Source organism: Vicia villosa, linkage group LG4 (genome assembly GCF_029867415.1).
Source record: "Vicia villosa cultivar HV-30 ecotype Madison, WI linkage group LG4, Vvil1.0, whole genome shotgun sequence".
In the NCBI taxonomy this organism is placed as follows: domain Eukaryota; kingdom Viridiplantae; phylum Streptophyta; class Magnoliopsida; order Fabales; family Fabaceae; genus Vicia; species Vicia villosa.
The window spans coordinates 5645009-5717097 of record NC_081183.1 but is presented as its reverse complement, the minus strand read 5'-3'; the positions used below and the strand labels follow the sequence as shown (position 1 = coordinate 5717097).

General features: G+C 32.0%; 1 protein-coding gene, 1 long non-coding RNA gene and 1 pseudogene across 5 annotated transcripts; all 3 read right to left on the bottom strand.

Moving 5' to 3' along the window:
* Positions 1-31283: 31283 nt before the first annotated feature.
* On the bottom strand, positions 31284-31907 carry LOC131595461 (uncharacterized). Its single transcript, XM_058867808.1, has one exon. It carries the CDS (start codon positions 31905-31907, stop codon positions 31284-31286), a length of 624 nt encoding a protein of 207 aa, XP_058723791.1.
* Positions 31908-36129: 4222 nt separating this feature from the next.
* Positions 36130-37930, bottom strand: LOC131595437 (pentatricopeptide repeat-containing protein At2g17033-like; annotated as a pseudogene).
* Positions 37931-38660: 730 nt separating this feature from the next.
* LOC131598740 (uncharacterized) lies at positions 38661-42538 on the bottom strand. Of its 4 annotated transcripts, XR_009282383.1 has the most exons (12): positions 42065-42538; positions 41664-41808; positions 41437-41582; positions 41207-41293; positions 40762-40899; positions 40619-40648; positions 40305-40383; positions 40121-40199; positions 39834-39921; positions 39632-39711; positions 39252-39386; positions 38661-39161 (listed from the first exon to the last, which is right to left on the bottom strand). It is a non-coding gene; the product is annotated as an uncharacterized LOC131598740 (long non-coding RNA). The 4 variants fall into 4 exon arrangements; XR_009282382.1 differs by lacking the exon at positions 40619-40648 and having other exon boundaries at positions 40305-40388; XR_009282380.1 differs by lacking the exon at positions 40619-40648.
* Between the last annotated feature and the right edge of the window lie 29551 nt (positions 42539-72089).

Here is a 72089-nt window from a genome sequence, read left to right as displayed (position 1 = left end):
TTGTTTCATTTTTAGTGAATAAAATTTATTCTCATTTTTTATTAATAAAAGATAATTTATATATTGAAAAAGAATAATAATATTTGAATTGTTCATTTATTAAGTTAGCTCCAATTCACTATCTCTTTCTCGTAATTTTTTATCCGTTAATTTCTATTATATATATATATATTAGAGGGAGCAGCAAATGTTATAATTGCAAAAGATTTATAATTATATATAACTTTTTTCAAAGATTTGAAATATATTAACTCATTAATTATAAGTTATATTTTACTTAATATATATATATATATATATCTTAAATTTAAAATTGTTTGAAATTTTAGAGGTGTCTATGTTTTATTTGAGAACTTTAGTTTTCTAACAGTTTTATTTTGAAGAATTTTTTGATGATTATGATGGTCGTCTACACGGTTTATTAATTTAATTAATAAAATATTTTTGAATTTATGTCAATTATTATAAATTGTTATTTACACTTAATAAAAAAATAAAAAACTTATTTTAACAACATATAGTGCATAAGAGTTGTAATTTATGATGTCTTTATTATATATTTTTTTTAATTTATACTACTATACTTATACTTTAAATCTATTTAAAATTGAGTTGACAAGAACTCACAAACTTATGTATTATATATATACTTTTAAATATTATTAATATTTATTATAATAAATTATCAATTACATAATATAGTTTTTTTTTTTTTGGAGAAAAGCATAACTTTATTAATATCCAAAAAAACAGTTAATACAAACCGATCCAACCGGATCCAGGTAAAAACTAAACACAACTTAGCATAAGGGAGTGTTTACACTTTTGACATGCACAGCTAGTTTCTTATACATACTACATCTAATGCCAATGTTCTCCATAATTCTATCCTTTATATTAGTATCTAAGCACTTTTGAGAGAATACCATATGATTCCTCCCTCTCCAAATTGCATAGATAGTTTCTGCTATGGCAATCTTCAATACATTCCGCTTCCATCCCTTCTTCTTAGTTTCGCATATAAGCCACTCGCACTCAGCTTTCCATCCCAACGGGGATCTCCTAAAGTGTAGCCAGTGTAGAATGTCCACCCAAACTTGTTTTGTTTTCCCACATTCAAAGAAGAGATGTTCAAGTGATTCTTCACCATCACAAAAACAACAACTTTTATCCGTAATTATACCAAACCGGGCCAGTCTATCCTTCGTAGGGAGTCGCCCGTGAAGTGCCATCCAAAGAATGAACATGGCTCTTGGACGCGCATAATTATTCAAGAGAATTGTCTTCCACGCCACCTGTCCGGACTCACCTAAGAGGTTTCTATACATAGCTGCCGTTTTGTATTTACCTTTTGTGATAGCTTCCTTCCAACTGTCAGTTGCTTGAATAGTATCGCGAGCTTTCACAATCTTTCGCATAGTCCATGAGATGTTATCCCTCTGCTGCCACAGCATAATGTCTTTATTTTTAAGGAAGTAAGTATCCAACCAACGTATCCACAGTTTGTCCGCCTTGAGATGAATGTTCCACAGTAGCTTCCCAATTGTGGCTTTATTCCACACCTGCAAAGACACAATATTCAGTCCTCCTGCAGAGATCGTTTTGCATATGTTCTCCCAAGCAATGGGAGCCTTCTTGCTCACGCCATTCATTCCGCACCATAAGAAATTCCGACAAATCGTCTCAATTTGTTTGATAACGATCTTAGGGAAGGTAAAAATTTTCATCCAGTAGGCTGTGATGGCGAATAGGGTGCTATTTATCAATTGCCTGCAACCTGCGTAACTTAATAACCGGGCTGTCCAATGCGTTATCTTCGCAACGAGTTTATCCAATAGGGGCCTGAAATGGTGACTATAAAGCTTCTTTCTATCAAGAGGGATGCCAAGGTATTTAAATGGTAACTCTCCTTCCGTAAAACCTGTATTCTTCAAAATTGTCGTCCGAGTATGGTGCGGAACACCACCAAAATAGATGTGACATTTTGCAGGATGCGCTTTTAGACCTGTAGCACTGGAGAAATTCTCAATTTTCTTCATCAAAGTCTGGACAGAAGTGGTATCCCCTCTAGTGAACAGAAGGATATCATCCGCGAAGCTGACATTAGTAATATTCAGCTTTTTGCAACGGGGGTGATATCTAAATTCAGTTTGAGCTTTCAGATCTTGTAGGTATCTATGCAAGTACTCCATGACCAACACAAAGAGTAATGGGGAGATTGGATCTCCTTGCCGTAGTCCACGTTTGGCCTTCAGAATACCCGTCACCTGTCCATTGATTGCATAACGGTATGAGACAGTTCGGACACAAGTCATAATCCACCTGATAAAGATCGTTGGGAAGTTCATTTCACACATAATAGTTTCTAAGGCTTGCCATTCGACCGTGTCGTATGCCTTTTGTATATCCATTTGGATAGTACATCTAGGTGACACATTTTTCCGGCTATAGCCTCGCATCAATTCTTGGGCTAGAATAATATTGTCTTGGATCACCCTTCCTGGGATAAAAGCCGATTGGCTATCATCAACAATCGTATCAATCACCTTACCGAGTCGAGTGGTCAATATTTTTGAAATAATCTTGTATATGGTAGTGCAGCACGCAATCGGACGCATTTCCTTCATAGTTTTTGCATCAGGTTTCTTTGGTATCAAAGTCACCAAGGCGCAATTAACAGCAGCAAAAAGTCTATTATGTACAAAGAAATCAGTGACAGCATTGATAATATCAGCTTTGGTAACCTGCCATGTACTCTTGAAGAACTTGGAGTTGAATCCGTCTATACCGGGAGCTTTGTTGTCCCCAATCCCCTTCAGTGCATCCCATATCTCTTTTTAGAAACAGGTTGGATTAGGGTGTTCTTGTGGTTTTCAAAGAGTTGGTTTCCTCTACGGATAACTGCAATATCAACATGTTGCATTGTAGTGGCCGATGTACCAATCAAGTCTCCATAGAACCTCAACACCTTTTGTTCTATGTCTTTAAATTCAGTAATCACATTTCCATTACCATCTTCCATACTATGAATATGGTTCTGCTTGTTTCTACCTTTTACAATGGCATGAAAATAGGAATTGTTGTTATCTCCTAGTTTAAGCCAATTCACCTTAGCCTTTTGCATCAAAATTATTTCTTCCAGTTCGGTGGCTGTCAGCAATTTCTCTGTACAAATTTTGACCTCAGTTAATCTCTCCCGGCTGAATCTGTCATTTGCAAGGTTGTCTTGGGCTGTTGCCAAATCCTGTCTAAAATGTTCAATCTGTTGCACACTCTGCATGCACTCCCTTGTGAGGCCCCTGAGGAGTGGCTGCAGCTTCTTTAGCTTCCTCCATAAAAGGAACATAGGTTTGCCCTGCATATCAGTATGCCAATTATTCCTAATCAGCTCCATAAACTTAGGATTCTCAATCACAATATTACAGAATTTGAATCTGGGTTGTACTCTGTGGCTGCTTCTACATTGACCAGAAAGAGTGATTTGGATTGGCGCATGGTCAGATATGTGAGCCTGCAAAATGTCAATTCTACAATCCGGGTAAGTTAGGAACCATTCTTTGTTACATATGGCCCAATCAATCCTCGAGTAGATCAATCCCTCAGTATGTTTGTTGGTCCAAGTGAAGTGTGGTCCATGAGTATCATGTTCAAACAGGGGAGCTGTCATCATCATATTTTCAAGGTCCTCAAATTCCTTTAGTTGAACATTGCTACCTCCAATTCTATCATTGATGCTTAGAACATTGTTATAGTCACCAACCACTATCCAAGGTTCTCGGATATGAGCAGCCATACAACCTATGTCCTTCCAAAGAGTTTGTCTTTGTGCCAATTGGTTATGTGCATAAACCACAGTGATCCAGCATGGTCTCTTCTTCTGTCTGTCCAACAATTCACAGTGGATATATTGATCTGTACAGTCATGTTTTATCACCTCTACCTCATTATTTTTCCACATAATCCATATCCTTCCATTTGGATGGTAACTATAGTTATCCCACCAATTCCAATGGTTTCCAAATTTTTGTCTTATTCGTGGAGCATTTTCTTCTTTTACTCTAGTTTCAAGTAAAGCAACACAAGGCACTTGTAGTTTGTTGAGGTGGGCTTTGATCTCAACATGCCTCGCTATTTTATTTAAGCCCCGAACGTTCCAAGTTAAAATCATGGGGGAAATTTACCCGCATGATTCATATTCTCTCCCAAGATATCAAATACGTTGCTGCATCCAATTATCTGCTCAGTGTGACTTTGGTTGTCCTCATCATACATGAGACCTTTTCCTCGATTTCTGCTAGAGACTTGGATCCATTCCACATTGCTTTCCTCTTTGTCAACCCCCAGTGTCACGGTTTTGTCTTTAACAATCTCCCCAGGTTGTGTTGCAGGCTTTGGTTGCTCAGTGTCCACAGGTTTTCCTGTGGGCTTTTGTTGTTTTTCCTGCCAAACCTTTTTCCTTTGTGCTACCTCTGTTTTCCTTCCACAATCATGCCCCACATTGCTGCATTGCTTGCAAAATGTAGGTTTCCATTCGTATTTAACATTCTGAATAAACTTCCTGCCTTGTGGATCACAGGTTGTGATAGTGTCTTTCAGTTCATGAGTAACATCAACTTCAACTAGGACACGCGCGTAGGATACTCTCAGTTTCTTCGCCGTGCATTCATCAGTCATCATCGGTTTCCCCAAGGCGCTTGCAATCTTCCCCAAACATTCTTCTCCCCAGTACATCAGAGGTAGCTGGTGAAGTATGACCCATATGGGAATGGTACGAATCGCATCCTCCTGGAGTGAAAAGTCAGGATTCCATTCATGAAGGAATAGGTGTTTTCGGTAGATTGTGTATGGTCCCCTCATGAGTATAGTTTCCCTATCCGATTTCGATTTCAAACGTATAATGAAGTAACCCTCCTCGTTATAGTATAACTCCGGCAAGGATACAAAGTTCCAGACAGACATCATAAACTTTTTGACAGATTTCATTGTTAAATCCCCTTCTAACACATACAGAATTAGTGCATTTTCCCAGAACTTGAGCTCTGATTGGACATCTTGTTCAGATATGTGTACCTCGATTTCTCCATTGAAAATGGTTGGTGGCGTGTAATCAATGTGCAAACCCTTCTGTCGGTTATCCCGGGTAATGTCCACCCAGGGCCTTGGAGTCTTGTTTGTTTCATCGTCCTTTCCGTGTTCTTGTGCCTCTTCAATTGGTGGTAACCGTTCTTCCGTTTGTCTTTCTGGCGGAGTCACGATTTTCCTTTCGTGAGATGAGGAAGATGAGGGGAAAACCCTTACACTCACCGGTGGTGTTTGCGCCACCGCCTGCTTTTTCGGCCGGCCACGCATACGCCCCCATCTCCAAAATTGCCTCTCCGCTAGGGTTTTAAACTTAAGAGAATTGAACTTTTGATATAATTACATAATATAGTTACTGAATATATTAGTTCATTTTTAAAAAGGAGGTAAAAGGTTCTAGTCTTTTAGATTGTAGGATTTTTTTTAAATAAAATAATATAAACAATACAACACAAAAAATATATATTCAATAATAAAGTATGTTGTTTTAATAAGTTAATATTAAATTTTGTAGTCAAGTTTCTCTAATTTAATTAACTAAATGTGTATATGTAATATTAAAAATTAAAAAAAACTAGCCACACCCTACCACAATGTAGCTCCGTCCCTGATTGTAAGAAACATATACAAGTGCCAACAGAAGCAGATTTTCATATAGATGAACCTTATGAATCTGGCTATATTGATCGAGATTGAAAATTCTATTAACAAAGGCTAAATGTCAAACTGGATGTTCTGATATCCACAATTACGCAGCACAAACAATAATAACATACAACATAAAATAGTAAAGAACACACATAATTGTTTACCCGGTTTGGTTCAAACAACCTACTCTTGGGGCTACCAAGCCAAGGATGAATTCCATTATCAGTAGTATCAATTCAAAGCTAAACTCCTCCATTTACAATTTATCACTTAATCACTACCCAATGACTCTTCTACCTATGTTCTACCTAGATATGGAATATCGCCATTCCACTCCCCCTCAATCACAACAGTGATTACACATACACAATAAACAATTATAGATAGAAGACACACTTCAAAAACACACCTTGATCTGCTTAAAAGCTTCAATCAAGACACACGTGGCTGTTAGATGTGAGATAAACCTTGAGATGTAATTCAATCGACCCAAGAACCCACAAACCTCTTTTTCTGTCCTTGGAACAGGCATTGCTTGTATAGCCTTCACCTTGTCGGGATCTACCTCTATCCCTCGTTGGCTCACAATGAATCCCAATAGTTTCCCTGACCTTACCCCAAATATACACTTGTTCGGGTTTAACCTTAGCTTAAACTTCTTTAAGTGCTCGAACAGTTTTTGCAGGTGTGTAATATGCTCTTCTTCTGTACAGGATTTAGCAATCATATCGTCCACGTATACTTCGACCTCCTTGTGAATCATGTCATGGAACAGTGTGACCATGGCTCGTTGATATGTTGCCCCTTTGTTTTGCAATCCAAAAAGCATTACCTTGTAGCAGAAGGTGCCCTAGGATGTCATGAAGGTTGTTTTCTCCATGTCTTCGGGAGCCATTTTAATTTGATTATACCTAGATAACCCATCCATGAAGGAGAAAACCGAAGCTTGAGCTGTATTATCCACCAGAACATCTATGTGCGGTAGTGGAAAGTCGTCTTTCGGACTTGCTTTGCTTAAATTCCTGTAATCCACGCACATGCGTACTTTCCCGTCTTTCTTAGGAATTGTCACTATGTAAGCAATCCATGATGGATAGTCAACCAGGGCGAGAAACCCTGCTTCGAACTGTTTGAGCACCTCTTCTCGGATTTTGTTATCCATGTCCGGTCAAACTCTTCTGCACTTGTGTCTGACAGGTGCACACCCTTTTTTGATGGGTAACCTATGTACAACTATATCCGTATCCAACCCCGACATGTCACAGTATGACCAAACAAATATTTCTGCATACTCGTGGAGGAGCTTGATTAGCGTTGCTTTCACATCCTTGTTCAGTGTTGCCCCAATTTTGATTTCCTTGGGTTCTTTGTCTGTACCCAAGTTTATGATGTCAATGGCCTCCTAAGGAGGGAGCATGCTTTTGGATTCCTTATCCATAAACCTTGACAATTCTTCTGGAAGTTCATCGTCTTCCTCGTCCCCTTCCTCTCACTGATTAGCGAGAGCCTCGAGTTTGTATTGAGTTTCAGCAGTATTATTATCGGTAGTGTTAGAAGGTGATCTGCACATGTTTTATGTTTTGTTTTTAGTATGCAGATATGGATGTGTTTTTTTGTGAAAAAGTTTATTTGTCATTTTGAAAAGAAATAAATTCAAGAAGAGACAATGTTTTTAATACCAAAGTGCAAACGACAATTTTATTGATAAACCTTAAATTGAAAGTAAATGGGCCCCTTACAAACCAACTCTATGCTTCGGGCGAGGCATGAACGTTATTGTTTTTTTTAATTATTGAAAGGGAAAAAACACAAAAGCAAATTACTTTGAAATTAAAATTATCTTCGGTATCTCCAGGCTTCTCCAGTTTTTGAGCTGCTATCCTGATCTGACCCTTCGGATGAAGTTGGATTTTCCCTCCTTAGAGTCCATGTTAGATATCATAGCCACATGTTCGTACCCGCATGTCACGAAAGTCTGCATAATCGGGGGGAATCGTTGTTCCTCCTTCAAAATGCTTGTGATCTTTGACGGTTGATATCCCAGCCCTAAGCGATCCTTCTTCTCCAAGATTTCTGGTACTTTGCCCCAGTCTTCCACATTTAGGTCTTGTAGGTCTCTCCACGATGTTATCGCCCTTCGTATCTTTTCCACAGGTAGTTTGACAGCAGTTGCGATCTCTAGCGCTTGGATTGCAGTTTCTAATGCCCATTCTCCAACCTTGATGTATTTGTATGAATCCAGGTTGCTGAAAAATATATCCTCTTCTCTATTGATGGTTACTATAAAATTCTCATCCACAAGTGGCTGTGACTGCCCCAGCTGCATGAATCCAAGGACGTCCATGTTAGATCTACTTCTCCAAACACCAGACTCTATGATCCATCGAAAGCTTTGACCACTAGCCGGTTTAGCCTAACCACAAGACCTTCTAAAGCTATCTTGTCGAGGGTAGCTTTTGGCATCACGTTTAGTGATGAACCAGTATCAATCAAAACCCTATATAGATGAGCTTTCCCAAATTGTATAGAGATGTGCAAGGCTTTGTTGTGCGCCTTTCCTTGTGGAGGTAACTCATGATCACTGAATCCCATACATGCCACAACAGTGAGATTAGCCACCATCCCATCGAACTGATTTACAATGATGTATTTAGTTACATGAGCGTAATTCAGAATCTTCATCAGGGCATCGTGGTGTTTCTCGGAGTGCACCAATAGTGATAGGAGTGATATTTTAGATGGTGTCTGTTGCAACTGATCCACCACCCTATAATCACTCTTCTTGATTAAATCCAGAAATTCCTTAGCATCCTTATCAGTGGCTTCCTTACCCTTGGGGTTAGCCTCGATACTTGGTCCCATAGTAGCTTAATCACTAGTTGCAGTCAAGTTTTCATTAGGCTTTGGCCGCGCCTGTGAAGTTTTGAATACGCGACCGCTACGAGTTATGCCCCCATGTCCAACAATGCTTGACACAGCAGTATTAGTATCAGAATTGTATTCCCAGGGCACTGCTTTCATTTTGTCCGAAGGATATGGAGCTTTGTTCTGGTTGATCGGGATGACCCTAGTACGCTCTTGTGTAGGTATCCACAATGGTAGTTTAGAACAGGGGATGATTAATGGTTTCCTTGCCCCTTGACTAGGTATTATCAATGGCTCATTCCTATCCACCATGGTTACATATTCCTCCTCAGAGTGTTCCTCCAGCTTAATTAACCCTTGATCCATGAGTCTTTGCAGAGTGTCTTTGAAAGCTTCGTTGTGTTCTAAGATGAACCCCTTTATAAGTAGATACCTCTTAAGTGTATCTATGGGGGAACTTCTTTGTTGAATCAACTCTTGCTCGGTAACGACCTCGATTTCATTGACTGCCCATCATGGTGGGGCATAGGATTTGTCTTTACATTTGGTTTGTCAAAGGTAATTGCCCCTGACTCTATCAGATCCTGAACCTTATGTCTGAAAGCCCAACATTTTTCCAATGTGTGTCCAGGAGAATTAGCGTGGTATTCACACCTTTCATTAGCGTTGAATTTGGGTGTAACCTTGCCTGGAGGAGGAGGTGCCAATGGTTTTATTTCTACCAATGATTCGCGTATCAAATACCTCAATATCTCATTTTTGGATGTAGGCAAAGGATCAAATCTCCTCTAGGGCCCTGGAACCTGTTTTGTTGCAGTGGAAATGACATAGGAGGTCAAGATTCTTGATGCACTACTGCATTGGTCTCCCCTTCCTTCTTTTTCGCGAAGGTTGGGGTGGGCCTCTTTGAGTGATAAGAACCAGATGATGCTCCTTGTATCTTTCCATTTTTAATCCCATTTTCGATCCTTTCACCAATAACCACTAGATCTGAGAATCCCGAGGATACACTTCCGACCATTTTATCGTAGTATGGTCCCTGCAAGGTGCCCATGAACATGTCTACCAGTTCTTTTTCCATCAAGGGAGGTTGGACTCGAGAAGCCATTTCCCTCCACCTTTGGGCATACTCCTTGAATGACTCATCCTTCTTCTGTGACAGATTTTGTAGTTGCATCCGATTGGGTGCCATATCCAGGTAATACATGTATTGCTTTAAGAACGTGTTAGCTAGGTCATTCCAACTTCAGATATAGGATTTCTCCAATTGCATGTACTAGTCAACAGATGCTCCGCTTAAGCTATCTTGGAAGAAGTGTATCATCAGCTTTTGATCATGGGCATAGGCATCTATTTTTTGCACATACATAGGCAAGTGGTTCCTCGGACATGTGAGTCCTTTGTATTTCTCAAAGTTAGGTACCTTGAATTTGTGTGGGATAGTCAGATCTGGGACAAAACTCATTTCGAAGGTATCCACATCTAAGACGTCATACCCTTCTACAGCCTTTAGCCTCTCTTCCAACGCATTCATTTGTCCGTTATCCTTAGAATCTTCCCCAGAGTTAGGAGAGGTTAGCTTGTGTTGAGGTTCCTGGTTTGTGTCATATGTGTCCCCATCTATCTAATGTCAGACAGACATGTGTCTATTAAAAGCGCATATGATAACCCGGAAAATGGCTGGCAATACCCATCGTCTACGCATGTCTATTGCATTATACATATAGCCCAGAACTTCATGCGAGAGATCAGAGACAAAGAGCTTCGTAAAAAAGTCGTTAACATGGGTAATTCTCAACATCCAATGGTTTATTTGTAATTGATAATGTTGTTTACAAATATTTTGTTTAACTAATATTCTTATTTTCACTTACAGGTTATGCATTAACTGAATCAACCTACAACTACTACAGGGGTGAAATGTCAAGTATGGATGCATACAACTGGGTAGAAAATATTCCAAGAGAAAAATGGTGCAGAGCTTTTGATGGAGGGCAACGGTGGGGTTACATGACTACCAACCTGGCAAAGTCAATGAATTCAGTCTTGAAGGCCACTCATAATCTACCCGTTACAGCATTGGTAAGATCTACATACTTTAGGATGGGTGAAATATTTGGCAGAAGAGGGCATGAATGGACAAAAAAATTGGGTTCTGGACAACGATACACCAAAAGTTTCCTGAAAGGTATTGAAGAGGAGGCTGCCAAAGCAAGCAGTCATCACGTTAAGCAATTTAATCGTCTAAGGTTCTGCTTCTTGGTGGAGGAAACTATGAATCATAATGAGTGTCGACCTACTCGTCATTTCAACGTCGACCTTAAAAAACAAACTTGCGAGTGTGGAAAATTTCAAACATTTCATATGCCTTGCTCGCATGTCATTACAGCGTGCGCGAGCATACATCAGGAATATTATGTGCATATATTTGATGTCTTCAAGGTCGTTGACGTGTTTAATGTCTACGAAGAAAGTTTCATAGGGGTGGGGACTGAGGCTGACTGGCCTCGATACGAAGGAGACACTCTTTTACCATAATGACGCCATGAGAAGACGAAATAAAGGCCGCCCAAATAGTACCCGCATACGAACAGAAATGGTTGATTATGAGAAGGAAAAAAGAAGATGTGGTATTTGTCGCGAATTCGAACATTATCACAAAACATGTCCAAACCAAGCTGGACCATCATCTTAGTTGTGCTTAAGTTTTTATGTTGATTTATTTTCATCACTGCCATATAGTTTCTTTCAACATCAATGACAACTCTAATTAGAATATTCAACTTCTACTAATATCATAATAACGTTTACAACAACATAACGATTTAAAATTAGATTACAACAACATAAACAAAACAACAAAAGACATACTTCGTTACATCATAGCAGAACTCACTCAACATACAACATTTAAACTACTCAAGTATAACTGCTAGAACGAGTGGATCTTGAACGCCCCGATTAACTTCTCCACTATATGTCCAAAACATTAGATCCACATCGACATTATTTTTCACACGATCCCAATAATACATGTAGGTTTCTTCTGGACTTGCATCCGTCAAGGTTATGTATGAACAACGATAATCTATTTGTTTAACTTTGCGGGTAAGACCGTCAAGTTGTTGAAACCCAATGTCGATGGCTTTAACAACTCTACTAAAATTCCAATGCAAGTTCACACATACCCTAATGTGTTCGCCTTCCTCAAAAAACACTACAGCCCAAACAGACATGATTTGTAACTGTTGAAAGTAACCACAACACAAGAATTGATAATTCAACCCTCACATACATACCTCTATTTATAGAAGATCAGACCTCTTCTACCTATATTTTAGGAGGGAAAATATAGTACAATATTTTACTTTGGCGAGAAATATTATTAATAACTTTTTTTTTATTTTATAATATTTTTTAAATTTTATTGATCTCTTATGTATTAAAATAAATTAATTTTTATTGACAAATTTAATTTTTAATTTTTTTAATAATTTAAATAATTAAATTATAATTATTTAATCATTATTTATATTAACTATTATTTAAAAAAATTTAAAATTAAAGAAAATACAAAAAAGGAAAAAAAATAATAGGTGGCCTCCCTTTGAAATGTCGGCCGCATATGAAGCCCTTTATAAGGCCTCCGTTTCAAACGGCGGTCACCTGCTGCGTTCAGAAAAAAAACTGCAACAATCCTAAAAGTGGAAAAAAGGTGATATTTTGGAAAATAATTTTGGAGGGTGGCATTTGCAGAATTTTTTTTTTCAAAGGGGTGGTAGTACGGTCAAAAATCCACAAAACAAATAGTGTGTATCCGTTGACTATATAAATGATATACCAAAGAAAGCTAAAGTTTCTACTGCTATTAAATCACTTGGAACTTAAAAAATACATGGATCAAACATGTATCTTTACAATAACTTTGTAACAAAAAATAGTAATATTAATTAATGAAAACAAAAAAAAAAATATTAATTAATGAAAACAAAAAAAAATAGTAATATTAATGTAACCAAAAAAAAGCCACAGTGGCTATAGAGGAGGATATTCCAAACACATATAGAGTAATATTATCGCTGTCCAGATCACCCAGCATAACCAAGCATAACCGTTCAATGTTGCTGCCCTACCATGTCCTTGGTATCCAAGAATTGCCTAAAATGGCACAACAACAAAATTGCATCAGAAAGTGGTACAGCAGTAATACACGTTAAGAAAAGGAGAGAGGAGAATGCAGAATTTTCAAAAGAAAAAAGACAGTCAAAAGTCCATACAAACCAATAATTATTTGTCTCTGCTTTCCATTAATTATTTCTTGTGTTTGTCTCTTGGTGTTTTAGTATTTCATTTGAGTTATGGTTGTTCAAGAAGAAGGATAAGAGGTTTTAGGTATTTCATTTGAGTTATGGGCTTTTGAAGTGTATTATGGTTCGGAGGCCCAATTCGATTTTTAGGGTTTCAGTATTCTAGAAGCATCCAACCATGTTTATAAATTCACTCACCACCGCTGTTCTCTTCCATCTAAAATTCGGCTTATGTAATTACCTCTTTTTCTTAGCCTGAAATTCTCTCTTTTCTTTTTTTCATTCGTGTTATTGTTTGTGCTTGTGGTGTTGTATTATTGTTTCAATCAAGTGATGAGAAAAAAAACTGCAACAATTAAGTCTTACCTCAAAATTTATGGTGTTGATGTTAATTTATGGTGAGGTTTCTGTTAATTTCTTTTTCTCTTTTGTACATATTTATGTTTGTTATACACAAGTAAAATATTCTCTTTGAATTAGAACAATGTTAACTCATCTTCACTTTCACAACTTATTTTTGCAGGTAAACAGAACTTGACGAGGAAACTCGTCATTGGTAATAAATCGAACTTTCCATATTTATTTTATCACTTTTTCTTGTAAGTAGTACTTTGTTATCATAATTTACTAACTTAAATTTAAATTTCCTAGGTGTTGGGTCTGCTGTGTTTGTAGCCATAATTTACTAACTTAAATATAAATTTCCTAGGTGTTTTTTCCTTCAAAAAACACTCTCTAATGCCACCGCCACAACTTCCAACCGTTCACAATTATTCCATTTGTAAGGAACAGCCCTACAACTGCAGTGATATACATGAAGTCTCTTATCCATTCTATGGTCAAAAACGTACTGTGGCGTTGGCGACCCTTTCCAGCTTCACTGCGGCAACAACCAAGATACTACCATTCTAATATCCTCACAAAATTTCACAGTACTTGAAATCAACACCACAACTTACACCATCACACTCAAAAGAACCGACTTTTTCCAAAATCTATGTTCTCAATTTAATGATACTTATTTGTCCCCAAATCTGTTTCAATATCTCCCACAAGTCAAAAACATCACCATATACTACAATTGTAGTTATCCTCAAATTTTTCTAAAAATTCCCTATGTGGATCTCAGAATCTTGCTGGTGCTTATGTTTCTGATGAAGTCTTTGAAGAAACCACATATTGTAAGAAACATATACAAGTGCCAACAGAAGCAGATTTTCATATAGATGAACCTTATGAATCTGGTTATATTGATGGAGATGATCTTGAAAAAAGTTTGAATAAGGGGTTTGAGGTGAGTTATAGAGTGATGAGTAGGAATGTTTAGCGTGTTTGGGAAATCAACGAGGAAACTGCAGCTGGAAGAATAATAATGATATTGAGAAACATGTTATGCCCTCTTGCTATTAGGAGTATTGTCCATATGGTTCTATTGCTTCTTCCACAGACTGTCCATCTCATCACAATAGTATGTTTTCTTATATCTCTCTCTCTATCTCTTATGCTACCAAATGTATATTTGACCACAGGGCCAAATCAAGAAACCACGGTTCATTATTGAAGTCTCATTTAAAGTCATAGCACTTTTCTACATAAGTTTTACCTCAAAATTTGTGGTGCTGATGGTAACACTTTTGGAAATATTCTTATCATTTAGTGTGAAGTTTCTTTTAATTTCTTTTTCTCTTTTGTGTTCAAATATAGTTCCTCAAAATATACATATCTATGTTTGATATACACAAGTAAAATATTCTCTTCGAATTAGAATTAACTCATTTTTGTTTTCACAACTTACTCTTGCAGAATTGAATGTGAAGAGGAAAATCGTCATTGGTAATAATCCAATTTTCCTTGATATGTATTTTATCACTTTTCCGTGTAAATACTTTGTTATCATAATCTGAAGACTTAACTTTCCTATATGCTTTTTTGCTAGGTGTTGGCTCTGCTGTTTTAGTAGCATTTGCAGTGATGATAGCCATATATTTCTATAAGCGCCGGAAGAATAAGAATAAAACTTACGCAAAGTCATATGTACAATCTCGCAGCCTCTCTTCCGAGCTCACTTCAAAGGATCTTGAAAGTGGAAGTCAATTCTTTGAAAGAAGCCAAAACTTTGGAGTGCAGCATTTTACTTATAGTGAACTTGAAGAAGCCACAAACTTCTTTGGTCAGTCCAAAGAACTCAGAGAAGGAGGCTTTGGAACGGTATATTATGGTAAACGCTAACACCTTTTCGTAGCAGAAATGGATTCCTTGCAGTTAATAGTCCTGTTTTGTTTATTGTATCTAGAATTTTTATACTTTATATGATCCTAACGATGACATCTGTTGAATTTTAGGAAAACTGTATGATGGGCGTAGTGTTGCGGTGAAGAGGTTATTTGAGAATAATTTATTTATGAGATAAGAGAACCTACTTTTGTAAAGAGAAGAACAATTTGAGAAATAATCAAATGAACCATCTGGGCAAATCCCGTAATAGCAAGAGGACTTACCATGTTTCACAATATCAGTATCATTCTTCCAGCTGCATTTTCCTTGTTGGTTTCCCAAACACGCTAAACGTTCCCTACTCATCACACTGTAACTCACCTCAAACCCATTATTCAAACCTTTTTCAAGATCATCTCGATCAATATAACCAGATTCATAAGGTTCATCTGTATGCAAATCTGCTTTTGTTGGCACTTGTATATGTTTCTTACAATCTGTGGTTTCTTCAAAGAGTTCATCAGAAACATAAGCAGCAGCAAGATTCTGAGATCCACATAGGAAATTTTTAGAAAAAATTTGAGGATAACTACAATTGTAGTATATGGTGATGTTTTTGACTTGTGGGAGATATTGAAACAGATTTGGGGACAAATAAGTATCATTAAATTGAGGAGAACATAGATTTTGGAAAAGGTCCGTTCTTTTGAGTTTGATGATGTATGTTTTGGTGTTGATGTCAATAACAGTGAAATTTTGTGAGGATATTAAAATGGTAGTATCTTGGTTGTTGCCGCAGTGAAGCTGAAAAGGTCGCCAGCGCCACAGTAATATGGACGTTTTTGACCATAGAATGGATAAGAGACTTCATGTATATCACCGCAGTTGTAGGTCGCCAGCGCCACAGTAATATGGACGTTTTTGAGTGTGTTTTTTTTGAAGGAAAAAAGTGATTATTATTAATAAGAGGGAAAAAAAGAAATAGGTGTATTTTATATTTACGAGTATAGGGATATTCATATGATTATTCTTCATTATGTTGGGATTCAGAATGAGGAAGAGAAAGTTTATGTGTTTTAAGTTTTGTTCTTCATGCTAAGAAAATATGATTCTCATGGCTCTATAGTCAACTCAAAAGTCACCCACGAAATTTCTACTCTCTTTCCTTTTTATTATTTTATTTTATTTATTTATTAAATTTTAGATCAATCGAAACATATACTCTACAAAATGTGAACTTTCAAGCTCGGCATTACTTCTAGTTTACCAACGGAGTCTTAATCACCATATCATAAAATAAGGGAGAATCATAAATTTTATTGACATTTTATAACATTTATCATCTATTTGTGGGAGATTTATGAACTTGAACTCAAGTTAGATATTTATATCATTGTATTTTTTTTCTCCTAGTAATTTAATAGTTGAAGTTTCACTTAAAAAAAAAGTGAATATTTAGGATATTCTGAATGAGAAAAAGGTTCATACACTGACAGTGTAAAATTATTTTACACTGTCAACCAATCACAACCTTGTATCAGAATAAATCACACTTTAAATTAAAAATTCTTTTTATGACAAGACACTTTGTTTGTTTTCTATTGGATGACAGTGTAAAATGATTTTACACTGTCAGTGCATATAAATTAAACTCATTCTGAATTCAGCAAAAAAAAAATTAATACTTACAAAATGTAAATTCCTTCCAAAAAATGTTGGCTGCAACTATTATAAAAGGATATTGTTCAACAAACATGTTTCATTGAAGTTGGTCGTTTGGGTAAATACTTAAAGACTAATTGTTAGTGTAAACTCTATGATTGTATTCGAATATGAGATAAACAGGGCTGTTCCAAAAAATCTGGCCCCGTTCTATTATTATAATTAGACCCTTAATAAAAATAGGACAACCCTCTCAATTGTAATATATTTGTTTATTTGTAATATATTTGTTTATTTGTAATATATATCCATGATGCTTAATACTCTTAAGTATTTATGCATTGATATTCTATTTTAACATGAACCATTATTTAACATTGGTATCTTTCTCTTCATCTTAATATTATTATCAAACTTTGGAGGAATGGATCAAATATTATCGCTTAAAAATATTTTGCACATAGAGTTTTAACCCTTTAAATTTGTCGAAATTTTCTTATAATTTACTATAGAATGATCTATTTCAGTTAAACATGTTTTTAATTTAAATTAATATAATAGTGCTTTTAAATTTGGCTGTTGCTTAAATGTTTGTTTTAAAATATTTTACAATAATTTACACTAGTTACTAAATCATTTCAAAAGACTAATTAATTGAGAAATAATTTAATCATACGCAAAAATAATTAGTTGAAAGTACTTTAACCATAGACTTTTCAAAAAACAAACGATATAGTAGTATATGATAAAGTAATAATTAAAACTGAATAAATAAAATTAACATAATTCAAAATAAAAATATTATAAATTTTAAAAAATTATGTTATAAGAATTTATTAGGAGCAGATGCAATCGTCTTATACTTATATTTATATTAAAACCATAGAAGCACCAATCTATGCCATTAATCTCTTTCATATTATTAAATAGAAGAAAAAAAACATTAGGCGGTTATATATATATGTATTCTCAATTTTAATGGGAGTTAAATTAAATTTAATAATCTGTCAAAAAAAAAAAAATTTAATAAAATTTGTAATAAAAAAATTGATGAAACTTTATGACGTTGGTTTTGAAATTTCAATTATGCTATATAATATATATGCAATGAATTTTAAACAAGTAAGAGTAAATGATTTGATCCTATAAATATTATAAATGTCAGCAATATCATAATAAATACCATTATAACTGCTTAATTATGAGGTCCTATGAATTATGAGGCCCTGTACAAGAGGTCTCTTTGCACAGCTCATCCACCGGCTCTGGAGATAAAGATATTAGAGCGAGTAGAGAAGATGAGAGCGTAATAGGTGAAGTAATATTATGACCGGTGACATATCAAAACATTACAATCACACATGTTGATATACAACATTTGAGATTACTTGGGAAACAAGTAACTAACTAACTACTACACTTAACAACCTTCTAATTGATTCTAACTATCATAACTACTTTAAGTTGGATTTATTCCCAACATGCTCCCTATAATCCAACTTAAGAAACAACAAAACATGTAAACTTATTTGAATTGAATAACTCCTAACTTATTCTTAAGTGACAAGAACCTATCAATCTTCAATCCCTTAGTTAGAGTATCAGCAAGTTGGATTTCACTTGAACAATTAATACTCCATTTCTTGCTTTTCTTGATTCACTTGCTCCTCAAGAAATGAAATATAGCTTTTATATATTTGCTCTTGCCATGAAGAACTGGATTCTTTTATCAAGTTGATGGCTGACATATTATCTAATTACAAGAGAAGTGGTTTCCTAACTATAACCTTTAACTCCCTCAATACCAATTCAATCTAGGTGGCTTGGCATGCTATATAAGATTCTGCAGTGTACTCTATCTCGCATGTGGATAATGCCACAGCTGATTGTTTTCTAGAACAACATGATATTGGTGCATCAAAAACCTTAAAGAAGTAACATATTGCACTTCTTCTATTAGATCTATCTCCAAACACGCTAAACATTCCCTAGTCATCATCACACTATAACTCACCTCAAACCCGTTATTCAAACCTTTTTCAAGATCATCTCTGAATGTGTTTTGCATGTTGGCTTCATTATTGGTAAAACATACCTGGTTGATTGTGTATATGCAGGTTGCATATATGTGTGGAGCTAATACATGTTTTGTAGTGAATGTCATGATCGATGTCATGACATCCATGTGTGACAGCAGGAGCTGTTAGTTTTTATTAATTGTGTTTCCTGATTTATCACTTTTATCTGTTTAGGAAACTTTTTATTGAGTGCTGCAAATTTGTTCAGAAGATCCTACTGACAGCACATTGTGTAACAGACAGTTGGCATGTGAATTAGAATAACTTTGTTAACCCTAATGCGTTTCTTAAAAAGCCCAAGACTACATATAAAAAGAACTCCAATCCTGATTTGGAACGCAGACAGAAGATTGTGTATTGTGAAGAACGATTGTTCTGTAACTGTCTCTTGTGATCCACGCTATTATCTTTGATGATTGCGTTGGAGTTAGTTTTTGTTTGTGTTGTGTCACTCTAAACTTTTAAGCACGAGTGTGTGTCTCTTGATTGAAGCTTTTAAGTAGACCAAGGTGTGTTTTTGAAGTGTGTCTTCTATCTGTAATTGTTTATTGTGTATGTGTAATCACTGCCGTGATTGAGGGGGGGGGGGTGGAATGGAGATATTCCATATCTAGGTATAACCTAGGTAGAAGGGTCATTGGGTAGTGATTAAGTGATAATTTGTAAACGGGGGAGTTTAGCTTTAAATTGATACTACTGATAGTGGACTTCATCCCTGGCTTGGTAGCCCCTAGAGTAGGTTGTTTGAACCGAATTGGGTAAATAATTTTGTGTGTTCTTTATTGTTTTATGCTGTCTGTTATTATTGTTTGTGTTGTGTAATTGTGGATGTCATAAAACCCAGTTTGACATTGAGCGTTTGTTACTAGAATTTTCAATTGGCATTAGAGCAGGCACCCTGCCTGTTTACATCTGGGTGGGATTTATGGATAACAAAATTCTGGTATTATGGAGAAGGAACTGTTAGTGTTTGGAAACAGACCATCTATCCTAGATAGCTCTAACTATGACTACTGGAAACCTCGTATGGTAGCAGTCATTAAGTCAGTGGACAGCAAGACCTGGAGAGCTGTTGAAAATGGATGGAAACATCCTGAGAAAATTCTGGTAGATGGAATCACTGTTCTAATTCCTGAAACTCAATGGAGTAAATCTGAAGAAGAGTTAGCGTTGGACAATTCCAAGGCCCTAAGTGCAATATTCAAAAAATAATGCTTAACCATAATAATAAATAAATTTACCACTGTTCTAGATGAAAATCTGCTTCTGTTGGCACTTGTATATATTTCTTACAATCAGGAACGGACCTACATTGTGGCAGGATGTGGCTATAGCCACACCAGTTTTCAATTTTTTTTTTAATATTATATATATACACTTAGTTAATAAAATTAGAGAAACTTGACTACAAAGTTTAATATTAACTTACTGAAACAACATACTTTATTATTGAATATATATTTTTTGTGCTGTATTGTTTATATTATTTTACTTAGAATAAAAGAACCTACAATCTAAAAGACTAGAACCTTTGACCTCCTTTTTAAAAACTAACTAATATATTCAGTAACTATATTATGTAATTGATAATTTATTATAATAAATATTAATAATATTTAAAAAATATATATATAATACATAAGTTTGTGAGTTTTTGTCAACTCAATTATAAATAGATTTAAAGTATAAGTATAGTAGTATAAATTAAAAAATTATAATAAAGACATCATAAATTACAACTCTTATGCACTATATGTTGTTAAAATAATTTTTTTATTTTTTTATTAAGTGTAAATAATAATTGGCATTAATTCAAAAATATTTTATCAGTTGGAGGCATATATTCCAATTCCAATTTGTGTGGCAAACTTCAATAATGAAAATTGTGAGGTGAAAACATAGTTAAATCTAACTAAGAAAAAGTTACAGAAAATTGTGAGGTGAAAACATAGTTAAATCTAACTAAGAAAAAGTTAGAAGATATACAATACATGTGGTGGTCGTGTTAATGCTTCACATCAAACAAGTAACCATAATAAGCTAATTAGTACAAAAGTCCACTTATCATGTTTCTTCAATTTCAACTTAAATTATTTTTTAATTTGATTATTTTCAAAAAATAAATTTACCATAATGATAAATAAATTTACCATTATTTTTTAATTTGATTATTTTCAAAAAATAAATTATGTCCTGGTAAACTTAAATTATATATTTTTGTTCTCTTATTTATTAGAATTTATACAACCAAAAAAATAAAAATTGTAATCTCCATAAAAAATCAATTTTTTTTAAAATTAGAATTTAAATAAAAATTAAAAAAATCATTAGAAAAAACCTTGCAATTAATTTCATAGCAAAGATGATTTTTTTTTTTTTTGAATAGCAAGGATGTATTTTGAAAACTCTATCTTTTAATATTATGGAAATTGATTTGTGGGTATGAAATTATTTACATATTTTATTTGATATTATTGATTATTAGTACCATTATTTTTTTATGTTTGATTTTATTGAATTTCCACATGACAATCGGTAAAAACTTTTTATGAAAACTATTTTATTATTATTATTATTATGAAAAGGACAAATGCTTTTTAACAGCATCCATCATTATCATGGTGGAAATGATGTCTCCTATTGGATGAACAAAACACATTCAGCGATGGAAGAACACTAATTAATTAGTTGAAAATGAAACGTGGCTTTTAAGGTTGATTCAATGAATAGAGATGTCTCAAAGGAACTTGGTCGTCGTCACATGCACACTACAGTATTTAGTACAAAAGTTGTCATAATGTGGGAATCCATTCAAAGTGTTGAAAACGTGTGGACAAAGGTTGGGAGCTTGTCCTCCTAGTATGTAGAGTAGTACTCACAAAAGTTGTCTGGAATTCATTACACAAGTCCTTTTTCTTCTAAAAAGAGAGCATATTAAATCTGCATTGTTATGAAATTAACCAAAACAATATAGAGATGAAGAAGAGATGAATGGGAGAAAAAGTAATATTGTATTATCATCTTCTTTCAAGTTACCTTAACATTGCAACATGATCCATATTTATAGTACATGACCAATAACAACCATTAACTCAAGGAATACACAAAGGTTAGGAACTTAATTTATAGGAGTTAAGGAATTTAGAAAGATTGGGGAAAATGAACATCCACATCTATTTACTATTATTCATAACACTCCCTCTTGGATGTTCATTGAGGATATGCCTCGTTAAAACCTTACTAGAGAAAACCCAGTGGGAAAAATTCTAGTGAAGGAAAAAGAGTACAATATCCTTTGAATGTGAATTGCCTCGTTAAAAACCTTACCAGGAAAACCCAGTGGGACAAAACCACGGTGAAGGGAAAAAGAGTGCAAAACATATGTATTTCTCCCCCTCATGCAAACATTTATATGTGTGGTGATATTCTTTGTAGTCGTTGCTTAAAATGTCTTCTTCGAAGCGACTTCATGTAATGCTAATAGTTATGCAGGATTTGATGAAGTTGTTGCCATGAGTTGTTTCATAGATCTCCATGAAATGGTTGTACCATCACATGTAAACAAATAACCTGTTTCTGATCTACTATTTTGAGAATCTCACAAGTAACCAGCATCTCTAAGATAACGAAGTATATGTTTGACTTCGTTCAAATGTCTTCATGTAGGCGAATAATTGTATCTTGGTAATAGATTGACCACAAACGATATATCGAGACGTGTATAATTAGCAAGGTACATTAGTGCTCCAATTGTACTAAGATATGGTACTTCAGGACCAAACAATTTATATAACCATTTTCTTGAGGCCTGAAATGATCTTTCTCTACATCTAATGATATAATAATCATTGGAGTAGACAACGAATGAGATTTGTCCATATAGAAATGTTTCAACACTTTTCTATATAATCTTCCTGGTGTACAAATATTTCATTGTCCAAATTCTCAATTTGTTAGCCTAGACATAATTTTTGTTTTTCCTAGGTCCTTCATCTCAAACTCTTTCTTTAAGGAATTTATAGCTTTTGGAAGCTCTTCAGGAGTTCCAATAATATGTATGTCATTCACATAGATAACTAGTATTGCAAATGCTTTTCCACATCATTTTATGAAAATACAAGTACAAATTGAATTATTTGTATATTCATCATTTAGTAAATATTCTCTGAGGCGATTATACCACATGCATCCAGATTCTTTCAGCTCATACAGAGACTTGTTCAATTTGATGTAGTAGTTTTCTCGAGATCCATAATTACGTGCCTCTGGTATATTGAACCCTTCAGGGAGTTTCATGTAAATGTCACTATTAAGTGAACCATATAAATAAGATGTCATTACATCCATCATGTTTAAATTAAGCCCTTCATGTTTTACAAGGCTAATTAATTATCAAAAATCAATTGAATTCACTACAGGTGAATATGTTTTATCAAAATCAATCTTAGGTCTTTGTGAAAATCATTGAGCAATAAATCAAACTTTATATCATTCTTATTTTTCTTTTTCACAAAAACTCATTTATATCCATTTAGTTTCACCCCATGAGGTGTTCGGACTACAGGTCCAAAAGTGAGTCACTTGTAAGGTGAGTTTAATTCTTATTCAATTGAATATATTTATTTTGGCCAATTCTCACTTAGTATCTAATCTTTAATAGACTTTGACTCATGATCCTCGTTATCATTGATCACTTTTAGCGCTATATTGTATACAAAGACATTGTCAATATTGACTTTATTTGGTTATCTCAAATCCGGTTCCATTCCATTTCATCCATGACATAATTTATCGAGATCTCTTTATTTCATATTTCAAGTACTTGATTTGTTCTTCTGGAACTGAAAATTAAATTAGATCAAAGTGCTCTTAGCATTTTCATATCCTCACTTGGGTCATCTTTAGTTTCTTTTCTTAGTAGAGGACTTTTAACATTGGAACCGACTTTCATACCACGCTCCAGGCGCAGCTACAACTCATTTGCAATATTATATTATCCAATAGGAGAATCCACTTTGAGTGGAGTATTACCAGCTGATAATTTATTTCATAAACTTTGCAAATGAATAATATTTTGAACTTTTGGTTCATATTGATTTGTACGAGGATCAAGACAATAATTTATTTTAACTTGTTCATTTGAACTTCTTGTTCATGATTTCAGCTGTTCATTTCCCTCCCCCTAATACTGGGAAAGTTAATTTATCGAGTGATAATCAGCCTACTGGGCTGCAATCAAGTATTTGATTATTTTCTCAAATTATATCCTCAAAATTGAGAGTCATATTAATTATATTTTCCAATATTCTATCACGACTCATCTTAATGTATTATATTGGAGCAATTGGAATTTACACAACACATCCAAATGTTCACTAAGATGAGAAGTATTAGAATAAATTAGGGAGGACTAAGATATATTATCTTGTTGGCTTAATGTGAATAAATATCTTAATATCATACTTTGGGTGTTTCAAATATATAATTTAGAATTGATGATCTCATAAGTATCAACCATATAATTAACTTTAGACATCTAAAGAATGGATCTCCGGGTCCATTTTCTTTTTATGAACATATATTACATGATATTCAATATCAATTTTAATAATATATGTGATACTTATACAGGAATTTCTATAAAAAAAATCCAGAAAACAAGATCTTAGTCTAATTAGTTGAGAAAATAATTTCACAAACTTCTGGTTGTGAGTAGAGACATATGCATGATATTTTAGTCGATGCAACAATTAATGTCATAAAAACGCAATTTCTCAAATTTTTATTTTCCTTTAGAAACACACAAAAATTGACTGGATTGAAGAAACTTCTGGTTCTTCAATACAAATTATTCGCATCATATTATATCCGAGATGACCCAACCGGTTTTACCAACGACACATTTAAGTGTAATTTGTAAACTACTGATTTAAAATGACATGTGCTTCAATTGTACTAATATAAGTGTAGTACAAGCCTGAGGAAAAAGAAGGTAGCTTTTCTATTACACATTTTCTGTCCAAATTGTGTTGTGTAATACAAAGATATTCGATACCTCCAATATAAGTCAAAACCAATATAATAGTATTTCATTATTAAACACTTTAATCAAATACATTCATATGAACATATGATCATATAATTATCAAACAATTACCCCTTATAAAATTAAACATATTTAATCATACAATATTATATCACTAAAATTATATCGTCATATAATTAATTTGATTTACTATCCTTCAGGGATGGATAAGTTCTTCAGGAACTATAAAATAATTTATTTTTCTATCCTTCAGGGATGCTTGATAAGTTCTTCAGGAACTATATAAATAATTTGTTATAAACAATAATCTAAAAATAACCATCCTTCTGGGATGCGTTAAAATCATTTGTGTCATTTTTCTGGAATGACAATCTTTTAATGAACATATTACAAATTATGAATTTTTAGATCGATACAACAACAAAAATTTATGAAATCCTTCAGGGATATTTTAATATTACTCTTGAAATATTTTTGGGATGCATGAAGATCATAATTGATATTATCCTGAGAGCTTCGTTTTACTTAGAAAATTACAATATTTGCAATCCTTCATAGATGTATACCATTAAATTATGAAAGAAAATTGGATCATTTTTATGAAATGTTATTTCTCAAAAAATGTAGGTTACAAATCTTTACAATCATCAATAAAAGAAAAATAAAATTTCTTTGTGAAATCCTTCTGGGATACTTCACTATTATTGATTCAATCATTTAGAATTCGATAATATAGGTTATGCAATCATTTTTCAAATTTTTAACATAACTGATGCAATCCTTCTGGGATATGTTACTAGTATAGATGCAATCCTTATAAGATTCATTAATATCATGATGAAATCACAAATTTTATTTTATAGTTCTTCAGGAACTCAATCACATTTTGTAGTTCTTTAGGAACTCAATCACAAATCTTTTACTAATAAAAATAATAATATTTATAATCCTTCTAGGATTCAATAATATTATAGATGCGACCTTTTAAAGGTGATTGAATGTTGAATTCTTCTGGAATTCATCAATTATCACAATAATCGATTAAACTCAATCTTTGAACAATAATTTGGAGATAGTTTAATATTAATCTTTAGTTCTACAAATATCACATCACAAACTATTTCCATAAACAACGGTCGAGAAAAATTATTCTTTGTGCAATCCTTCAGGGATGCTTGAATATTAAATTAACACTTTTATGTGTTAAAATTCAATTTCGGGCAAACATATAGAAATGCCTTAATGTTAAATTCTTCTGGAATTTAACAAGAATGATCAAAGAAATCTAATATTATTGTACAAGGTAAATCAATTTCTCTACAATATATATAAAAAAATAAACATATTTATATGAAGGAAAAAAAATAGTAACAAAAACATGAATTATATTATATTGGTTCAAATATATTAAGATTAGAAAAATAACATAGAACCTGACTATATCATCACCCGCGTTGTAGAGTATCGTGCTGATAACGTGTTATGAAATTAACCAAAACAATATAGAGATGAAGAAGAGATGAATGGGAGAAAAAGTAATATTGTATTATCATCTTCTTTCAAGTTACCTTAACATTGCAACATGATCCATATTTATAGTACATGACCAATAACAACCATTAACTCAAGGAATACACAAAGGTTAGGAACTTAATTTATAGGAGTTAAGGAATTTAGAAAGATTGGGGAAAATGAACATCCACATCTATTTACTATTATTCATAACATGCATCGCTTATTCCTTAACATACACGTTCTCTTAGTATCAAATACTATCTTATAATGCTTTATTTTATTTATCTTGTTTTAAAATGTAAAGATGTGTTATTATATAACTTTTACCGAATAATTTTGTGCTGAAAATGACATAAATACTTTAATTGTAATTTTAGTCCCTTTTATTTGGGTGTTTTTTGGTTTAAATAATAAATAAAGGTCTAGTAATAATAATTAAAATATAATTAGTCATACTAGTGGTTCTTTATAGAAGAGCAAGTAAAATTCAAAATGCACAAATAACTATAATTCTTTCATGATTTGATGGTTCATTTTAAAGTAGAGTTTGTAAAAGCATACGATCTGGACCATCACCTATTGTTTCCACTTTACCGTGCCCTATATCTATCACCATATGATTGTTGGCCCGGTAATATGTGGACGTGTCGATGAACTATTGGATACAAGCAAAGGTATCAAGAACAAAAATCTTAAAAGTTATTAGATAAATTTTTTTATATCAAATTAAAATATAGAAGTTTTAATATTTACACAAAAGTATTAAATTGATAAAAAATCATTTAAAAATAGTTTTTATTTATAGAATATGGTATATATTAATAAGAAAATAATGTATGAAATATTAATAAGAAAATAATGTATTAACTATTGTTCTTAAAAACTATTAAACAACTATTGTGAATAAAAGAAAAAAATTATTATTTTAGGGTTGATAGAGTTGTAATAATAAAATAGTTTATAAAGTTTCATAAATTAGAGAAATAAATATCCAAAATCATAAGTTGAAAATCAATAGATAAATAATTTTACATAAAAGTCTAAAAAGAGAATGATCTAAAAGAATTTCAAAAAAATAATACATAACTCATGCGTTCGCATGAATTTTGGTATGATTACCCGTACGTTCACAGGTTACTGAAATGTTACCCGCCCGTTCACACAGATTCATAGTAAATAAATAAAAATAACTAATTTTTATCATATTCATATATTTTTTTAAATTTTAAATATATTTAATTTTATTTTCTTTAATTATAAAAAAATGTAATAAACCGCACCTTCATACGAATTTTGGTCTAGACCGTCATGATCACTATTGTTTATTTTAATGGTGAAACAATAATTCTAGTTTTCTCTTTATGTGAGTGGCTATACATTGCAACTTTTGATAATATGCATCAAATATAATTGTTTTTATAAGTATCTAAAATTAAAATAAAATAAAAGCTAATTGAAACTTTCAATAATAATAAATTATGGAAAGTTTTACATGTAATTGTAATCGTTATACTGTTTCTCAAGATATAAATAGCATTAAGAAGAAATAAATTACCATAATTTAAACAATGCTACTATCTTAATCTTTATATATATATATATATATATATATATATATATATATATATATATATATATATATATATATATATATATATATATATATATATATATATATATATATATATATATGGGACGCCTCAAGTGAAAACACTTGGTTATTATGAGAAATGAGAACAATGAATCACCACCATTTTGGTTTTGTTGATTTTAATAAACAGGATTGGTTTCTCTTTCTATATTGATTTAAAATAAATATTAAGATCCTAGAAAGAGAAACCAATCCAGTCCATTAAAACAAACAAAACCAAAATTTAATGGTCGTGATTCATTGTTCTCATTTCTCATAATAACCAAGTGTTCTCACTTGAGTCGTCCCCTTATATATATATATATATATATATATATATATATATATATATATATATATATATATATATATATATATATATATATATATATATATATATATATATATATATCTTATATATAAATCCAAGGTTGTCATGATGGCAACCCTAGCCACATGTCACCTTGGTGGTATTTCTAAATAAAATTTGGCCACATGTCACCTTCATAATTAATCTAAATAAAAATCTTAAATCCTAATTCTAATTTTAATAATTATAAATATAATAATAATAATCTTAATAATAATAATAATAATAATAATAATAATATTAATAACAACAATAATAAATAATATATTATTAAAATTGTAACTACTACATTTTTCTACAAATTGATTGCATTCATTTAAAATAAATAAATAGTACACTAAAATGATAATAATAAATAAAAATAAAAAATAAAAAATAAATTTTATTTTAATAAATATATAAATCCAAGGTTGTCATGATGGCAACCCTAGCCACATGTCACCTTGGTGGTATTTCTAAATAAAATTTGGCCACATGTCACCTTCATAATTAATCTAAATAAAAATCTTAAATCCTAATTCTAATTTTAATAATTATAAATATAATAATAATAATCTTAATAATAATAATAATAATAATAATAATAATATTAATAACAACAATAATAAATAATATATTATTAAAATTGTAACTACTACATTTTTCTACAAATTGATTGCATTCATTTAAAATAAATAAATAGTACACTAAAATGATAATAATAAATAAAAATAAAAAATAAAAAATAAATTTTATTTTAATAATTACTAGAATATAACTAATAATACTAATTTTACTAAATTGATCCTCCATAAAAAATAAATAATAATTATAAATATAATAATAATAATCTCAATAATAATAATAATAACAATAATAAATAATAAATAATATATTATTAAAATTGTAACTAATACATATTTTCATAATTCTTTTGGCTAGAAAAATATTATTTAAGTATGTTTTAAAATTTCTTTATTACATTTTTAGGTTAATTATTTATTACTACAAGTTACAAAAAGCTTATCCTTTTCCTTTTATAATTTAATACTATTAATTATAAAGATAATGGAAATATAAGTAGGATAGCCCAATATGAACTTTTCAGATACTTGCCTTTCTATTCCTTATTTAATTTTTTGTCAAAAGAATATTTTCAGTTACGTTGGAAAACATAAAATTCAACTTAAAAACTCATTATATTCCATCATTCCACCATTAAAATTAATTTAGTGTTATTTGTTCAGTTACTCATGTCACTTAAAAACCTCATTTAATCTATTATGCATCTTTAATTTCAAGATTTCATGTATAAATATCATATAAAGTCATCTATGTTTTTCAACCTGTCCTACTAACACTCCATTTTCCATTGCACTCCATTTTTCACATACAATTATGTTGGATTTGTATTACTATTACAAAATTTTCATCTTAAAGAATGACTTACTATTTCTCTTATTATTTTTTTGATATTAAGTTCATAGTTAATGTTGCAGGAACAAGATAATTTCATAATTTGGAATAGTGTTAGAGAGGTAATAGTTTGATTGGAACTCTGAGAGATGGTGTCGTGTCTTCAGTTCTCTATGGAAAATAACATTCAAAGCATAAAAGCTCCAAACGTATGTACCGGTAGTCATGGATGCTTGAAAGGAAAATTTTGCATACCAACTCTTGATGATATTATTCATGACTGCAGAGATTTTATGTGCAATTTTAACTTTTAGTTTTATTAGTAGACAATGTAATATGTAAGCTTTTTTTTAATATATATTTTCTAACTTTTCTTTTATATATATATATATATATATATATATATATATATATATATATATTAATTATAATAAATTAAAATAAATAGAAGTCATGTTTATAATAAATAAAACATAAAATTATGTAAGAGAATAGTATTAATAAAAATAACAGGCCATTATGTAATTGTTATATATTAACACTAATAATATAGTTTAATAGGTTAATAATAAACTAAATATAAATATTTAATAAAGATTATAATTTTTAATTCTCAAAATACCCGTGCATCGCACGGGTTTACAAACTAGTATATTATAAATGGAAGGTAGTCATGATGGCAACCTAGCCACGTGTCATCATGATAACCATTCCCTAACCACGTGTCATCATGATAGTCCTTCTTAACAAAAAAAACCATAATGTGTCATTTACTAAATTAATCCTATATTAAAAATAAATAATAATAATAATAATAATAATAATAATAAATATATAACAATAATAATAATAATATAATAATATTTTAACACTACTATTAATAATAATATAAATAATATAATATATATATATATAATAAATAAATTGTAATAATAATAACAATAGTAATAAGAATAACAATAATAATAATAATAATAATAATAGCAATATTAATAATAATAATAATAATAATAATAAGAATTTTTATTATTGGTTTTTAATTTATATGCCAAGTAACATTCATAAAAACATTTTACTACCTTTATAACTCCTATTATCATATAATGTTACTATTTTTTATTTAAATAATTAGTAATAATAGTAATAATATAATATTTAGATACCACTATAAAAATAAATATAATATATATATATATATATATATATATATATATATAATCAATCATAATAATAATAATAAATATATAATATAAATAATATAATATTTTGACAATAATATTAATAATAATAATAACTTAAATAATATATATATATATATATATAATGAAATTTATTAAATTAATAATAATTGTATAATATTACCATTTTCAAATTTTTTTTGGAGCAATATGAACTTTTATTAATCCAAAAACTTGTAATACAATCCGATCCCAAGGATCCAGGAAACAAGACTAACAATTATTTCTCAAGACACCTAAATAATACCAAGGCTTTCTATGTTGATATGTTTGGCTAGACTTCTATAACCTATGCATCTTAAAGCTATGACTTCCTTTATCTTTCTTGTAATTGTATCATCCAAAGTGTGTTGCTTGAAGATCACATCGTTGTGCATCCTCCAGATGGCATATACAGTCTCAGCAACAACAGCTTTCAAGAGGACTCTTCTCCATCCCTTTTTGTTTGCTTCAGCAGTTAACCAAATTTGCTCAAGCATCCAATGATCAGGGCTCCTGTGATACCCGATCCACCCTAATATATTTTTCCAGATTCCATTCGTAATTCTGCATTGAAACATAAGATGGTCCACCGTTTCTTCCTCAGAGCAGAAAACGCATCTAGGATCAACATTAATGCCATACCTGATCAGCCTATCTTTTGTCTTAATTCGCCCCCTGAAAGTGAGCCACAAAATGAACACTGCTCGAGGTCTCGCATAGTTGGTGAAGAAAATCTTCCTCCAGCTCATTTGATCTAGTCCTCCTCGTATTTCTTGATATAGCTTTGATGTACTAAACATGTCCCTTTGGCTAGTAGCAGTTTGCCAATACTGAGTATGTTGCACTTGTTCCCTCACTTTTAGTATTCTCTTTATCATCCATGATCAATTGTGAGGGTGTTGCCACTGCATTACATCTTGGTTCTTCAGGTAATAGGCATTCAGCCATCGCACCCAAAGTTTGTCCGCCTTTGATTGTACATTCCAAAGGAGCTTTGCAATTGTGGTTGTATTTCACCTGCACAGGTCAGTGACATTCAGTCCTCCAGCATTCTTTGGTGTGCATATGCTATCCCAAGCTACAGGAGCCTTGAAACTCCTCTCCTCTTTGCCACTCCACAGGAAATTTCTACACAGCCCTTCAATATGGTGGATGACCTTCTTGGGCAGAGGGAACACATGCATCCAATAAGAAGGGATAGAAAACAAAACACTCTTTATTAATTGACATCTTCCTGCAAAACACTCTTTATACCATTTTCAATTTTATATAAATAAATATTATAAAATATAAATATATATATATATATATATATATATATATATATATATATATATATATATATTACCATTTTCAATTTTATATAATTCAACATTTCAATTTAATTATAAATATATTAAATTATTATAACAAAGTAGTTAAAAATTAAAACTATCCAAAATCTTGACAACATTTCATATTAATAATTAGTTGACAACATATTTAAATTAAATTAAATCATTAAAAACTCAAGGATTTCATTCACTACATGATAAATTAGTAAAATAAACTTTATCTTTGATTTTATTGAAATTTGACTTTCTAAATAATTTAACTCAAATTTATATTTATAAATATAAAAACGTTCAATTTTTAAAATCTTCATTTTATATTTCGATTAATTTTATCATAATTAAATATTATTTTCCTGTTATCATTTAATTATAATTAAATATTAAATATTATTTTCATGTTATATTATAGAAAAATTATTATTATATTTCAATTATTATTATAACAATAATTATTTTTATTGCAATTGCTAAATATTAAATTAATAACAATTAATATTATATTTCTTAATAGTTATATTATATTAAAAATAATTATTAGTATCTTTCAATTACTATTATAGTAATAGTTTAACTCAAATTTATACTTATTAATATCAAAATGTTTATTTTTAAAATCTTGATTTCTTAGTTACAATACTTTTATCATAATGCATACATTAATTAAATATTATTTTTGTCCTGTCGTTTAATTATAATTAAATTAAATATTATTTTCATGTTATATTATAAAAAAATATTATTAGTATATTTCATTAGTATTATAACAATAATAATTATTTTTATTGCAGTTACTAAACATTAAATTAAAAACAATTATTAATATATTTTATAATGGTTATATTATATCAAAATAATTATTAGTATATTTCGGTTACTATCTTAATAATTATTATTCTTATTGTAGTTACTAAATATTAAATTAATAACTTTTATTATTTATTTCATTATCCATGAAAATAAGCAAACGGTCCATTAACTTTCATCGTTCTATATAAAAATATAAACAAAATGTCCATAAAAAATTTACTAGAAAGAATGTCTCTATAAAACATTTCCCCACAATATTGATAATAATTCTGTTTCGATTATTTTATTTTAATTTTTTATTAATTAACTACACAAATATTTAAATTTTTTATTTATTTGACGTTATAAATATATATAAATTACTTAAATAATATTTTTATAAAAATATTCATATGATTTTAAATTAAAATGTTATTATATAGAGTAAATACAATATATAAATTTAATAATTCAAAAATGTTTTTAATTGAATAAATATAAAGATATAACTCATACATAATTTTACTATTTTTTCTTTTTATTTTATAACTCCTATCATTTAACTATATTCATTCACTCACTTATTGTCTTGATATAAACTTTAACTAACAATTTATTTAATTAGTTTTTTTATTATTTTATTCATAATCATGTGTATATAAATGTGTTATACTGAATTGTCATCATTTGATATATATTTTTTTAGACTTTATATTCAGAATAATGAATAGAATAATAATAAATTAAAAATAATAAATAACTTGAAATTCCTGAAAAAGGAATAGTCAAGATAGTGAAAGGTTAAAGGTAAATAGGAAATATAATATGGGTAATGCTAACGAGTGCTCTGGGGGCACTGGTTAAAAGATTAAAAAGGTAAGTTGTGCATTGTTTAATAAAGTAAAAAGATATGTTTTTACTCAAAATATATGTATTAAATGCATTAAAAATATAAATAATTACCTTTTTTAAAGAAAATTAGGTGTATTCAATGCATTGAATTTAGAATATTTTCTTAATTTGGAATGCTTAACCAGTGCTCTTGGGGCACTCGTTAGCATGACCCATAAAATATTACAAAAATAATAATTTAAAAGTAGAATTAATGAAATAAGTATATAAATATAAATATATCACATAAATATTTGAACATTTTCTTCTATTTTATAACTGTCATTATTTAATTAGAACCATTCACTCACTTATTACAATGATATGAATTGTAATTAATAATTTGATTGACTATTATTTTAATTATTAATTATTATTCTATTCATAATCATGTGTCTATAAATACTGGATATTGAGCTTTCACAATTTTCTACAAACAAAATCTTTGGTGGTGTTCTTTGATTTTTTTTATTATATTACCTCTATTTTTTAATTTTTTAATTGATATAACTTTTGTTAGTTTACTAGTCTAACTTTCTTTATAACTATTTATTGTCGTGTTTGAAGATGATTTTTTTTTTTTAATATGTGAATTACAAGAAGATGATACAATTTTATTACAATATTGTTGTTTAGGAAGTCTATGAAATATAAGTACATCTCTTTGGTCCACTTCTTTTTATTGATATAATTTGTGTAAGTTTGTTATTCTACTTTTCTTTGTTATTTTTTATATTGATTAATAGGAATATGACTTCTTTTTTTATATTGGTTAATAGGGATATGACTTTTTTTTATTTATGGTAACTGGTGCATTATTACTGCGATGATTATTGCCTGTTTATATGTGGATGATTTAATTTATACTGGAAATGATAGTGCCATGGTTCTACATAAATAATCAGCGACAGGTTCACCTGTTTTCATTCGCAAAGTTTCGAATTCTGTTCGAAGTGCCTGCAATTGCACACGCTTTGCCCTTGCATTTCCCATATACCTTCTTTTCATAGAGTCCCAAATCTGCTTGGAGGAGTCTTTGCAAAGAATCGTCTCCAAGGTTGCTCGATCGATGGCTTGAAAAAGGTAATTCTTTGCCTTCAAATCCTTTAACTTCAAGGCTTCTCTTTTTGTTTTTTGTGCATTAGTCAATGCAGCTTCATCTCCTATCTCTGGTAATCCAGATTCCACAACCTGCCAATACTCACATAAATACATGTCTTAAACCCTAATATTGGAATCACCTAAAATTCTTCTTTTTATTTATATAATTTTTGTAAGTTTGTTATTCTACCTTTCTTTCTCATTTTTTTATTGGTTGATAAAAATATGTCTATTTTTTATATTAACTAGGAGAGTAAATACACCATCACTTATCCCATTTCTATTACATTAGTATGTTATTATTGTATTTATTAATAATGAGTTCACTACAAGTATTATACCCAATAAAAATATACTCTTATACACTATTATTGTATTCAAAATAACTTTTGATAATTTTTTATCCTAAACTTTTTTAAAGCAATTATCCTATACTAATAAAAAAAACTTGCTATATTTATACACATATGGAATAAAAAATTTATATTTAAACTTTTATGTTATCTTTCATTTTCTGACTCTTTAATTTTTCAGTGGACAATATCTTAAGTCTTTTTATTATAACAAAATTGATTAATTAAAATTCTTACTTTTTCTTACACAAGAGAAAATCATTAAGAATTAAGTATGACTAATTTTTACTTATTTTATATATTGTTTAATTAGTTATAAAATAATATTTAAAAATTTAATTTAAAATAATTTTAAAAATTCCCAAATATTCATTACGCATATTTGATTTTTTATAATGGGTTAAATACCTTTTACCCCCCTGCCAAACAAGCGAGATTTGGTTTTGCCCCCTTTAAAAAAAAAATTTGTCGCGCAGACCTTACCAAATGCAGATTCCAGCCATTTAAACCTTTTACCATGTTTTGACCTAGAACACCAGGTTGCCATCCTACATGTCTGTTACCAATGCTATTTTTTTTAACCAATTGCCACGCTGGCACATCATCATCTTAATTTCATGTTTAACATCATCATCATCATCATCATATATAGTAGCAAAATCATTGCTTTGTCAATTCACATAACCAAATTTTAACAGCTTTACCTTTCGCAACAAAGCAACCATCTTTCTTCCTATCAATCCTAAGAGGACCTTTCATCTTCACCATCATCTCCTTAACCAATGCTTTAACCGGTGATTCTCCTCTGACACTGATATGCTTTCCAACCCCACACCATTACCTCTTCAAAAATCGCACAACACGAAAGTAACTCCTTAATCACCATAGCTTCTCCTCCAACCAAACACTCGTTCAACAGCTCTTCTATCGACAACGGCAACTCATTCAACTCCACAACCTTCCTCATCATCGTCAGACAAGAATTAGACACAGAATTATAAGTTCTTATAGAGAACGGAACACCAGAATTCCTCATTCGTCTAAGCCAAGAAACCATTTTCAAATGCTCCCCATGAACTCCGTAAGTCGAAAGAACCATATTGTAACAAACAGTATCCATAAGAAATCCATTTTTCTCCATTTCATCAACAACTCTAACCATATCCTGAAACAGACCCAATCTTCCGTATCCATATATAATAGACTTGAATTCAAAAGAAGACGGTTGAATTTGAATTATATCCCCACCAGGACCACCATCTGTTTGTTTAAAATCCTGAATGAGATTCTCAGCCTCACGAGGCTTATCCATTACACATAATCCAGTAACCATGGATTCATAAGCTCTGCGTTTGACGTAAAGAGAAGAGGAAGTGTGAAGAAGGTTGTTGAGATAAGAATAAGCGGAATGGAAGCCGGTTTGAGAAGCGCGTTTGGAGTGTGAGTCTAATAGTTTAGAGTAGAAGAGAACAAGGTCACGTTCTCGATTGTTGAGAATTGAAATAGTTTGGGAGAATAGGGTTTGGGATTCGGTGTGGAGTTGGAGTTTATGGAGAAGGGAAATGAGGTCCGCGGTGATGGTGGGGTTGGATGTGAACCATGGTGATTTGGGAAGAAAAGATTGGGAAAGAGAGACTTACAGGGAAGAAAAGATTGGGAAAGAGAGACTTATAGGGAGGGCGAAAGAAGAGAGGTTGTTGTTGTTGTGGGTGGTGGGAGAGAGGAGGTGAGTGAGAGGAGGAGAGTAGTACGGATTTTGAGGAGATAAGATGAGAAAGAAGGGGGAAAAAGATGATGATGTGCCAGCGTGGCAATTGGTTAAAAAAAAATAGCATTGGTAACAGACACGTAGGATGGCAACCTGGTGTTCTAGGTCAAAACATGGTAAAAGGTTTAAATGGCTGGAATCTGCATTAGGTAAGGTCTGCGCGACAAATTTTTTTTTTAAAGGGGGCAAAACCAAATCTCGCTTGTTTGGCAGGGGGGTAAAAGGTATTTAACCCTTTTATAATTAATATAAATACAATGCGGAAAATTAAATTTATCAAAAAAAGTATTAGTTATCTCAAGTTTTAAAATTAATATTAAACTTAATTACATATCAATATTTTAAAATTTATTTATTCATTGAATTATATTTATAAAAAAATATTAAGAATAAATTTAAATTAGTATTTAATAAAAACCGTAGTTCCTACTATACCTTTTGTTGACTCTATATTAATATTTAAAAATAATAATAATAATAATAATAATAATAATAATATAGATAATAACAATAATAAAAATAATTCAAATATATAATTTACAAATTACTTAACAATTTTATTTTATTTTATTTATATAAATTATTATCTACACGTACTATATTAATTTTTAAGAGTCAATTTAAATAAAGATTTTAAGTTTTTTAATATTTACACAATAAGAAAGCATATAAGTTAAATCTATTTATCTCTTTTTAAAGAATTAAATTTTTTTAAGTAATAAAATAATAACTCCTAAATAATAATTTTTTAAATTCTTAAAATTTAACATATTCTCAAATATTATTCTAAACTCATATATAATAATTATTCAAATAAATTTATTAAATATTTTTTATATACATAATCAATTGATCCTCTATATTATTCTTAAAATTCACCTTTTTCTTAAATATGTGTTTATAAAACTACATAGAATAATTACTGAAATAAAATTATTTAAAAAATATTCCACAAAAAAAATACTAATTTAAAATTTTGATAAATTTAAAATTTCATAATCAACGCCAATAATATATTATACGTTAACCGCGCAACGCGCGGGTTATATACTAGTTAAGTATAAATGGAAATAAATTGGATGCATCATTCGGTATCAATTAAAAACCTAATGAATAAAAATCAAATTAATAAGAATTAGGCAAGGGAGGAGATATAAAATTATCTGGAATTGAATGTATATTATTAAATTTTTTTAAAAAGTTGAAATTATTGATGAACGAAAATATTAAACTCTAAAATACTTTTGTTTATATATATGCCACTAAGCATTCATAAAAAATAAATAAGGTTCAACATATTCAATCTAAAAATATAAATTAACTGTGTTTTTAGGTGAACTTTTTAAACAACAAAAAATAGAATGGCATTAAAACATAGACATAATAAAGAAAGCCCAATCCAATACATTGCAAAATTACATTTTAGAAGCTTTTGTGAACTGCATAAACAACATAAAACACAAATCCATAAAAGACCTCTACATAGACAATAATAAGATCTCTATAAGATCTCTCGGTCAAAACAAACTCAGCCAATTACAACACTAATAAGATATTTATATTTATATAGGAAATAAAATAAATGACATATATAGTCTCCCTTTTGACTAACACTCACAACAGACATCTTACTCAAGGGCCAAACTGGGATGAACAATTGCTACATACCGCAGAAATTTGAAACAGCTTCCAAAACCACTGCTGAAGACACATGGTGAGTGATCTTAAAATATGGTTATATATCCCAGGCTTCAATTTGATCATCCTTTTGCAATGCATATACCACATAGCAAATATCAGGACAAACATGCAAAATGTTATGCATGCTATCCCCATATGCTTTCTGTAAAATAGGAATTTCTGGTTGGACCTCTCCGCCGCACAAATAATCACATGCACCTACAAGTCATTAATATCATACAAACCTACTTAAATGTCAATTAGATAATAGATAGTCCTAATTGTTGTTATATGTAAGGATAGACATACTTCTACCAAGTCGCAAGTTGGTGTACGTTATTCACACTGTATATTCGAACAACTCGTTCACACCGTATAACACGAAGCGTGAATTTGAAATGACTTCTATAATATTGTTCATTCATTTGAGGTTTTCTCACAGATCTGAATAGAAATAAATAGAAAAAGGTCAAATTTTCCATCCAAAACCAAAGTGTGCTAACTTCTTTATCTTACATTACTTCAAGAAGTAATGAAATATGATCATATTTTACTCTAGAGACAACATTCTTAATAGTATCAACTAAAATCCACTAACCACCATGATGTGTTCATTTTATCAACACCATGAGCAACTACAAAAGATCATAAAAATATTCCAGCATACCCAGTGTAGCATCAATACTAACCTGAGGTAGATATTATGTGACAATCATCATTGGAGTGCTTTTTGTCACGGCACCCAAAAATTGGATGACATTTAGACGCCCTGCTTTTTGAAGTAATGTAACCTCTTTGTGAAATGCCTTTCTTAGAGACATGGGAATACATATTGTAAATTGAATACGTATGAATAAAACAACAGATTGCATAATTACTAATTAGACTCACACTTTATCATCATCAGTGAATACTTCCTCTCCAAAGAGTTTTAACAGCTACTTGAATTCCACCCCCATAATGCACTTTGTAAAGTTCCCTAAAATAACCGGATATAAAATATTCAGTCAAAAAGAGATAAATTGAACTCCAGTTCTGTCACATTATATAGTGTTGCGGCGAGTTAGGATTTGCATTCATTCAAGAAAATTCGTTGCCGAATATTTTTTGCAAACCAATTTTGAGATCAAGCCGAAACTGTAATTAACTGAATTTTAGGAAGGTAAAGTATTAATTACCTTGTGAATTTGTATACTCCACGTTTGCCCCAGAATCCATGAGAATGAAAATTATACCATATACATTGAAAACTGCAATCTACATATGCATATCAGAAATGAGTACATAAGAAGATGGCACAATTGTTACACAAAGAACCTAGTCAATGAGATTGCACTAAGACAAATCATCAATATACAATACCATTTCCTTGATTCTGCAGAGCAATAAAGCCCTGTATTTGGATCATAATAAATAGCCCAAACTGTTGTTGTATTTATACCTGGACTAATATAGAATTGATGTCAGATCGAGTTTTCAGCATAATTTTTTTATAAAAGAATGCATCAAGGAAAAGAAGAAAGGAGTTCTTATTCTAAATGAATGTTTGCAGCATTAAAACATAGGTAAATAAGGTAGATAATTTTATTGGAATTTAGATTCTTTAAAATTACATACAAAATGACATGTATATTTCACCATTTCAAAATTACAATGCCATGAGATGAATAACTCACTTGTGTGGGGAAATATCTTATAACATTGGCCTGGTTGCCTCTCCAAAATAGAATTCAAATTAATTTGTTATTATAAGATTCAAATTAACTTGTTATCATAATATTCAAATTAATTATTTGCCATGTAGCTTAGTTAAAATTACCTTGCGGCACAGAGGACATTTTTCTTTAGGATTCGAGGCCTTAAGTCCATCGACAATAGATACCGATGCAGCTGAGCAAGCACAGATGTAGCAGATTATATGACCATAAGTCAGAGATACTGGATCAAACACAGTGTCCTGTCATAAAAGAGACAACGATGAAGCAAACCATCCTCCCTCGAATTCGTAAGAATCTCAAACTGTTTCTCAACCTCAAACCATCCAACATTGTCATCCTCCCTCAACAACAACAGTTCTTGAAAGCATATCAAACTCAGAAACTAATATTTTAATATATATTTAATAGATTACTAAAAAATTCATGTCCATCTATATAATGACCTGGGTGATGATACCGATACCGCCCTTAGTGTCATCAATATATTGTAAACAAAAAATTAGCATAACTCAGACAAATCAATACAAACTCAGTGCTGGTTTTTACTTGAGCCAACTCCATCTTTTTCAGGAGAAAGATGGTTTGTAAAAGACACATCCTCAGTGCAAACCTTAAGCCATGGAAGCATTGGATCTGGAAAAAAAATGAGAACATCAAAACCCTCTTCATCACCACTTAGTAACAACAAAAAACTCCAGATCTAAAGAAGAAGATCCTCACATCATTTATGTGTCATGGTGAAGTAAATAATTGCATAAAATGAGATGAGTACATACTTGGAACACATCAACAACGACTGAATCATTGAGTTCCAGATGATAATGTCAATATTCATCAACAACTGCTTCATCTGGTCGGCCATCTTCATCCTCGGCTTCAACATAAGCTTACATTTATCACGATTCAAATCTTCACGAAGGACCTACATTCAAAGCTTTTGTTGATTTCCCATTTCTTTGATTTGAAACTATGTTTGTTAAGTTTTTGGGTGTGTTATTCATACATATATCAATTTCCGTCAGCCCCACAGAAACTTCCTTGCAGCTCCCGATAATAACTTATGTTACGAAACTAATGTATTTCTCTTTTGTTCAAAAAATAGCTCTACAATATTCTGTCCATCAAGCAGCTACTTAAACTTGAACATGCTTGTAACCAAACCAAAATATTAGTTCCAACACTAAAACAATTTATCATTTATTCAAACAAAAGATAAGCATTTCATCAAACAGTTTGTGGAAATTCTAAATCCGACAAACACACAAAAACTTGTAGTATATGAAAGTTATAGACTCACATAACTTTCCAGTATTTTAACCTTATTTTCACATAATCAAATAATCATAAGCAAGGAAACACAAACACAAACAAAAACCCAATACGATGTTGTTACATGTAACCCACCCATTTAGATTCTCAACAACACGTTGATATAACGATATAGATCAACCGGATCCAATTTCTCGAAACCTTCAAAAACAAAAAATATCTACAACATCATCGTCGGATTGTTACCCATGTAGCTTCTCAACAACTCGTTGATGAAACAATTTAGATCAACGAAATCCAATTTCTCAAAACCTGCAACAGCAACAACAACAAAATATCAACAACATCATCGTCGGTGTTTTGTAGATCTAAATAGAGGAGGAAAGGCGAAAGAAGCGGAAAACGGTGAGGAAAGAGATGAGAGAGATGAGAGAGGTGATATCAGAAAGAAAGACTGTTGTTATGTGATATTAGAAGTAGGTATGAGAAAGTGTAAACGATACGCATAAGAAAGGAGGGGCAGAGCCAGCGTGGGAAACCGTGAAATGGGAAAGAGGTTTGAAAAATCGGTTCACATGTGATGGAAAGGTAAGTCATCGTTGAAACAATATTGGTTAGTAGTACAAATTGAGAGTAAATTGTGTAATTTCATAATAAGTAGTAGTTGTATATTTATGAGAAGGGTAGAAAAAGACACAAAAAGTGGAAATTTGGGTTATGTGGCATTCAAAAGGAAAAAGGGTAAGAAGGGGTTTTTCAGAACCAAAAATCTTCTCATATGGTAGATTTGCTTTGAGAGAAAGACATATGCTTTTATTTTATTATGTAGTTTAGCATCGACACAAATTGATATATACAAAATCATAAATGTATTGATAAAAATATCACATGAATTTTTATTTTTTTTAATAAAATAAGATTTCATTAATAAAAAAAATTTATAAAGACTAAAAAAACAAGGCCTATTCATTACAAATCCTAATTTTAGGAATGAATTGTATGTCAAGCAAAAAGTCCTTAGATAAATCAGGATGTAAACTATCAAATCAAGTGAAAGCCATAGTTTTAAACCCTATATTAGCCAATAAATCGGCACAAAATTTGGCTTCACGAAAGGTATGCGAAATCATAAAATCTATCTAAAGAGTATGCGCACAACACAATAGCCAACGAGACTTGATTTACCAATGGACCGGGTTTGAAAAAGTCTTTACCACTAAGGAGCATTCAGTTTCAATCCATAGTTTAGACCAACCTCTTTCCTTTGCTATTTCAATAGCCTTAACAGCCGCCAAAATTTCCGCAGCAACATAATTTCCTTCATGGAGATAAGCACAAAAGCTTCCCATATGACCGGCTTTGTCGTTTCTGAAAATACCGCCACAAGAACTTGTCATAGAGGAACCTTTTGCGAGGCCGTCAACGTTACACTTTATCCATCCCTCACGGGGGAGGGGACCAAAACACTTCAATACACCTTTTTGGAGGCCGAGAGTTCACAACAATATCAAAAGCTTTAAGAACAAGGAAACTATTCATGTCAGAGTTTGAAACTTTAGATATGTTTCTGCCAATTAGCTTGACTTGATACACAATATCTGGCTTGAGACCTTCCCACGAGAATAACTTATCTTCAAATCTAGCCAAATTCCTAGTCTTCCAAATTTGATGAAACATGGTTGTGAAGCAAGATGTAACAGTGAGATTTGCTTGAGGAGACCAATTTGCATTCAAAATAGAAAAACAGTCCTTTATCGAAGCCAAAGGAGGACAATAAATCTTGCTGGATAACCAGTTCCAGAGCAGTTTGGCAAAGGAGCACTCAAAGAAAATGTGGTGAGTAATTTCTAGAGCGTTCATACAAATTGAACACATTGATGGAAGGAAGCATCCCCGAGATTTCAAATTATCATCAGAAGGAAGTTTATTATGTAAGTATCTCCAAACTAGCATAGAATGAGATGGAGGAATACAACAATCCCAAGAAAAGAAGGACCATGAAGCAGACACCATAGGTTTCAAAATAAAATCATAGGCAACTTTGATAGAGAGCATACCATCAGCAGCACTGGTCCAGACAAGAGAATCTTCAGAATCCACAAAGTGAGGAAAAGTCTTGGTGATTAGAGGCAAAAGATTGGGGAAGACAGTTTGAATGTTTGCAGGAATTAGCCATGCACCATCAACCATCCAATCACAAACTTTAGTGGAGAGATGACTATGATAGATATCAGGTATATTGTATTTCTGGACAAGTGATTCTCCCAGCTAATTGTCCATCCAAAAATTGACTTTAGTTCCTTTTCCAATAATCCATTGACAATTATCTTTGACATTGGTGTATTTGTCCTTACAACTGCTCCAAAGGGAGGATTTAATAAAGTAGATAATGAGGCCTTTGTTTCTCTTTACTCTGGCAGCAAGGATATGAGCCTAGTTGCAAGCCTTATTCATAAAGCTCCAACACAGATGCAAGTTTGTTGCTTCATTGAAGGTTCTGATAGACTTTATGCCAATACCTCCTTCCTTAATACTCTTGCAGCAGGTTCTCCAATTCACAGTTACCATCTTCCTTTTGTCCATGTTCCCACTCCAAATAAAATTACTCATCCACCTCTTAATGTCTTTGATAATGCTTATTGGCCAATTGTAGATAGAAAGGCAATGCACAAACATGCTCAGGATAACTGCTTTAACAAGTTGGACTCTTCCAGCCATGGTGAGGAGATGAGCTTTCCAAGCAGCCAGTTTTAATCTAACTCTATCTACAAAAACCTGAAAATGAATAGCTTTAGGTCTTCCTATAAATATTGGATACCCAAGGTATATAAATGGAGAGGTAGCCAATTTGAAACCAACAAGATCAGTAAGACATTTGTGCCTAGAACTAGACTTCCCTCCAGCATAAATGAGGGATTTAGCTTTATTGCAAAACTGGCCTGAACAAGAAGCATAGTCATCAGGCAAGGAGGATATAGCAGTTAAAGACGTATGGTCACCTCTACAAAATATCATAACATCATCAGCAAACATTGTATGAGAATTAATAAAACAGTTTCTTGATGCTTTCACTAGATTAACTTTATTAGTGTGCACAAGCCTTGAAAGACCTTTGCTTAGAACCTCTTCAGCAAGACAAAAAAGCAAGGGAGACAAGGGATCACCTTATCTAACCCCATTTGAACATTTGAAATAACCAGCTTGTTTTCCATTAATGCCAATAGACATGGTAGCAGAGTTCAGAATGACAGAAATCCAATTACAAAAGTATCATTAAATCCAAAACAACTTAGAGTTTTAAGGATGAAAGGCCAGCTAATAGTGTCAAAAGCCTTAGATATGTCCACTTTTAGGGAAACACTCCCACTGAAGCTCTTATTACTTAAAAGGTTAATAGCTTTAGAGGTAAGACAAATGCTATTCCTATATTTCTACCAGAAATGAAGCCATTTTGCTGTTTTAAAATTAAAGAGGGAAGAAGGGAAGCAAGCCTGTCATCCAGTATTTTTGATATGATCTTGAATTTGAAGTTGGTCAGGGCAATGGGTCTATAGTCTGAAATAGAGGAAGCCTCATTGATCTTGGGAATCATAACTATGGTGTTAGCATTGTAGTTGTTAGGGATCCAGCCTTGCAAGAAAAATTGAATCATTGCATTAATTACATCAGTTTTTATAACTTCCCAATAATGATGGAAGAAGAAACCACCAAAGCCATCAGGCCCTGGAGCAGAATTTGCCTTCAGACTAAACACAACATTTTTTATCTCCTCAGCATTTGGAACCATGGTACGGATAGCAATGGTCGGATCAGTGACAAGATTGGGAATGACCTCCTGAATCATGTCATTATTCTGCACAACAACATTATTATTAAACAGTCTATGAAAGTTGTGTTTCATGGCCTTTTCTTTCAAAAATTCTTCTTCCAAATTTAGAGCCAGGTCCAAGTCATTCTAAGCATGAGCTTCCTGAGTTTGAAGACTATCAAAATAGCCAGCCCTAGAAATCTCATCTTGCAGCAACTTTAGCTTTGCTCCAGCCTCCAACACCTTAGCCTTCACATTCCCAAAGTTGTGCTTATTCCGATCCTTTAGCTTGACTTTAAGGATTCTAAGTTTCTTGTCAAGAATGTACATAGGACAACCAATAATGTTAGTGTTCCAGGCCTCTTTAAAGACTTTGTGACAGTCATCATCAAAGGTCCACATTTTCATAAATTTGAATTGTGAAACATAGCCAATTTTGTCAAAATCACAAGACAGTAAAATGGGGTAGTGGTCAAATCTAAGCTTAGTGAGAGTGTTGCACAACACATTGCTACAAACATCAAAAAAGTCCAATGTGCAAACAACTCTATCCAGTCTTTTTCAGTTAAATGAGTGCCCTCCTACCATTGTTCCAAGTGAATTGATTACCAACTATTGGTAAGTGAATAAAGTGATTGTAGTCTGACCAATTAAAGAAATCAGGCATAAGAGTCTTTAAAATGATAATTTTTCCAAATTCGATCAGAATTGTTTTTTAAATCACCATGTTTTTCAATTAAAATACCAAAATAACTATCTTTCTCTACGATTAACCAAATTACATATGTTTCAAACTCCTCAATGAATACTAGTTTTAGAATGTAGTATATATTAATGGTATAAAATTTATTCGAATATTTATTACTCCCTCTGTTCCTTTTTAAGTGTCGTTTTAGCAAAAAGCTCTTCCACCAAGATAGTGGATTATTAGAGTTACTTTTTCTATTATACCCCTATTTATTTTCTCTTTCCAAATAAATTCAATCATATACTCTCTTTTTGCAATAACTAATTTGAAAATTTTGAGATGGAGTTATTGAAAAAATAAGGGTATAAATGACAAATTATAATATTAAATTATAAAACGACACTTAAATAGGAACAAAAAAATTCTTCTAAAACGACACTTAAAAAGGAACGGAGGGAGTAGTTATTACTTATTTTCTAAAACAAATATTTTCAGTATTAATTATAAGGGAATAATTGGTGTAGTAGGAGAATAAGAATTAGAATAATGAATAATGTTCTCAAGCACCGAGGAAATGTTGTCCTACTTTACTACTACTTAGTAATTAGTATATCATCAAGACTTCTATTTTGTTATGTCATCTTCCCCTTTACCTAGTAACAAATCCGTGCATACGCACGACTTCTGTTCGGTTACACGAATTTGGATACATTATTTATATTAAATAATTTTTTTAAAAAAATTTAGATAAATAATTGATAATTTCGTATGTAAAAGTATTTAGATCAATAATAAATTTTTCCTGTATACCATTTTTTGATTAAAAATATTTAATCATAAATACTATTTCTCGTACATAAAAATATCTAGATAAAGAATTGATATTTTATGCACATTCATTATGTCTTCCCTAAGTTGAAAATTTTATATAATTTTAACAATGACTTAATAAAATTGGATTATTAGAGCTTCCTATGATTGTTATCCATTATTAACTGTATTAGATTTTATTAGTTGTACTAGATATTCCACTCATTAAAAAGTGGGATTCTATTTTATTCTTTGAATAGATTTGTTATTAGATCTATATTGTAGTCTTCCCTCGAATGAAAAAGGCAATCAGATTGTTCACAAAACTCTTCTCTTTTTTTATTTTTTAAGGAGGATTCCCTTTATTACAGAGTGTGAACGATGAAGAAGATGAAGCCATTGTTGGCGGAAACATGAATTTGAAAGATGAAGAAAGTGAAAATAGAATTGTATATGTGTTACTGTAAGTACAAACGTATTTATACAATATGGGCCTAACATATGAATGGGCCTAAGCTAGCAGATATGAATGGGCCACATAATGAAGAGTCCAATACATTTAACACCCCCCCTTAAGCTGGTGATATATAGAATGTAAACCAAGCTTAGTCAAGTTCTCTGAAAAAGGCCTAAAGTCTAAAGGTTTAGTAAATATATCTGCTAGTTGTTGATGAGAAGGTACCGGTAGGAGACGAAATAATTTCTGTTGTAGCTTTTCACGTACGAAGTGGCAATCTAATTCAAGGTGCTTTGTGCGTTCATGGAAGGAAGAGTTGTTAGCAATGTGTATAGCTGAAGCGTTGTCACAATATAAAGTTGCCGGTTTGGTGAATGGGACGCGTAAATCTGTGAGAACATTAGTCAGCCATTGAAGTTCGCAGACTATTGACGCCATTGATCGATATTCTGCTTCAGTCGAGCTTCGAGACAAGGTAGGTTGTTTCTTTGATTTCCAGGATATGAGGGAGTCACCAAGGTATATACAGTATCCTGTGACGGATCTTCGAGTTTCCGGACATGTTGCCCAGTCAGAGTCAGAAAAAGCCTTGAGTTGAAGTGATGAATCTGTGGGGAATGTTATGCCTTGTGCTGGGGAGCTTTTGAGGTATCGGAGAATTCGTATGGCTGCTGAGTAATGTTGATCAGTTGGAGATTGCATATGCTGACTAAGTTGTTGAACGGCGTAGGATATATATGGCCGTGTGTTGAGTAAATATATGATTTGGCCTATCAAACGTCTGTACGGAGATGGATCTGTTAAAATAGTGCCAGCAGTCGAGGTTATCCTTGTGTCTCTGGTCATAGGTGTCGAGGCTGGTTTGCAACCAAGCAGTCCAGCTTTGTCTAACAAATCCAGAGTATATTTTCTTTGGCAGATGTTGATGCCTTTGTTGTTACGTGCAAGTTCAAGACCTAGAAAGTATTTCAAGTGTCCAAGGTCTTTGATGTGGAAATGCTGTTTGAGAATTGCTTTTGTTGAATTGATAATATCCATGTTATTGCCTGCAATAAGGATGTTGTAACGCCCAGAAATTCGATTATTCGCTTAATCTAGACGTTCGGAGTGTTTAGTGAAGTTTTCGTATTTTGAGACGATTTAGTCGGTATTAGTTCGGAAGTGTGAATCGGAGACCCATTGAGTTGCTTCAATTGATAAGGTAAGGGTGGGATTCTCTTCCTATAATGGGGTTCATGAACATTTGTATGTGGGGATTAGATATGTAGATTTATTGCGTTTGCTTGTGTTAATTGTTGCCGGAAAAATTGGAAATCTATGAATGTCGCCGTAAATTGCTGTTATGTTGATAATGTTGAAATTCTGTTGGTTGTTGAAATTGCTGTCTGTGCGGAAAAAAAAAGAAAGAAAGAAAAGTAGGGAAATGTAACGGATGGCACTTGCTGTAGCAATACACCATGACGGGCAGTACAGGGTTTATTTTCTATCTCATGGTTAGGTGCTGCTATGCATTCTTTATTGTTTCCAACATGTGTTTTCCATGTTCTCAGTATTTAAGAATACTTATATAATAGTATTACTGAGTAAACATGAAACAAAAATATATATACATATATTAGAAACAAGATATATTTATAATAGTATTACTAAGTGAAGTGAACATGAAACAGTATATATATTAGAAACAAATAGAATTAACTAACTCCTTAATTTTAGAAGACACTCCCGTTTGATCAAAATAACCGAATTAAGTGGTATAATTAGTTGTCCGGAATTTGATAGAAATTTACATGGTAGCTAAATTTAATTAGTAGATTAACATGGTGGTTTTAGTTTGTTGAAATTGTGATATTTTACGAATCGACTGAAATTGTGTTTGGTTTAAATATTCTTTATAAATAAATTATGATAATTTAATAGAATTGTCAATAGAGTCGTTAGAGTTGTCAATAGAGTTGTTAGAGTCGACAATAAGTTGTCAGAGTTGTTTTGAATTATTAAGAGTCATATTTTTATTTGTTTTGAGTAATTCTGACATGTTAAGAGTTGTCAGTGTATAACGTCGGTGTTTGTTTTTTTATTGGAACCTTAACAATTCATATCTTTTGAACCGTAACTCCGTTTGAGTCTCCGTTCGAGGCGTTAGAAAGCTAGCGTGACATTCTTTTCAATAAAAATGGTTTTGAGCAATAGAATGCTAGAAATTGGAAATGGAGTAGAAATTGAAGTGAATTAAATTAATATAGTTTGATGTTAATTGGTTAAATTAATAGTTAAATTAATTGCAATGAGTTTAATTGATTGGAATATACTTGAAGTTGGATCAATCATTCGGTTTGTCGGTAAATTACGGTATTTTGAGGATTTGTCCGTAATTGTGTTTTGACTTGAATATGTATGTTGAGAATAATATATGTATATGTCATGATGTTGTGCTAATATTGATTCTCTGTGGTTAGTTGGATAACATTAATTTTAATGATTAATTGCTTGATTTTAAATGTGTATGTTCATATATAATTGGCAAAATGAGAATTAACATGAGATAGTATGGTTACTAGTGTTAATTGGATTTTGTGAATCGTAATTGATTAATTGACCTATTATATGTGAATGATATGTATGTGTTGTGAATGTTGTGTACAATTGGTGGATAATTCATCGAGTTGAATTATTGTGATATGCTAAATATTAAGATGGTAGAGATGATCTTAATTGCATATGTTTGTCAACATTGTACATGCATTCATGTCATGGTGTGCCTTGAAACAAAGGTGGTTTGCTTTGAAACAAAAGCGTGGCTTGGATTCTAGAGTGAATTCGGAAAGCGGTAAACTATATGTTTACATTTGGTGGCTTTGATCTTGTCCGGATCTGAAGCGTGGTTAGATTCTATATGAATCGGAAGCGGTGGAACTTTGGGTCCACATTGGGTACCACATGCATAGAGTCACATGTCTTGCATTGAGTCACATTGAGGTTAAGTGATGTTTGAATATATGCATTTATGTGATTGTCATGTGTACATGAGATATGATAATTGAAATTGGTGATGTTTTGATATATAATTGGTTAAACGTGTGAATATGTGATAATGATGGATTGTGTATATATTTGGGATAATAGTATTGAATCTTTTGAGTGTTATACTATTGAATTTTGTGCTTACTTGAATATGTGAAATTTATTAGATGATACTATTTACATGATTATGACTTGTTGTGTGATGAAAAGTATGTGAGATTAATGAACTGTAGAAGTATGATGTGTATAGTAGCTATTGATACTTGTGATGTGATGATTTTATATGTCTGAATCCTAGCATGCAATTTATCATATGCCCACTTATATGATTTGATATCTCACCCTTTTCTCTTGTTTCGCCGTTGCCTTTATATTGGTAACGTGCAGGTATTCAAGTATGAAGATTTAGTTTTCGTTACTCGAATCGGTTGTCGCTCTGATACGTAGCACTCTGGGGGGAACGATTTATGTCATTCATGATGTTGTTGTTTAATTGTGTTATCTTGGTTGAACAAAATGATAAGTTAACTGAGGATATTTTATTGAATACATTCTTAAGTGATTCCGCTGTGTTTTAATAAAATAAGTTATTCAGTTTCAAAGGTGATATGTATCCGCTTTATGCGACGAGTTGATTTGTTTTGTTTTTATTATGTGACTCCTCATTTTTTTATTGAGAAATTTTTGAAAACTCTGATTTATATATATTTGTCGGGTAGAAATGGGGTGTTACAGATGTCATCAACATAAATAAGTAAGAAAGTATGGAAATCTTTGGAATTGTGTATGAAAAGAGAATGGTCAGATGTGCATTTGCTGAAGTTATTAATAGTTAAAACATTGGACACCTTATCAAACCATTGTCTGCTAGACTGTTTGAGACCATAAATTGATTTGAGAAGTTTGCATACTAAATTTGGATGAGAAGAGTGCACGCCCTTAGGAAGAGTCATGTAAACTTCTTCATCTAATGTACCATGGAGAAAAGCATTATGTACATCAAGTTGGAATAAATGTAAGTTTAAGGAAGATGCAAGGGATAAGATAAGTCTTATTGTTGTTAGCTTAGCAACAGGTGAAAAAGTTTCAAAGTAGTCTATACCTTGGATTTGGTTAAAGCCTTGAGCCACTAACCTGGCCTTGTGCCTTTCTATTGTTCCATCAGAGTTGAATTTGAGCTTGTAAACCCATTTACATCCAATGGGTTTCTTACATTTTGGAAGAGATGTCAATTGCCAAGTATTGTTGGCAGTGAGAGCTGTTAGCTCAGCATTCATGGCTTTGATCCATTCAGGATCTTGCATTGCTTGTTGATAAGTATTAGGTGTAGTATTTGTACTAATAGCAGAGATGTAAGTAAAAAAGGCAGGAGAGATATGTGCATATGAAATGTAATTAGAAATGTCATATAAAGTAGAGGAAAAGACAGCATTACAATCAAAATCTTTTAAATGGGCAGGGGCAGATCTTAGTCTGGTAGATGTTCTAGGGATAGTTTGACTGAGTTGTGCAGGGATAGTGTTATGGGACAGATTTTGTGTATTGTTGTTTGCAGAATTGTTAGATTGTGCAGGTATAAGGGCAGGAGGATTAATAGGTGAATTTGGTTGAGTAGGAGAATTATGATCAGGGGAAGTAGGATTGGTATGTTCCTGAATAGAGGTATTCTGTGTGTTTATATCAAAGAGGAATGGAATTGTGGAGGTGTCTGTTTCCAGGGGTGCAGTATCATGAGAAGATGGGGGAGGGTGAGGAAGGTATGGAAAAATATTTTCATGGAAAGAGCAATCTCTGGAAATGAAAGTGGATCTATTTTGTAAGTTGAATAAAAGGTAGCCCTTGACACAAATAGGAAATCCTAGAAATATACATTTAAGGGCTCTAGGATCCAATTTATCTCTATTTCTACTAATGGAGGATGCATATACAAGGCATCCAAAAGTTCTTAGATCATTGTAAATAGGATCAGTTTTGAATAATAATTGGAATGGTGTCTTGTTGTGTAAAACAGGGCTGCAAGTTCTATTAATTAGAAATGTAGCATGACATAGAGCATATGACCAAAAACATTTTGGAAGAGTAGCATGAAAGAGTAGGGATCTAGTGACATTTAAAAGATGCCTATGTTTCCTTTCAACTATGGAATTCTGTTGTGGAGTTTCCACACAGCTTCTTTGATGTATTATACCTAGTGATGCATAAAATGAAGGCATCATGAATTCAGAACCATTATCAGTTCTGATTGTTTTGATGCTACAAGAGAATTGGTTCTGACAGTATGTTATGAAGTTTCTTATATGCAGTCTTGTTTCAGATGTATTGTGCATTAAAAGTGTCCAAGTGTATCTTGAAAAATCATCAACTACAGTGAGAAAGTATTGATAACCATCCATGGATGAATGGGAGATAGGCCCCCAAATGTCCATATGAATTAGTTCAAAACATTGGGTTGTAGCAGAATGACTTGTAGGAAAAGGTAAGCGAGTTTGTTTAGATACATGACAAGTATGACAATCATGATGCTTAGAACTTTTAATGATTGGAAATTGTTTACACATAGTTTGCAATATATCAAAAGAAGGATGGCCTAGCCTATGATGCCATAATTGGGGTGTACAATTCAGAATTTTGCCATTGTGAACAGAATTACAGCTAGCATTTTGTAAAGGTAATTTGTCCAAAATATAGAGACTATTGTGTTGTGTCACCCGTCCAATCGTTTGCTTGGTAGACACATCCTGTATGGAACAGGAAGTGTGTGAGAAAGTGATTGTATAGGGTGAGGTGATGCATAGTTTGGATAAAGAGATCAAACTGAAGTGAAATTCAGGTAAGTAAAAGACATTGTTTAATTGAAAATAATCAGAGAAAACTATAGAGCCATCAAATTTAGCAATCACAGATGAACCATTAGGCATATGTATTTTGACAGGGGCAATGGATTCTAATGTGTAGAAATTATGTATGAAGGGGCAAACATGATGAGATACGCCTGAATCCAAAATCCTATAGGATCTATTATGTAGGGCATTACCTGAAGAAACAATACCTGAGATTACTGCAGTGTCAGGTGTGTTGCTTTTGGAAGTTTTAGAATCTTTCCTGGATTGTTGTAGAAGGTGGATGAGATGTTGGAGATCCTCCTTCGATAGAGATGGTTCCTTTTCTGCAGCAGTGGATATCTTTGATTCTGCAGCAGCTTTGGAAGTCTTAAAACGATATCCGGGAGGAAAGCTGTGTTTGAAGTAACAGTTTTCGATGGTGTGATTTGTTTTACTGCAATTGGTGCACAGCATGGGGGATTTGGAAGAGGTTTTGCCTTTGGGTTTGGTAGTGGAATTGGCATATAGAATGGTTGGGGTAGTAGCAGTAGAAGGTTGTTGTTGTGCAATCAATGAGTATATTTTGCTGATGTTGGGAAGGGGGTCTAACAACAAGATCTGGGTACGAATACTATGGTGAGAATCATTGAGGCCTTTAAGGAAACAGGTCACGTATTCCATATGCTTGTAATGGCGCACTGCTTTAGCAAGATCGCAGGTACACGGAGTTGGGCAAGAACAGGATGGAGTTGGGCGTAAATCCTCAAGTTCATCCCAAAGAATCTTAAGGTCGGTAAAATATGTAGATAACGATCGATCCCCTTGTTGAATAGAGTGAAGATCGCGTAAAAGATCAGAAAATCTAAAGCCGAATCGAAGCAGATGGTACTCTGAGCGATATGCGAAGATAAAGTGCGATTGATCCAAGAAAGAACCATACTGTTAGCATGATCCCAAAGTTCGAAATCAGAATGTGTGGATGCCGGTTTTTGAAGAACACCATTGATAAAATTGATCTTGTTCTTGGAGGTCAGAGCTCTGCGCATTGATTTGCTCCAGTTGTGGTAATTGTGATCATCAAGAGGTGTTGCAACAATCGTAGCACCTGGGTTTTCACCTGGATGGAGGTAATAGGGATTCCGAGGATTGAGGCTTGGATCTTGAGAATTGGATGGGTTTACGTTCGTGTTAGCGGATCGTTCTTCATCTGAAGAAGAAGACATCGTGTGGAACGAAAGAAAGATGGAAATGCGGAAAAAGTTAGGGTTCCTCTGATACCATATTACAGAGTGTGAACGATGAAGAAGATGAAGCCATTGTTGGCGGAAACATGAATTTGAAAGATGAAGAAAGTGAAAATAGAATTGTATATGTGTTACTGTAAGTACAAACGTATTTATACAATATGGGCCTAACATATGAATGGGCCTAAGCTAGCAGATATGAATGGGCCACATAATGAAGAGTCCAATACATTTAACACCCTTTTCCTACTAAATCAAGGAATTGTATCCCTAACAGAAAAAGTACTTCAATTCTCATCTAAACGTGCCATCTTGAAAATACAAAAACGATGTTGTTGGAAATAAAAATCATAAGTAATGCCACTTTTCACTTAAGTTGACGGTTCCAGCCAAGAAGAAAAGTAGATTGTTTTTCAAATTTTCACCCGACTAGTGGCCTGAGGAGAAAAGTATTGTAACTTTTGTGCCACACTTCCTCACCTCATACACCCAACTGAGATGAAAGTTTTCTCAACAAAGAAAAATGAATATTTCAAAGTAATACAAAAATTATATTTTATGTCCATAATTTCTCTTATTGGGTTTAGCTATTATGTCCAACATTGGAAATTCTTTTTTTCAATAACTAAGTTTTTCAAAAAATTATGTATATAACCAAAATTTCAAAGTAATTACATAATTGATCATTTTTTTTTCTCAATTTTAACACATTGTTGCCACTTGCATTGGCGAATTGTAAATTGGGGCGGTTTAAAACCCCCGCAAAACATTTTTATTAAGGTAAGTCGCCACTTGCATTGACGACTACACTTAAATTTTAAGTTTTATTGTAAACTGCGGGGATTCAAAACCACCGCAAACTATAAGAAAATTAAAATTTTTAGTGTAGTAGTCAATGCAAGTGGCAACTTACCTTAATAAAAATGTTTTACGGGGGTTTTAAACCACCCCAATTTATAATTCGCCAATGCAAGTAACGACAATGTATTAAAATAGTGAATAAATGGTCATTTATGTAATTACTTTAAAATTTTGGTTATATGCGTAATTTTTTTGAAAATGTTGGTTATTGAAAAAAAATTCCAAACATTGTCTAGGATTCATATACCATGTTTCAGACATTGTGAAACTAAGATATTATATCCAAGTATATTTAGAATTTGTATATTATTTCCAAAGGTGTCAATCACATCATCAAATTACTCACGCTTGAGGGTTGGGGATTAATGGAAGGAAATGTTTATTTGATGAATTTTATATTGGAATTATTTAGTCGAAAGCTTATTGAGATATTATCTTATTCCATATAGTTTATTTGTTAAGGTAAGAATTCACGATTAAAATTTAATAAGTACTAATAAATCTCATGTTATTCAGTACGTCAAGTCGAAACTAAATCACGTTAAATATTATTTTTCCATTAAAAAAAAAAAAACTAAATCACCTTATAACTTAGAACTTACGATTCTTTTTATGCGTAGGCTTAAATTTCTTTTAATTGTAATTTTTCCATTTCCAATTAAGTTTTTAAATTCTAAGTTAAAATAGTTTATAAATAGTTGTTGATTTTAAATTTATCTCAAAATAATTGCTTTTCCTACAAAGTGTAAATTTTGTATATAAAATTATTTGGAGCCCCGAATTTGGATGTTAAAGTTTTTTGTATTAGAAGAAGTCGAACTTGGATGTTAACTTAGTTGTTTTGCATTCATGCATTGTTATCAAGTATTTTTATTATTTATTTTATTGTGTGTATATTAAACGAATTTGTACTGCACCCCAGTGTAGAGAGATCCGTGTTAAACACACTTTCCATACACTATTGCGCAGGTTCAATCCTAGTGAACCCCATTTTTGCATGTTTCCATATTTTTTAGTTATTTTGCATTCAGAGACTTCTCTCCCTAATTTTCGCCCTATTTTTAACATTATCTTATATTTTTTCAACATGCATTCTTATTCAAAAATATTTTTACATTTTAGCTCATAAACGTTGATTTTATTTAATATTATACTCAAGCAAAATAATAATTCATTACACTTGCTGCAATAATACATTATGAAACTCAACATTTGATTCATTTCAACATCCTTACATTTTACACTAACTAGAAATGATCACTTTTTCAATATGGGCCTAAAGCCAGTCCTAAACAGACAACATCAAAACATACTACCAACTACTTACCAAAATATTAAAGTAAATTACTTTACATCTTCAACCAAGTTTCATTCTAAGCATAAAATTATTTGTATTACATCATAAAACGAACAAACATTTTCGTAGGAGAATCTGTCACAATGCACTCAAGAACATCACCAGCCCTCAGACGAGTTGCTTTAACATACTCATACCAACCTAAGCAAAGATATCTCTCCACTGACCTCCTACCAGTATTCATCGCACATGGGTAAACAACATTTATATGAACATATACAAGATCTATCTCAGTTTGCAACGGTAGTAACCAATTTTCAGCAACATTAGCCGGAAAGTGCTGCAAATTTAAATATGTTTCACAGTACAACATCAGTTTCATTACATGGGTATCTAACATACCAACGGGATGGAAGGGTTAAACTAATAGGTTCAGATTGCTTACGAAAACATTTTTGCCTCTTACAACAGCAGTGACACGGTAATTGAATGAAATGCCATTTTCTTTGACCATGGGTTCATTGAAATTTTCATCCATCTCTTCTTCACCTTCGCTACTTTCAAGGTCACTGAGATCGACATTCTGTTTAACCTCATCGCCACCGTAATTACCCAAAAACTCGGCCCATTGTTCATCAATCATTCAAAAATATAAACATGCAACTATTAAGTTTACAAAGCAAATCATGAAACAATAAAACTTGAAACTGAAATATGCAAACGCAAATATGTAAGCAAATGTTAAACATAATTACGTATCATTTGAAGTCGCTGAGTGAGATTCACCACCAGACATTTCTCAAGAGGAAGAACACCTAACACTTCACTTGAAAACATGTTTTTTTCTTATGTTATTCTTTCCCCTCTTGGTATTACTATATATATGGGAAAAAAAGTTATAAGTTTAGTTACACCTAACCTAAACCTCATTCATTGGCATTAACCCTAAAAGAGACTAAAATATTAATGCATGCTGAGAATATAACCATTATTGCGCGCATAAAATAAAGGAGAATGGCTTCATCAGAATTAGGTGAGTGATTGTAGAATTATATTAAACCATATCAGTGTTGATTTGATTCCACTGAACTTAAATTTTTTTATGTTATGACACAAAAAACGTATATAAATGGAGGTATTCTAACCTTACCCATGTCATACCACTAAAAATCACCTCCAACACATCATTTTTGATGCATGCTCAAATTACAGTATTTCAATGATCATTCAAGTACCACCATTGTTCATCGGTTGTTGTAGCCCTCCGAGACACAAATTTGAATTTTCCACAATACTCATCGGATAGAATGGGAATACGGGTTATACGTGGATTGGATGCACCACCTGATGTACCACTAGCATCACGGTTTGCAGTCCATATACTTCAGGCATTGGCAGTCTGCTTGTGCTTCCAACTTCCGTGCGTGCAGTTGTTGTCACATTAGCGCTGCGAGAGTTTGGGGTCTCTGAACATTTATTTTGCACACTACTCTCACCATTGCGACTTCTTTTTCCTTTTTTGTTCTGTTTTAAAAAACAAATTATTAATATGATACAGATAATATTGTTATAATTAATACAACATTCAGACCTTGTATAAAAAATATTTTATACCTTCACAACTTGGCTTAAAGAATCAGTTACTGACAATGACTCCATACCAACATTTCATTCAGATGGCGCGTTTTATGTACCCTACAAATTATGCAATAGAAAGTACTATGATTATCAAACGAACAGAGTATAATTTTTGAAATTACCGAACAATTCCTTGCATTATGAGTTTTACTGTTGCATTTAGAACATCGCCTAATAGCTTTCGTTTCATTCTTTTTTTCTTCTTTGGAGCACCTTTGCTCTTCACAATATTTGGATCATCTATGGCTGACTTTGATGCCATATTAGGATCGTTCGTACTGCAGTACTTTTTTTGTAAATTCATAATGCCATCCATTATTTCACCATAAACACCTTCCTTTTTTTAAGCTTCTCTACAAATGGCAGAAAAAGCATAACAATACGCACAAAATCGAGCCTGCTCAATCATATTAGAATCAACAACACCATCACAATTCATGTTCAAAAAACCTAATTTTGCATCCTTCGTCCATCGCGAAAAAATCAAAGCTTCGGGAATACAATCAATGTGTTCTTCTTTCATGACACAAAACATATGAGAACATGGAATCCCATGAGAATCCCATAACATACACTCATATTGAAGTGTGCTACCATCATAATAAACATCTACTTCATAGTTGTCACGATGATATTTTGTAAGTTTATAAATCTTAAGATCTTCGCGCTCTAATTTTGCCTTAAAAATCAATGATTTAGCCTTCAATATTCCATCTTTGACTTCTTTGAAAATCTTCGCAGTATAAATCTGTGTGGCATGCCTCTCAATATCATGCAAGTGAGTAGTCATCACCGTTTCTGAAAACTTTGATTTAAAATCGGAAACCAGTTCATTGTTTCTATAAGATCTCAAAGCTTGCTCAAAATTGTGCATAAATTCAAAAGTGCAGCCTTTCGTCTTGAAATAACTCTTGATGATTGCATTGACGACTTCACATTGAGACGTAGTTCTTATATGTCCAAAAAACCTCTCACGTAGATATGCAGTTTCCCATAGTGACTTGTTCTTATACGTTTTTACAACCTCCAAGGATTTCCTTCTAGCTCGTTTTCTTGAATTAGCTCTAACCAAAAAACTTCAAACTCATCCTTTGTAAAATTAGAGTACGTGGCTTTTTCAAAACCTTGCAAAAATCCTGAGTTCTTTACATTCTCACTTGCATTCTTATTCAAATACCAAGCGCAAAAATGATGTATCGCATCCATAAATACCTTTTTTATAGCTTCCTCATCGCCCCGTATCTGTCTGTTACAACTGCTTCTGGGTATTTATCGTTCATGCACTATAAAAAACACTCCAACAACCACTTATATGTATATGTCATTTCATCTGACACCAATGCATCACCAAAAACAACTGTTTGAGAGTGGTGGTTGCACCCTAAAAATATCATCAATGGGTAGTTTTATTTGTTCTTCTTGTAAGTCGTGTCAAACGCAACCACATTTCCGAAACAAAAATAGTCAGATCTACTGCTCCCATCAGCCCAAAAAAGAGACTTCATTCACCCATCATTGGTGACACCATATATAGCATATAGCAAGAGATCAATATATGTCTTCACATGTAGATAATTTAAAGCAGCGGCAATGTCCCCATCTTTAATAGTAGCACACATTTTTTTATCAAAATAATTGTACAGATCCTTCTTTGTAAACCCAACATGATCGTATCCACCCTTATGAGCAATCATGTACTCCATTATATGACAAGTTCTAATTCTGTGACTGAAGACTATTAATTTGAACGCTATATGCTTCAAAAAATGTCACGATAAATGGGGTGTAAGTGTATAAACCTATTTGGGTTTAATTCATGGTTGTGAGCCTCTTTAAAAAATGTCACTACATATCTATTCTTGTCAGCTTTGTAATGCACACGAAGCCTAGCGGGACCTTTCGTGCGGGTCGTAGGTATGTTTTCTCTTTTCCTATCAACCCTCCTAAAGTGTTTCATCTCTCTTAGACTGTGTTTATTTCATACAAACTGCCTCATTACTATTATTTTACCACCCTTAGCCCCTCTTGTCCTAACATCACTTTTCCTAATGGCAAACCCTTTGCATTTAGCATACTTAAAATAAAATTCATATGCTTGATCAACCGTACCGAATTCCATAGCACGAATTTCATCAGCAGTAAGGGCATTAATATTCACCTTTCCATCACCTACAGTTGCATCTAATTCATCAAAATCTTCATTGTGACTATTAACATCGCCATCACTATCATCTGAACTTTGGAACACACTAGACACCAAATTGCTGTCATCCTGAGCATAATCTGATTCTGCAACATATTCGTCGTCGTTGGAATCATAATCGTCGTGGTTTTCCATAGTAAACCTGAATTAACACATTTGTTAACAGACTGAAACCCAACATAAACCACAGTACCTAATTTCCTATTCAAATCAAGAATAAAATTTAAATCAAATTTAAAACCAAATCTGAATTATCACAATTTTTAACACAACAAAACTCAACATCAACCTCAATTGATTCAATCCAAGGACCTGATTCAAAGGTAACCACCAAATTTGAGAATTCGAAATCATCAAATATTAAATTCATGTAAATAAAACAAATTCAGGCATAAACCCTAATTCCCAGTTTGAAATCGAGTTTAACGCTTCCATACAAATATAACAAAGATTTTTGAATTTACCTTAGAAATCGCGTGTTCTACACGAACACAGTCAGATTTTTGATAGTGATATGTTTGGTAAGCGATTGAATGAGACAGCCTCATAGGAATAGGGACGAAGACGATGAATGTTGTGTTGATGTTCGTCTGCAGTGTTGGCAAAGAATATGAAGATGAATATGGAGATGAAGATGAATATGAAGATGAATGTTGTGTTGATTGATAAAAAATTGGCGGACGAACACTTTTGTGCAAAAATGGGGATGAAAACAAAATTAGGGTTCTAATTAAGTGAGGAAGATTAAATTTAAGTTGTTAAAAAATGAATATGAAGTGAGAAAGATTAAATTAAAGTTGTGTTTCATTAATTGTATTTTAATTGATTTTCATTTTAAACATAACAATTTTAAAAAAATATTAATATGTTAGGGACTTAATTGCAATATTCATAACTAAAAAGTTACAATAGTAAGTGACATAAATGATATAGTCATATATGGCATTTAATGGCTGAGGGCATAATTCTGATTGGTTAGAATGTAACTTCTTCAAAGAAGTCATTTTAATGACTTCACCATAGAATTTTCCTTATTATAAATAGTATACTAGTCTCTCATCATTGGACACGGCAAATCTTAATTTAGATTGAGAGGGTTATTTGTTATTCTTGTAATCTTGTAATCTTGGTTAAAGAGAAAGTAAAGAATAACAATCTTGCTTAAATATAAAGTAAAGAATAGTTGTTACAATTGGGTTGGATAATTTTTACTATAAAATTTATCCTCCAAATATTTATTTCTTTAAAATAATGAAGTCTAGCGGAAGACATTTTCTTCAAAAATTATAGTACAACCAGAGAATTTTGATTAATTGTTTGACATAAAAGAATGAAAAAAATTACGTTAGTTATTCTAAAAATGATTAAAATTTCTTATTTATTGGTATACGAAATGCAATAACACCTTTTTTTTCTTTTTCTAAAAGTATTGAATGGTACAAAGGATTAGCTGGCAGCATCTTGAGTTTAAAGAAAAACAGTGGTTTTATTCTCTCACTCTCCCTCTGCATATTCCCAAAACTTAAAACTTTTGGTTCTTTAATGAAATCTTGATTACAAAAAAAAAGATGAATTAATTAAGTATAATTGCAGTACCTAATGTGTTTAGGGTGTGGATTATTGTGTGTTATGTGTGTTTTAATGAGTTGTTTTATGATTATTTGATGAAGATGTTGTAGTTGATGTTATTGTGATGATGATGATATCTTAATGATGTTGCATGATTAAAATATATGTATATACATGCTATTGATAATGATGAATATGATGTTAATTAAGGACACACTTGACTAACTGAGGACTAACTGAGAGCCCGTGCATACATCATGTGAGAACTTTGATTTTGTTTATGACGTGGTTTCGTTTCTATCATGATGGATTGAATGCGAGTAGCTAGAATTCCTTTTTTGAGGATTTTAGTGAAGCGCTACTCTGGTGATGATAACGATTTGTGATGTACTTCAATTCCAAGAAGGAATCGATCCAATGGTGGAGATCACGGAGAGAAATTAACCAGCTGTTCATAATAGATACCATATACATTGAGTCAGTGTCATTGTATAACATCTTATGTGACATTGCGTAATCTTATTGATGAATGTTGTGTTGAATATGTAGTATTTATATATTCTTTCTCTTTTATTTTATTTGTGTATGTGTTAATAAAATTACTTTTTTATTTAAAAATTGAAACTTTGTATAAACGGTGAACACAATCCAAAAGAAAAAATAATAATTTGAATGTAAGATTTCATGAATGCATGTTTGGTTGGTTTTGTGGCTTCAAATATAAGTTTACTTTGATATATATATATATATATATATATATATATATATATATATTTGAATTAATGGCATTAGTGACAGGATTGTAAATACAAATTAGGTAAAAGTATCCCTGTGGTCCTGTAAGTTATTTAATTGTGACACTTTGGTCCCTTATGCTGGTTTCGCTACAACTAAATCCTTTAAGTTGACTAACGCCTTCAGCGTTGCCCTTGTCCACAGATTATGTTCCAAAAAACGTGATGTGGCACAAACGGTGCTTAGGTGTCACTTAACTTTGCTGACTATGTTGTTAACTCACTTAAAGAGAAAGATAAATGGCTGAAACTAACAATTAGAGGAACAAAATGTGAAACCCCAAATTCCAGAACACTAATTTTGAAATTCATTATCAATGGCTCAATACAGTGGCAGTGGAACAAATGTGAGAGCTGGGAACTCGTTTTCGCTAATTTCGAGTGGATCCCAATCAAGAATCGAACCAACATGCATGTGTGGATCCATAGTTGTGATAAGTTCAGTTAAGAAAAAAGGAAGGAACTTGGGTAAGCTTTTTTGGGGTCCAGATACTTTAAGGTACGTACATATGTTCTTGCATATTTAGGTATATTCTCCTTCGTATTCCTGAGTTGGGTATGATGTTAATCATTTTGGTTGCAGAATGAACATGAGAATGTGGGCTGCAATTTCTTTATATGGTATGAAAACCAACAAAGTGATGAAGTCAAACCAGAGACACCACCAAAAGCATTCTTAAAGTGTTCCAAATGTGATGAAAAGGAGGTACAAATTAAGATGCTTATGAAGGATGACACGTACAATAAGGAGATGATGAAGAATGTCTTGAAGATGCTTTTTTATGTCATGATATGTTTAATTCTGATTATTGTAGGGTTGATTTATATGTTGTTCATGGCGTGATTTGATATTATCAGATAATGCTGTTAGTAATCGCGAACTCAGTTTTACAGGTGCCATTAAATGTCACATTTATGATGGGCGTAGGACTGCTTTCTGGCAGTCAAATTGGATGGGGAACCAAGCCTTAAAAGATGCGTTTCCGAAGGCGTTTGCGGCTGCTACAAACAGATGTTGCAGTGTGGCCACTGCTTGGTTTTGAACTGACCAAACTCGGAACTGGAATATAGGTGCTATTATCGATACGAATGACCATTCAAATTACTTGTTCAGTGTGGAGATTATGGAGATGTTATCCGATTTTAATTTGTGCAGGGACACCAATGATGAAAGCGTTTGTTCGCTGAATGAAGATGGAGAATTTACGGTCAAATCATGCTACGACCTAATCTTCTCAGCTGTCAATTCGGGAATGGTGTGTGACGCGGAAACTGTGACGGCGCTGGATCAGCTATGGCAGGCGAAGGCTCCTCCCAATTTGCTTTATTTTGGCTGGAAACTTCTCCTCAAAAGGTTAGCTACTAGAGATATCTTGTTCAAGCGAAACATCATCTCGGAACCGCTATGCATTGTCTGCGTTTTATGTTTGGGTCATGAAGAGACCGCTACTCATTTGTTTGGCTCTTGTTTCTTTGTGGATAATATTTGGTGTAGAGTGCATAGTTGGTTAGGCCTTATCGACGACTTGACATTGGAGGAGCTTAAGACTTTATTCTATAATGTGGAGAAAGTGAAGAATGTTGTTAAAAGGAAAATTTTGTCAGTGACTTGGTTGGTTTTGAATTGGAGTATATGGCTTTTGCGCAACGAAGTTATTTTCAATAATGCAGTCCCTTCTTTCGACGATTGTATGACAGCCATTGTTTTTAGAACATGGACATGGCTATCCTCATGTAGTTCCCTTAATGATGGTTGTAATTTTCATTTGTAGAATACTCATCATCTCCTTTGTTTTAGGAGTTAGAGTCTTCCCGTTTTCTTGTAACGGGTTGAGTAGCCCTTCTACTCCATTTTAAAAAATCTCTTATCTATTAAAAAAAAATAATTAAGGATGTATTGTAATTTATTGGATCTATTTCAGTGATGATAACATATGGGGCAATGTATTGCAATTTGATTTCGGAATTTTTTTCTCTGCAATATTTTTTCCATCAACTTTTTCTTCAGGTGTTCTCTATTCTGGTTCTAATCTTTTTATGTATTTGTTTATCCCCCAACACAAATAATTAGCCTTTTTTATATGATATAGTTTAAAGAGTGTAATTGTTTTACTATAACTCTAAATGTTATTCTTCAGTATTCAAGATATTGAGAAGAATGAAGGTTTATTGAACAATTAAAAATCCAATGATTCATTTGAAAATAGTGAATATAAGATAGTCCTTCCATCTTCTACAGCTTTAGTTTACGTGAAAAATAAATTTAAGATGTTTGACAATTAATACATTGGATATTTAAATAAAATAAAAAATAGTAAGAAAAATTGTTGGGATCACACATCAACGGCATTTAATGCCAAATGAACCACAATGAAGCAATGATGAAAATAGTCACTTATATCCCTAAAATCAGAAAAGTTTAAACATTTTATCAAAAGGGTATACAGGGTTTTTCCATATATTTTAATTTTTATAGATGTATATTAGAAGTTCTCTGACTAAGCTGGAAACCAAACATTATAATTTCTTAAAAACATGCTAATTCAATCAAACATATGACCCACTTTTCTTTGCTCCTAAAAAGCAAGCAAAATTATCATAAACTTGTATAAGTAGAGGAAATAATGTACATATTCCAACTTAGTCTGCGATCCGATGTGTTTGCGGAGGCAACGGCATCCGCATCCGCATCCGCAGTATTGCGAAGAAAATTGCAGTTGTGGAGTGCAATTAAAAACTATAGTCTAAGGAAAATTCTAGCCTATCAGGAGACAATTACACAACCTGAACTAATTGATTAGACTGAAGCTTTACCGCCGGCTGGTTTGAAATTCAAACATTGAATCTTGTTATGTTTGTTGCTTTCATATGATTTATTATTCAGTCTTGTCCTTCTTGTCCAATCAATGTGTTGTCTAATCTAAATCCAAATTTTTTTGCGGGTTAGAGGGTCTAGTTCTCAATGATTACCTTATGCATTATGATTTTAAATTTTGAATTTGATTTGTTTATGGCTACTTGGAAATTTCTTATCTATATTATTTTTAGTAGTGTATTTGGCTAGTTTTGTCAAAGTTGTGTCTTAGAAAATTTTATATTTTTTTTTTTTTTTTACTAATTTTATTATTAATAAAATTATACCACCATTCTAAAATTAATAAACTAAAGTGACTATTTCTCAATGCATCCCATGTATATCTCATACACCATCCAAAATTCCAAATATGCCCTCAGTTTTTGTATATGCATCTTCGGAAGCACCATTTTTAATCAAAAATTTATTTTTTCCGTAGATGCATCTACGAAAGCGTTAAAATATATGGGAACTTGAGATTTTCCCAATTAATTGTTTCATGAGTGGAATTGTTTTTAAGTTGAAGACGAGTATTCAAACGACAAGCTATGCGGCTAATATCCAAATACTCTTAGAAGAAAGAGACCTTCACCTAATTAATCTATTTTCATCCGAATTTATCGTAAAATATGTGAGGCAAATTGAGTCACGGTTTCTTAAAGAATGCGAGTATTTGAATGGCAAGCTATCAGTTTGTATCCAAATACGCAGAAACAAAAAAGGCATACACCCAATTAATATTTTTTTATCCACAAAAGAATGAACAAAAATTGATTAATTATCATATTTTAGAAAGGAAGACGAGTATTCGAACAAAAAGCTCTATAACTTATATACAAATACTCAAACCAAAAAAAAAAAAAAAAAAAAAAAGACATACACTCCATTCATCCTTTTTGAGGTTGTGGCATTTAGTAATAGTAAGTGTAAAATTTGTTGTTGGTAGTAGATTTGTTGTGTAATTGTTTGATACAGTTGATGTTTGCATGGTTTTGAGGTTGTGGCGTTTAGTAAGAGTAAGTGTAAAATTTGTGTGCTTTCATGATCAAATTATAAAATTGTTTTCGTTAAAGGAAAATTATAAATTTGTGGCGAATACTTGAATGAGAAGAGTATCATGAGGCAAACCTAGACACTTTAAGTGGTCTTGAGTAAAGTCAAATTCCAAATGTCAAGGCAAACCTGAACGGACTCTTACCTTCGGTAAAAGAGGGGACCATTTGCATGGCTACATAGAAAATGCATGACTAGATACATCATCAAGAATCAATATGAAAAGCATCTCTTAACAAAACAACAACTTTAAGTGCCTTTATTTTTTACTCTCGTGAAATTTCTTTTTCTTGAATACTTGCTTGTGATGTACTATAAGGTAGGACATCTTAAATATGCATTCATTCACATGTCATTTTCTATGAAAGCATCTAGGTAGTCAACTGCTGCACATGTGTGTCAATCACAAAAAATGATTTTGAAGCATTAAATTATTATGGTTTTCTTGCCGCTGGCTGGTTTGAAATTCAAACATTGAATCTTGTTATGTTTGTTGCTTTCATATGATTATTATTCAGTCTTGTGCTTCTTGTCCTTCTTGTCCAATCAATGTGTTGTCTAATCTAAATCCAATTTTTTTTGCGGGTTAGAGGGTCTAGTTCTCAATGATTACCTTATGCATTAGTATGATTTTAGATTTTGGATTTAATTTGTTTATGGCTACTTGAAAATTTCTTATCTATATTATTTTTAGTGTATTTGGCTAGTTTTGTCAAAGTTGTGTATTATTTGTGTTAGAAAATTTTATATTTTATCATTTTTTTCTTACTAATTTTATTATTAATAAAATTATACCACCATGAATTTAATTAATATGGAATTTTTCCAATTAATTGGGAAAATACCAAGAATTAATTTTGGATGTTCCGGAGATGCATCTACGGAAACACGAGGACATTTTTGTGAATTCAGTGGTGCGTAAGAGACTCATGGGGTGAGATGAAAAATTGTCAAATTTGATTCCAATAAAAAAAATCTTCATATTTTGAAGATTTTGTGGGGTTAAAAACCTCCATTAAACAACCTTCCACTTTAGTCAGCAAAATACCAGCGGTCGATATAAATCCCCGTAGATAAATTGTAGGAAGAGGAAAAGGAAGTTGTTCAGCTGCAAAAGGAACCACAAAAGACGTGGAAGTTGATGATGTTCAGAGATTGATTCTCATGGTTGTGAAAATGGCTGACCAACACTTGGAAATAGAATTAAGTCATTGTAAATGGGTTTTAATGGGTTTCTCATGATTGTTTCTCATGATTGTTTCACATGATTCTTTCATTTTTTTAATGTCAGCTAAGTGTATCAGAGGATTGTTAATGGGTTTTCATTGGCTTGACGTGTCTACTCTACAAGTTTGGTGCACGTCAGTAAATTTTCTTTTTTTTATTACTGTCAATATCTATTAATAGGTTATATCTCTCATCACTTTGAATCTAATGTTTATTTTAAAATTATTCAGGTATATTCATCGTGTATGTATTGATAATTCCACATCAGAAGTATATGGAATTATGGACCCTGCAATGTGTATATATACTGATAATGTGCCAAAATCTATAGCGGGTATTCAAAAATACATACAAGATAAGTTAATGTTAGAAAACAGAGTTTGCCACATACTACCACTTATTCATGGGTAAATTTTTATGAAATTCTGTTTTCTATTTTTTAATATCGATAACATAGATATTTTATGTGACTTTTGTGTTTTCACACACACCTACAGAAAACATTGGCCATTAATAGTCATGTGTCCAGTAGACAATACTGTGGCCGTCTTTTGTTCACTTCATCAGGAAATTGATAAAGCCACCAAGAAAATTGTTACAACGTAAATTTATCTTTTATGTGAATTTTGTTATAATATAGTATATATCATATATATACATAAATTGTTACGAAAGTAATTTCATATTTTATGTGGCTTTACATGATTTTTTTTCTGAATTAGTGCTTTTGAGGTTCATCAATTTGCAAATGGAAATAGAGAAAAGGCTACATGGCTTCAACCCAATGTAAGTGTGAAGTAAATTATAATTCTATATATAATTTTATGATAACTATTCACTTATCATGTCATTCATTCGTAGACAAGGAAACAAGATAAATCTAATGGTTGTGGGTACTATGTGATGAAAAATATGTTGGATATTGTCTCTGCCAATATAACGGAATCTTGGATGCAGGTAATAAAACAATTGTAATTTGTTACTTACTTTGCGTTTTGCAACTTAATATGAATTTTCAAAGAATAACTCTATATTGTTATTTACGTATTGTAGGTATTTGATGATCCTACAGAATCAAAACAAGATGATTTGTATGATTTACGACTCCGTTGGGCAAAATGTTTCTTTGAGTTATATAAAGATTAAGCTTTATCTGGTGAGTTATATGGAATTGTCTTTATTTCTGATTCGAGCTAGTTTCTTGACTTTGGTGTTGTCTGGTGATGTTAATTAGTGTTATTGTGTATTATCAGCAAATGTAATTTTGGTGTTGTCTTCAGAAGCTACAACTCATCTTCTCTTGGATGCATGTTGGTATTTTAAGTGCGCGAAAGGACTTAAATGGTTGGACATTTGTTGTTTTGTTATTTTATAGTAGTCTACCGTGTGTAAACTTTCTTATAATTTTGTACACTTGTGTATCCTAGATTATTACTTTTGTAAATCAACTGTTCATTTGAAGAATATAGATATGCATCTTAGCTATTTGGTGCAATGAAATTATATCGTTTACTGGTTAGAAAAATATGAAAATAGTGACCTAAATGTGATTTGTGTGATGTGGGAGAAATGTGAAAAATAGCAACCTAACTTTGGTCTGTGTGGTATTTGAAACTTATATGAAAAATTAGGTACAAAAAAAATTACAGCAAAAATAAGAAAAACACCTTGAATTCGCTTAAAAGCAGAAAACATATTACATCGGACAACCGGAAAAACTGATGTAAAAACATATCTATTACATCGGGTAAATGAAAAACCCGATGTAAACACTGTCTATTACATAGGGTAAATGAAAAAAACGATGTAAAATATGGCGTATATTTTTTTTTATAAAAAAAATTGAAAATTATTTTTCACATCTGAATTCAACCGATGTGGTATGTTAATTTTTCACATCGGATCGTGGCCCGATGTAAAATATCTCTAATTTACTACATCACTTGGATTTACATTGGACTCAGGCCCGGTATAAAAAGTTACTTTATGCACTAGTGATATAATATATACCTAACATTGAATGATATGTTATATTGATGTTTACATTAGGTAGATAGATACAAATTTTTGATAATCGAATTTTGTGTAGATTAAAAGAGATTAACCTCTACATAATAAATCTGGAAGATTGTTTGCATCAAAAGTTCCAGTTTGGTTTCAACCATTTCGGAACACTTTGTTAAAGTTTTTTGGATCACTTTTGATGCAAACCGGGGGAGTCTTAAAGAGTGAGTTCAAATTTGTTATTTTATGTATCGATAATCTTGCCGAAAGTGTTCCAAAAATCCTATGCAAGGGTGCAAAATTTTAATTTTATTAGGATGAATCCTAAAAAGTAAAATGGTAATATAGTTAAATTTTTTGAATTATTTAAAAATTATAGAGGTACAAAGGCAAAAATAGGGTCTTCAATTACTATTCAAGTATTTATTATTTATTAAAAGAATTAAGTTGAAAATGGATGAAAACGAAAAAACAGGGATTTAGGGTTAGTTTAATATTGCCACTCATATGCTCTCTTTGTTCATACCTCTTTATCATCTTATCTCTCGCCGGAAACTGCTCCTCCGCGCCACAGGTGGTGACTTGCGAAATAAACGCAAAAGAAACGCGAAAAACTTTAATTTAAGGTTACCTTTGCGTGTCTCTAGATTTCCTTTTTTTCTTTCTCTTTTCCTCTTTATGTGTTCTTCTGTGTGTTATTGTTGTTGTAACGGAATAGAGAATTAGAGAGTGCATGATGAAGACGATGACTCAGCGGAGATTGAAGTTGAGGGAATCATCGTGAGATTTGAAGCTTAGCACAAGCTTGTTGAAGCTCCAATGGTGAGCTTCAACAGCCCTATCAATGTGCATGTGGTGAGGGTTGTGAAGGTTTGGGAGAGTTTGGTGAGAGTTTGGGAGAGCTTCAACAGCCCTATGATATGTTATATTGATGTTTACATTGAGTAGATAGAGACAAAACTTTGATAATTGAATTTTGTGTAGATTAAAAGAGATTATGAATGATTGTTAACCTCTACGTGATCAATCCGAAAAAAATACCTTTTGATTGTAAATTATTAACAAATCTCATTTTTGAAAAATTAGGCTATTGAACTATCTTCTTTGTGGATGTTAGAGTTTTCAATCATTTTAAAATGATAATCTCGATCTTAAAATCAATTCATAGTCATTGACATTCATGTATATAAGATTTAAGAATATCATTTACTATGCGTGCAAACGGAATGATATTTCAACTTGTTGATTAGAGAAAGACAACGTTTCATTTCAAGCTATGTGAATTTCTGTACATATGTTAGTAATAATTTTAATATCACTATAAAATTATAGGATGAATAATTTAAGTGTCATTTTCTTTTATGAATATACAATTGGGACAATTGCATACATTTCAATATTTGATTAACTTAAATCATCTTAATTCTTGCCGTATATTAATAAATGTAATTCAATTTCAGGTTGGTTGCCGCACGTTCTGGTTACAAAAGTCATTATGGAAAAATATCATTCTCAAATATCATTACCTTTTTCTTTAATCACTAGCACTTTTATATTTCTCCAACTGTTCTTTAGCCAATTTCATGTTACCGTGAATGAAATGTACACGTCTTGTGCACCTTTTAGATGCGGTAATTTCATCAATATAACATATCCTTTCTAGAACCTTAACACACCATCTAGCTACTGCAGAAGCCCTGAGTTTATGCTTGACTGCCAAAATGGTAGATTGACTATGGAAATGATGTCTCAAAAATTTTACATCCTTCATATAAATCAAGCCTCTCAAGTTTTGAGGATTGCAAGA

Bases quoted from the DNA above. Each gene is read 5' to 3' on its own strand.
- LOC131595461 (XM_058867808.1), bottom strand. From the start codon at position 31,907: ATGATAAAGAGAATACTAAAAGTGAGGGAACAAGTGCAACATACTCAG.